The sequence below is a fragment of the Narcine bancroftii genome, chromosome 13, assembly GCF_036971445.1.
Source record: "Narcine bancroftii isolate sNarBan1 chromosome 13, sNarBan1.hap1, whole genome shotgun sequence".
Lineage (NCBI taxonomy): Eukaryota > Metazoa > Chordata > Chondrichthyes > Torpediniformes > Narcinidae > Narcine > Narcine bancroftii.
The window spans coordinates 21,993,587-22,054,534 of NC_091481.1; the positions used below are offsets into that span (position 1 = coordinate 21,993,587).

General features: G+C 40.8%; 1 long non-coding RNA gene across 3 annotated transcripts; it reads right to left on the bottom strand.

Annotated features, from left to right (window-relative positions):
• Positions 1-27,137: 27,137 nt before the first annotated feature.
• LOC138747859 (uncharacterized) lies at positions 27,138-60,473 on the bottom strand. 3 transcript variants are annotated; one of them, XR_011347695.1, is made up of 5 exons: positions 60,310-60,473; positions 59,919-59,986; positions 57,033-57,231; positions 45,822-45,895; positions 27,138-27,603 (listed from the first exon to the last, which is right to left on the bottom strand). It is a non-coding gene; the product is annotated as an uncharacterized lncRNA (long non-coding RNA). The 3 variants fall into 3 exon arrangements; XR_011347693.1 differs by lacking the exon at positions 27,138-27,603 and adding an exon at positions 29,958-30,275; XR_011347694.1 differs by lacking the exon at positions 27,138-27,603 and adding an exon at positions 41,940-42,661.
• Positions 60,474-60,948: the final 475 nt, after the last annotated feature.

Genomic DNA, 60,948 nt, shown 5'->3' on the forward strand with positions numbered 1-60,948 from the left:
TCGTCTGCACTTTCCCCACCTCCTGTGAAGCCTCCAGCCCCAACCCCGACTCAAGTTCTGAGGAAGGGGGCTGAACTCAAACTCTCTTCCCACAGATGCTGTTTGACTGGCTGAGTTCTTTCAGCAGTTCTCACTTTGTTTTGACTTTGAGACTGCACGAGCACTTTATGCATATTTATCACCAGCTTAGCCTGCCACATTGACCACCGCCAGTGGGCTGATCTCGCCTCAAACCGTGCATCTTGGCGCCTCACAGTTCGGCGGGCAGCAACCTCCTTTGAAGAAGACCGCAGAGCCCACCTCACTGACAAAAGGCAAAGGAGGAAAAACCCAACACCCAACCCCAACCCACCATGGTTCAGCATCAGTCAACACTACCTTCCAGCTGCCTTTCTTCAGTCTAACCTGACTCATAGGCCAGGCACCTATTTCAGAACAAATATTAACACCAACACTGAATCCAGAATCTAGAGCTTCAGGGCAATTCTTCCACACTAGAAGATGGAAGGAAGGGATCAAAATCTTGAGGAAATCAATTATTGTTTCTAGTGGACCTCGAATTTCCTGGTGCATACTCTCAGCCTTTTTCGAAAGCTGTGTCTGGGTCTTCCGAACATAAAATATTGAGTGAGCTCACCCATTAGCAAGTGAAACACTCTGTCTGCTGCAATAGCATGGTTCTCCCAGAGGCCATCTATTTCGATTCTCATCCCATTCCCTTGCTGACACCTCTGTCCTTGGTCTCGTGTTGCCAGACTGAGACCACGTGCAAATTGGAGGAACAACACCTCATCCTCTGACTGGGTACCCTCCCTCCCACCAGATGGCATTAATATCGACTTTTCTGGCTTTCGATTAAACCCCCCCCCCCTACTTCTGTCTTTCCCTTCCCTGTCTCCTTTCAGGTAAACATCATAAATTCTCACCTCTCCCCTTATCATATCCAATTAGCACCTTTTGTTGGCCTGGATTCCTCCCTCAGCCAGCACTGCCCAAATTCTGAGATTTTCTGCTTTTGTCTCATTCTTCTTGTACCTTCAAGAAAGGCTGAGGCCTGACACGTCAGTGATATCTTTTTGTTCCAGCATTTCAGCGTGTGTTTACCCATTAGTAAAATGGGACCTGGAGCATTCTGTACCTCTGGTTCTTGATAAGAAAGCCCCATGATTCACCACCTAGCTCCTCTTCTTATCTTTCCTCTTGCCAAAGTGGCACGAGGGCTTTTAGAGCTTCAGCATAAAACAAAGAAAGACATTGTTCAGTGAAGAAGAGCTATTCACACCGCCAAATGAAGTGGGTTGAACCGGCCAATTTTTAGCGGGTAATCTGGTGGTGTGAAAGGTCCTAACCAGGCAGGGCGAGTAAAAATCAACCAGGCTTTGACTTATGGTGGGGGCAGGTATCAGAGCCCAGCCGAGTTGACTCGTTAATCACTCTGTGGTAGTGTGAATGGTCTACTTGAATTACTGGGTACCATTAATGACGTTAGTGGTGGCATGCTTGCATCAATCTGGAAGTATTAGAAGTAATCTTGATTTTATTTAAAGCACAGGTATGCGCTGAGAGCTCCACTGGCCGTGCGCTGACATTCCAGCCGACTGTACAGTTAAATTTCACAGCATGGCTGGCAGAGCGCGGCTGGTGGAGCTGTCAGCGCATACCTGTGCTTTAAATAACCTCAAGATTACTTACAATATCCAATACAATGTAAATAGTTGATAGAGTCTATTGTTTAGGGAATAATGACAAGCTGGTCTGTGGGTTTGTCTTAAATTTGAACAGTCTGAAGCCCACTGTGGTAAATTTTATACGTTGAGTGCATATGTCTTATTAAATTGTGTGTGTTTTTCCCCACGGATTTTTATACATTGAGTGCGTATGTGCTTTATTCCCACTACGATTTCACTTCCCTGCATCACTCATGATGTCTCTGCCTGAGGTGGGGCCCCTTTCAGAGCCAAGAGATCCAGATGAACCAGGTAAATCATAGTCCAGTGTGAATGGCTTGCCAAGCACTGCATGCCCAGTAAGTTCTCCCACTTCCTAGGAGGGTTGGCAGAGTGAAAGGAGCAGTGAGAGTGAAAATGAGAGAGTGTGAGAGACAGAGAAAAGAGGGAGAGCGAGATGAGTTACCACTGAAAGCAACTGCACATTTTGTACAGAGTGAATGAAACAAGATTAAAGAAAGGAAATAAATATTGTTGTTTAAAGAACCGCTCCAGCACTGGCAATTACTACAAGCAGTACTCTCCTCCTGCCTCTAATATTCAGCATGTGATATCCAGGTGGGTTCAATCTTTACTTAGTTTCCAGCAAAGTTCTTGCCCAAAGTTCTCCCGTTTTAAAATGCTGAAAGGGGTATGTTTGCATGGTGTTGAGAGGTGGGTAGAGGGAGTTGAACAAGCTGTAATGATGTGTGAGATGTAAGAAGATCCAAGTAGAAAGCACATGACTGTAGGAAAATGAAGAGGGGGAGAAGAGATGATTATGTGTGTTGAGTCTGCATCTGGGTGAGGGCACAGACAAAAAAATGAAGCAGCCGAGAGGGTTCAGATGCCTCTGGTGAGATCACTTTAGTTTTTCCTGCATTAGGTTCAATTCTCACTGCAACCTCTTCCCATCAAGGTACTTACCCAGAGGGTTTCTTGCTTCTTCAGAAAGATTTTTTCCTCTTCGGCTCACCAACTTGAGTGCGCTCTTCAAGAAGATGTTGGAGCGTCGTGGGCTGTGATAGCACAGATTCTATCACCAATGTGTATATGTACAGATTGTAGTGTAGGATGACTGTGATTGGCTGAGAGTGTAGCCACACCTACTAGCAGGTCTTAAAGGATTGCTCCAAGCCAGACCAGGTCATTCTGGGCTGGTCGACCTACTTGTGATATGCTCCAGTCTTTTAGTTAATAAAAGCCTTGGTTTTGATCAACAAGTCTTTGGTTCTTTCGACGCGCATTACACGGGCCTGGTTTGCAATTCTCACTTCACACAGCCAACAGACTGGGTCGCATTGTCTGCACACCTGACAATGATCCAGAGCTGACTGTACCTATTTCATAGGTTTCCTTTGGCCACAGAACCCTGCACTGAGTGTGTTCATTTATTAGCAATAATAAAACACCCAGGTCATGATTTCAAATTTAACACTTCAGGTAAGAACATTGTGTAATCAACTAAATAATCTTATAATTTTGCAGCTCAGAATTTTTTAAAAAAGCATGCACTCAGGAGCATTTCATCTTTCGAGCTATCAGTGAAATGATTGCTGAGGGACAAAGAAAGCAGAAGAGCGACCCAGTCCATCAAGGTAATATCCTGCATCGAGGTAATAGAGTGTATCTAGGTAATATAACGTATCAATACCAAGGAAACCTGTCGTTCAACCAATGGAACGCCAAGCAGAAGACTATGTAAATTAGGATATAAAATTAATGGCACTTACAGCTGTTCACATCGGCACAAACTCAATCAGGGATGTTTAATCTCAGGGTGCAATAACAATGCATTTCCACCTCAGGTATTTGAAGCGAATGAAAAATATTACATATCTCACATCAGGTTATTTTAAAATGACATTAATCCATGGGTATGTACGTTAATTGGTTACAGGAAATTACCCCAGTACAAGTGGGCGGCAGGAGAATAAAGTGGAACGATGGGCATGTGAGAGAGGAAGGGAGGTAAGTGAGGGAGAAAGGGAAACAAGTGAGTCATGGAATTGATGAGATTCCTCTAAAAGCAGGCATGGACTCGAGAAGCGAAATGGCCTCTGTTCTCCTGTCAAAGTATGAAATACAAATATGATATTTCTAATATTTATATGATTATATGTGACTAAAGCAGCTTTTGATGATAAAACCCCTGCTCTCCGGCTGGATAAGTGAATTTGCCAGTTGCTTGAGAATGCATGTTGCATAACTGGCAAACTAACCACTCGGGGTGCCAATTTCAAACGTTTGTATTTTTTAACTATTTATTTTCGGCAATTTTGTTTTTTTGCCAGTTGCTTGAATTCCAGATCATAGGGATTTTACTGTATTTACAATTTTCTTTTGTAATTGACTGAAATAGCATCTGACCAATCATTTCTTCCCCTTCTGACTCGCTGAGTGATATTTTCAATCAGAAAAAAGTACGATTCAGATTTGCTATCATTCACTTCATTTTTATTCATTTCATTTCACTTTTAAAAGTTATTATTTTTGTCTTTATTCACACATTTCAAATCGGCGAACATATGATGTAGCCAAATTACCTTTTGAAATATTTAATTGTTGGTAATATTGTTACAAGCCCAGAGGACCCCAAACCCAGTAGCAATAGATATTCACCAAGACAAATGGTTATTAAACAAAAGTTGCTTTTAATTATCTTTAAACATCAAAACAGGATCAAACTTTATCTTATTACTATTAACTTACTTCACCCCCTTCTAATTCTAAGCTCATGTGTATGTAATGTGTGAGTAAGTTTAGAAAAGTTCTTTGATTCACAGTCCAATCTCACTTCCCTCTCCTCCAAATTCACTGGCTGCAGGCAATTCTTATATTGTGCACAGAATTTAATATTTATGAAGTTCACCAGGCTTTGGTGCTTGAAAAGGTAAATGGTTACTGCTGAGGATGGTTCTTTTCAGTTTTCAGAGAGAGATTTGTTGTTCACTGGACACAAACTGATTCCTTCTAATAAGCTACATCAGTGTCTTGCCTAAGCAATTTGCCCAATCAGGGTTCTCCAGATGATAACCTCCTTCTTTCAAAAAGAGTTACTTTTTGTTTCTCTTATTTCAAGTGAAACTTTAGGCAGGCAGCCAGTCCTCTCCTCTTGTATCAACCACAAGGGTTTTGAACAGGCTGAACTAAGAACTCATAACCAGTCTTCCAAATGGGGATTTTCCACAAGCTTGCCAGCTTGTCCTGTTCCATTCCCAGCTGCTGCTGCTAAACTCTAGCACTGTAGAACTGAATTCCCTCCCTCTCTCCCTCTCTCTCACTCTGCTTGCAAAACCATATGATCCTCTTAGAAGAGTAAACTGCTCTCAGACAGCCTGCAACTCTGGACCTAATCCTCCGAGTTCTTTCATCTGTTGCTTCTTCAAACAACAATCCATTAGTGAAGTCCCTTGGAGACTCTTCTAAGTTTTTACAAAGGCACTCTGAGCCGGGCCTGTCTGGTTTGAGCAGTGTTTGTATGTGACCTACACTAAAAACCTGCTTCAATTTATCTCCTTTAAAAAAAATACAACATAATCTTTCATAATATCTTCAGCAATAAGCATGAAAAATTGCATTCACTTCAAATGACAAAACTGGATTATGTGTCAAGCACATTATAAAAATAGAACATTATTTACCATTCAAATAATTTTCTAAAGAAAGTCAAGAACCAAAGATTTAAACTTTGTTCCTACATCTGTTTATTTGCAGAATTTATGTTTAATTTTAATTATGGCAACATATTTAAGAATAATTTAGGCCAGGTTATGAATTTATTTGCAGTTTTATGCACATACATGATTATGCATCGGATCATCAACATTTGGTCAATTTTCTACATACATTTTGCAACCAAGTCCGGCCAAATTCACATATTGGAACACAACTACACGCCAATACTTTACAGATGATTCCAGAGAGAAAAGAGTACTGTTAAATAAGACTCCGAAGAAATTGATATAATATTTTGAACTTTCCATAATGATAAAAATTACTGAGCTAATTTTCATATTTAGCAGCAGGCTTTAATTGATATCAGCAATTTAAAAACGTGACCATAATGTTTTACAAAACATCGTACTTTGTGTAGGAATTCAAGCGTGTTCCTTAAACTGGTGTGACAACTGGGTTCATTGATTCAATCTCCCTCCCTGACACAGGCGATTTAGTATCACTGGACATATTTCTTTTTCTGCTTACAACACTTCAAAAGAAAATAGCTTTGAGTAGTTTCTAACTTCTTATGAATTTGGAACATTGCTCTCTGCAGAGATTTATTCTTTAATTAGTCTGAGTTTTGTTCCAGATTTCTTCATTGAGTCAGAAGAATTCTGTCATATCTTTGCATCATTTTAACATGAAAAAAAATCATATTATTTCATAACTGCATCTCCATGGAATTTATACCAAGTTTACTTAACTTCCCTTATTCACCCACTTTCCCTCCTGTAAATATTGTCCAAAACAGTTTTCTGAAGAGTCAACTTACCGTAGTTTCAGAGGGGCATAACCTCCAAATGTGAGAACTTGAATCTCCCAACAGGTTGGACACATTAATTTCGATACCATTTAAATGAAAACAAACTGATTTAGTTCTATCTCAATTTACAGTCTTTATTCAAAAAGCAAATTACAAAATAACGCTGTTAGCTATGGTATATTGGGAAGTATATTACAAGAAATAATATCTCGAGAATACATATTGCACAGTAAAACCCCTGTTATCTGGAATTCAAGCAACTGGCAGCCTGAAGCAACCATGAAAAATAATCGCAGAGAATAAATAAGTAAAAAAAATATGGGTGTTTAAAATTGCCGCCTCCCTAGCAGTTAGTTTGCCAATTCCTGCAACAAGCAATCTCAACCCACCGGCCAATTCACTTATCCGGCATCTACTAATCCCCACAGGTGCTGGATACTGGGGGTTTTAACTGTACATTTATGGGACAAACCCCCCATTAAGAAAATTGCTCCAGCAGCAACAAACACAAGTTAAAAAAATCTATCAGATCAAAGCAAAAGAATGGTGGGTCTGAGGATTTAGAATTTAGCAGAGGGCTAAGGCTTTGATAAGGCCATGTAGAAATCAAGATGAGAAACAAGAAGGAAAAAAAGACAGACAGTAAGAGCTTCAGCAGGCATGAAGATGAATTAAATATGGGTCCCTTATAGACTGAGATAAGTGAAATTATATTGGAGAATAAGGAAATAGTGGAGAATTAGTAAACTTTATTTTGCCTGTATTCAAGAAAAAAGACATGAAAAATCCCCACAAAGCAGCATAAAACTACTGATCTAGAACGAATGAAGACCCAAAGAAATGAATGGAATCAAAGGCAGAGAAAAAGCCCCAGATTCCAATGACATTTGCATCAATGTTTTGAGAGCAGTGGCTATGAAACTGATCATTATCATCCAAAATTCAAGGAGAGAAAGATATAGAAAACAAAACAAGGAACATTAAATCAGTTAAGCCAACACAGTTGGTAGAGCAAATGCTAGAATTCATTAAAAGAAAGTGGTGATAGGACACAAAGAAAATAAAAATACAATTGACAACATTGGATCTATGAAAGGAAAATGTTTGAGAAAAATTTAAAAGCTTTTATGAGGTTGTAGCTTTGAGAATAGACAAGGGTGTGAATAGACAGTGGCTGTGGTGCATTTAAAATTTCAGAGGCCTTCAACAAACTGCATAAGTGATGGAAGGAATTGGCAACCAGCTCTTCCTCATCTACAATTCTCACATTCCCTTCATCGGCCACAAAACTGGAGTGGAAATAAGTTATCCTGAAGGACTGTCGAAGTACTAAAATCGGGATGCCAGAATCCGGACTTTTTGAAAACTCTCAAACTTTTTTAATTGAGTGGCTTTTGTATGTGATCATGCATAAGTGCCACAGAAGGACAGTGGCAGCCATACTTAGCATATGTATTTACAAACCCATCATAATGGATCCTAAAGTAGATAAGCTTCACGGTGTGAAGAGAAAGAGCACACAGAAATTGAGTGGCAAACTTGAAATGATTAAGAAACTAGAATGTGTTATGAGCAATACTGTTCTAAAGGGAACATACAACATAAAACTTTTATTTATCTAATGTCATCCCTCATAATTATTTTTTTAGACTATCAATAATTGATCAAACCTTCTCTATCTGGAAAATCAAAGGTATTATTTCTTTTGCAAATGTATTTAAGGAAGGTTGTTTAATGTCTTTTGAACAGCTGGCAAGTAAATATTACTTACCAAATATTCATTTTATTTAGATATTTACAGATTAGACATTTCTTAAATACCACATTACCAGACTTTGCATTTCAAATCTAGTTGATAATATTTTTCAATTTGGATTAATTGGAATTATATACAATAGATTATTGAAATTATGTTCAGTACTTCACGATAATATTACAAAGCCTTGGGTTGGGAATTGGAACTTGCAAGACCCCTATCAGATGATCTATGGGACAAGATTCTTAAACTTAAACTTCAATATGTGGCCAGCATTCATTAATCCAATTCAAAGTGGTGCATTGTCTCCACATGTCCAAAGATAAGCTGGCTTGTATCTTTTCTCATATTAACCCTACTTGTGTCAGATGCAAATCTGATATTGCTACATTGACAGGTTTTTTTTTGGTCTCGTCCATCCATAGAAATCTATTGGAAAGAAATTTTTAATATCTTTTCAACTGAATTTCAGGTGGAGCTACGGCCCAATCCAATAACTGTTCTTTTTGGGGTTATTGAACCAGATAAAGGGAGTTTTTCTGGATGTGGCCTTCTCTACATTGTTGCCTAGTGACACGTCTCAAACCAGCCACAACAGAAGACACAATTCAAAGGGGTTAAATTTTAACTCTATATTTATTAATGACTATTAACAATATAATGTTAACCCCACTATAGGTATCCATACAAATATACAGATATATATTTATAAACAGAGTTTACTGTATATTTAGGTGTACAAATCAACTGGCAGATAGGTCAACCCCCCCCACCCCCCACCATTTTTTAGCCTCATTTTTAATAGTTTTATGTTTTATCCAGCATACAAGTTGACCCCCATTTTCAGGCTGTCCAGACCTCCCAGGAACAACCCAATTCTTTTTTTTTAAACCCCAATCGCGTAACAAATCAGTAAATTAAGTAAGTTTTTTTAAAAATCCTCGGCCTACCAGGCAGCAGCAGCCACGGCCCACAGAGCTGAAGCGGCAACATCATGCCCCTGGCAAGAGTAGGAACCTCGGTCTACCAGGCAGGAGTGGTGACGGCGACCTCAGGGTCCCAAGTAGGAGCGGTTATGGCGGCGCCCAGTGTTAGGGAGGTGCTTCCAGCATCGAATTCTATTCCAAATTGACGTCATTCTTTTTTTTGGTGAAGTTAAGGTCTCAAAAGTATATCCGGTGTATGTCACCACTTTTTTTTTGAGAATTTTTTTAAGCTTTCACAACTTGACTTATATGCTGAAATATATAGTATGTGAAAAACCCAGACCATTGCAGTCTGTGCCCAACACTCAAAAAGGAAAAATCCCCCAAAACCCCAGGTCAATCAGTCAAAAAATCAGTCCAAAAAACACAATCCACAGAATTCCATTTCAAAGTTCAATGACCAAGTTCAATTCTTTAACTGATATCGAAGAACGTCATATTGAATGTTGGAAACAGAAATTACTGAGGTTGCGTTACAGTAAACTTACAAATCTTCACTTGAGGCAGGTGCATTTCCCACAGCTCTCCAGCTGCCCTCTCCTACTCCAACTGCCGTTCTGCCGCTCTCTGCTTCCCAGCTGGATTCTCCCTTTATTCTCGAAAGTTCCAAGCAATGGGCGAGCCAGCCCTCAGCTGTACCACAAGTTGCACAAAATTCTTAGCAGATATCCATCCTTTATAATGACAGTCCACAGTCCAAAAGGTCCATCCATGGTCCATAACACTAGAAGAGTCATCTTATTCAAATAGAAAGACTCAATGGTTTTCTCATATTATGTCCCATTTAAACAGAAAAAAAATTAGATATTATGTATTTGGAGAAATTTGGCGATGTTTTATGTCTCATTTTCATTTGATGTAAATGTTTTTTTTTAATGTGATTAGATGTACTCACTCTTCCAGATGAGATAGAGTCTTACCTTTGATTTTTGATTCACAGTATGAATCAAAAGCTACAAAATATATTCAACCCTCATGAAAAGCTGCTCAGATGCTTTTTTTTTCGTTTAGTTTTTTTTAAATAGAGTAGGTTAGGTGGGTTTTTTTTTAAATGTATATAATATTTCTGATGTCTTTTCTGTCTTCACTGTGGAGGGAGAATGAGTTTATATTATTTGAAGTTTTATCTTGAAATATATGACATTGTATTTTCAGTTTCATTCCTTTTTCTTCATTGTACTGTACTTATTATAAAAAATGTTTGAAAAGGGAAAGTTTACAATTTACAATGTAAAAAAAGACTGCCACCAAAAAGTCCGTGGAAGTGGTTATTAAATTTGTGGAACAGAACAATAGCTTCAGTCCAAGATGTCATGCATGAGCACATGCTGCAGAATAATCTCATCACGAAGAAATAACAAAGTCGTAAACAAAGTAATACTCCAAATTATTTAAAGAAGCATCAAGCAGTGTAGAATTTTAAAAGTACTCCCCGAGAATCCAGAAAATTCAAAAATCTGGACTGACCCAATCTCCAAGCAGTCTGGACTTTTGGACTACTTCTAGAGTCAACCACTGAAGTGGGCTGAGTTTTGGCTTGCGGATTGAAAGGAGAGTGCGGAAAGAACGTTTAGAGACTTTGATTAAGTGGCATGGGATTAGTGCTGGACTCTGACACTCACAGTCCACACTGCATTGAATGAATCCAAACTGGGTGGAAATGAGGGAACTAGATTTTTTTTAACACAAATCATTTAAAGTTAGTTTCCAAGAAGAGCGAGTAATTAGGAAAGAAAATAACGTATTGACCATTATTGCAAGAGGATTAGAATAGAAGTACAGATACCTTTCTCCTATAACATAACACTTGGGAGAGAATAAACATCTGGAATTAAAAGAGCAACAATCTGCTGGAGAAACACAGCAAGTTAAACCTCATCAGTGAGATGAATAAAGGTACTTTCAACACTTTGGATCAAATTTATTAAGATGAGGAGGAAAACTTCTTCAAAGTCAGCAAGTCTTGAAGAGACTTCGGTGGAGTAGTAAGTTGGAGACACGAGAGACTACAAATCCAGTTTTTCTTCCCAGTCATTTTCAGTGAGAGCATTTCCACAACTTTTCTCATCCCTACGACTATCTCTGGTCTTTCTCAGTAATCGAAACAGAAATGTTGGAGGAACTCAGAAGGTTTTGCAACAAAGCATTTCTTTTTTTTCCCCACATGAAATCACAGCATCTGCAGACGTTTGTGTTTCACTCTCTCACTAATCAATCCCAGGTCACTTCTCTCCCTCGACTGCATACAGACTTTGATGGCATCTTACAAAGGCATGCTTCCACGATTCCACAATCATATGACAGCCAGCTTTAAATTGGTCTCAGTATTTTCAGATTAAACTTTGAGAAAATCAATGTCTATTTGACTCCACCTAAGCCATCCATTTTAATGGCCATCTCAGGTTGAACGAGAAGACTTAGAATCTTAGTGGCCCATTGTCAAAGCCTTGCAGTAAGTATGATGATTGGGAATTGATGATCCTCCTGATCACTAGAGGGAGTCATAGGCAAGGGTTAGATGCAAAATGGATGCCCCACAAGGTTGTGAGTTGGTAATAAAATATAATTAATACAAAAGAACCCAAGTTTCTTTATTGCAATAGAAGAAACATCACATGGTACCAGGAGTTGGTATCAGCAGGAGACATGGAAAGTATGAAGCCTCCTGATACTATGAATTGGACTGTCAATGTTGACCATGAGTTGCGGTTGTTTAAATATCAAATTATTGTATTCGATAACAAACCGAATGCATTGAAGATTGCACTACTACTTACTGTGTTGGGACCTCAACACTAGAGGTTTTCAACACGTTTGTTTTTGCTGAGACACATGACCAGGGCAAGTTCGACAAGGTGATCAAGATGTTTGATGGACACTGCTCACGAAAGAAAAATGAAGCATTCAAGAGTTATGTGTTTCGCTCACACACACACAGCTACAGGCAGAGAGCTCTGATACTTTTTTTAATGGACTTGAAATTGAAAGCAAGAACATGTAATTTTGGATTGCTGCAAGATTCAAAGATCCGTGATCAAATTATGTTCTGAATTATTGACAAGAAAGTGAGACAGAGGTTGCTGCAAAAGACAGAGCTTATCTTAGCTGGAGCTATTAAGATATGCCATGCCAATGAATTAGCTCTGCAGCGTGAAAAGTTCGGTGAGAGTGCAAGGGCCGGTGAACACCGTAGCCACAGTGTCTGGACGCACACATAAACAGAGAACAAGACATAAAAAACAACAAAAAGATGGAGAGACATTCAATTGTAAACAATGTGGCACTCAACATGCTCCAAAACAATGCCCAGCCTATGGAAAAGTCTGTAACAAGTGCAAAGGTCACCATTACTATACAAAGCAATGTTTTTCCAAAAGGGAAATAAAACAGAAGTGAAAGTGTTCATGCTATGGAGGAAATTGCCCTCAGTGATGCATTCTTTGTGTGCATAGTAGCACAGGAAGGTCTCAAACCAATAAACACTGAACAGCCAAATGTGAACAGAGTTGAGCAGGACAAATGGGCGGCCCCATTGCATGCAAATGGAGCAGATATTCCTTTCAAGCTGGACACAGGGGCAAAGACCAATTTGATCTGTGAGCATGACATCAGGGCATTGAATCCATACATCCATCAAAATTCTGTTTGGTTTAAGGTCTTTAATGGATAACGCATTGACATAAAATGCACATGTAGACTGTCTAGATCTGGTCTGTGGACTTGAGAAGTTTCACAGCTATGTGTATAGTCTACCAGCATTTGTGGAAGAGACAGACCACAAGCCATTAATAGCCATAATAAAGAAAAACCTCAGTGAGATGTCACCGCAAATCCAAAGACTGATGATGAGGGTACAACATTATGACCTTGAATTGGCGTACACACGATGGAAATTTATTGTGTTGGCTGATGCATTGTCCAGAGCAATGACACAGAGTGAAGCTCACAAGAGTCCCACAGAGACAGATATGAATCTCCACGCGAACCTGATCACTGAATCTCTTCCTGTATCTGACATGAAATCCAAGCAAATTGTAGCTGGAACAGAAAAGGTCATAGTTCTGCAGAAGGTCATCAAAAATCTAAATGAAGGTTGGCCTAGAGGTGAATGTCAGCCATACTACAACATCATTGCAGAGCTGAGTGCTGTCAATGGGCTTCTACTCAGACAGAGCAGAATTATCATTCCTCAATCACTGCAATAAGATAAGCTGAAAAGTTTGCATGAGGGCACCTTGGAATGGAAAAAATGCAAGAAGAGGGCCCGAAGTGCTATTTATTGGCCATGGATAAATGCTGACATTGACAGGGTGGTTTCAAGCTGTGAGTCCTGTCTGAAACATCACACAAAGCAGGCAAAGGAACCCATGATGACAACTAACTTATCAGAGGAGCCATAGCAGAAGGTTGGAACTGATCTGTTCTACCTGGATAGAAAGAATTACCTGCTGGTTATTGACTATCTGTCCAACTATCCTGAGAATGTGCTGCTTCCCAACATGTAAGCTGCCTGCATGATCAAATATATGAAGTTGATCTTTGCAAGACATGAAATTCCTCAAATTGTCTACAGTGACAATGAACCATGCTAGAATTGCAGAGAATTCCAGAACTTTACAGAAGAGTATGATTTTTGATGAGACTTCAAGTCCTCTGCATCCCCAGTCAAATGGTAAAGCAGAGAAAAGAGTTCACATTGTTAAACAGCTGCTCAAGAAAGCACAAGACAGTGGCTCAGATCCTTATATAGCTCTATTGAGTTACCGAGCTTCACCACTTCAACATGGCATGTCACCCATTGAGCTCCTGATGGGACGAAGACTATGCACAACACTTCCCTACTTTGCAAAACCAAACAAAAACAGAAATGTCAAATGGAAACAAAAGCGTCTGCAAAGGAGACAAAAAGCAAACTATGACAAGTCAGCGGGAAGCTTAGGGCCACTGCCACAACACGACACAGCGAGACTCAGAGATTCCAACATCTGAGACAAGAAGGCCACTGTCCTGGAAGAAGTAAATCCAAGATCCTAAGCTATCAGAACAGAGGATGGTCAAATACTAAGGAGGAATCGAAAAAGCCTGCTGAAAACGCAAGTGATGCTGCAAGAACAGACAAATGCAGAAGGACCAGGCAGTACTGGAACAGAGGAAACACCGCCTATGCTGGACAATAGTGGAGATGCAACCGGGGTCTCATGTCTGGTGCCTGATGGTCACTATTTGATTCATATGCTCATTAATTAGACAGGATCACCTTGTTTAGAGGTAGGGAGTAGATTAATTAGGTTATTAGTAGAGTTTTTTTTCCTTTTTGATATTTTTTTTTTCTTTTTTCATTAATTGAGACATTAGATCAGTTGGGATTAATACTGATTTTTATTACAGAGCAAGATTCCCACTTCGGTTTTTTTTTTCTTCTGTATATATAATAACATTTTAGTTGTAGTTTATATATTTTCTACTTAATATTAATGTTTAACTTTACTTATGCGTTTCTGATTTTTTTTTACACTTAGGTTGAATATGATATGATTTATGCCATATTCTAATTAAGATTATATGTACTTTGGATTTTTTTATTATTAAAAAAACAATAAAAATATTTTAAAAAGAAAGGACAGTAGTCGACCAGCACCTGCGTTGAGAAGATCCGCACGCATTATCCACACCCGACAGGCTGAATCACTCAAAGATAAAGAACTGCACACTTAAAAAGTTTATGCCGTTGATGTTTGCATTTATGCTTGTGTCTAACTTTAAACTGAACTAAATACTGTCTTACTATGTAATGCTGCTAGATTGACCACCTTAAAGGAAAGGGGATGTGGTTACTGGGAGTTGATGATCCTTCTGACCCCTAGAGGGTGTCAGAGACAATTGTTCAAACTCAGGTTAGATGCAAAATGACTGCTCCATAAGGTCGTGAGTTTTTAAATAAAACTTAATTAATACAAAAGAACCCAAGTTTCTTGATTAATAAAATTGCTGTTCTTTTTTTTAAAAAAAGTTGGCTTCTCTTTTTTTTTTAACATTTGCATTCTAAGCACATGAATGGGAGTTTAGAATAGTATTACATGAAATACATAGAACAAATTGAAAAAAAAATCTGCTGCCTGCCCTGTTTTATAGCTAATACATTTCAGAAATGCATGCATTTTATTGTTTCAATTTTCCAAATGTTTCTTTGAATATCCAGTCTTTTGTATCCCCACACATCTAGAATATTCTGTGCAGTTTTGCTCTCCCCAACTAAGAAAAGATATGCTGTAAAGCCCCTATTATCCAGGATTCAAGCAACCAGCCACCTCAAGCAACCAGGGAAAACAATCATGGAAAATAAATAGGTAAAAAATACAGAAGTTTAAAACCGTTAATTTGCCAACCACAAAACACATTACCTCAAACAACCAGAAAATTCACTTCTCCAGCATATACCAATCCCCATAGGTGCATGATTATCAGGGGTTTTACTGTTCTTACAATAGGAGTGCAGTAAATATTTCCCAAATTGATTCCTGGGATGGTGCATTAGTCCCATGCGAAGTGATTAAACAGACTGGACCATTGTCTCTTGTCTGGAACAATGAGAGGCAATTTCATTCAAAATTAATACAATTAATTCTTATACTGTCAGGCAGAATAGATGTAGACTCGATGGTTCCCTTGGATGGAGAACAAGGGATTACAGTTTCAAAAAAAAGATCTGCCATTCAAGACAAAAATGAGAAGAGGTCTCGACACACACAGGGTAATAAATCCATGGAATTCTTTACCAATGCTGGAAGTTCCAGAATTCAATAAATTCAAGACAGTCATTAATGGATTTTTGGTTCAAGGGAATCAAAAAATTATGGGGCAGTACGAGAATGAAATGCTGAGGGAGGAGATGACACATGATCTTGCTGAGCGGAGAAGCAGTTAAAGAGGATGGAATTCCCACTCCTGCTTCTTTTATTGATGCACTGTGTATTGTAATTTCAAGGATACATCAGTTAGATTGAAAAAAAATGAAAAATTATTCCAGACTTTTTTTTTGGAGTATAAGATAGCTTTAATAAACTAATATGTACACTAAGAGGTCTTGTCTCTCTGCAAGACAAACCTGGAAGCAAAATTATTCCAGACTTGAAGAAATCATTTATCCTCCTCCGTCTGGATCCTGAAGGTTTGAAGATTACACTGGACAATGAAGGTAATTACACTGAACATTTTTGGGTGTATTTTATGGATTTTGGGCTGTTCGTCACAAAAATCACCTTAACATTTTCCTATCACGTTCCAGTTTTTTTAGATATAACCTATTTTTGTCATTTCCTGTCATATTTTGAACTTATTTTAAGCATGTAAAACCTTAAAGTGCAACGTCATTGAAAATTCATTTTCTGTATTCCCATTTGGACGTCTTACCTGCGGAACTTGGCGCAGTCAATAATGAACATGGTGAAAAGTTTCACCAGGATGTTGTGTCCCTGGAAATGCTGTATCAGGGCAACTGGAATCCATCAATGCTGGCCGACTATTGGACACTGACACGAGAGGCCTCAAAAGTTGAGAGCAAATGAAAATCATCAACAAAAAATTTTCAAGTCAGTTGAACTAATCCAACGTGTCAGCATTATTATGTGATTAAACACGCTAAATTCAATAAAAGTTAATTTATGCTTCTCCAACTTCCTATGTGATACAGCAAAATTGAATCATCTTTGAGTTCACCTTGAAGTGGTCTATTGTGATACCCTTTTTAATCAGGAAGCAAAGTGACTTTGCTCACTGAACCAACTACTTGAGATCATTGCATTGTAAGCTTCTTGTTTTCAAGAATGGCTGGTGTAATCTTCAATACAATAGGATATCAATGGGACTATTAAAACACTGGCAATTAAAGACCACTTGTTTTCTCAAACAAAACAGATGAAGATTACTTAAAATCCATTAGGATTGTAGCCTTTAATTTATAGAAAAAAAGATTGAGGATGAGAGAAAACAAAAATAATGAATAATACATCAGTGCGCTGTAAATAAATGTTCACTGTCAAACTTCTGGAACATACATCAGGTATTTCAAAAGGTCGAATCAATGTTAGTTGCATAGAAATTAAGAACATTGGATTAAACAGACCCAGACAATAAAACAACAGCCATCTGGTACTCACAGCTAATATAAAGGCATGCAAATGAATATATTGTTGAAAATATGAAACATTAAAGGATACTATAGTTAGATAACAGAATAATTAAACATACTAAGTAATTTAGTTTATTTTTCCTGCTTTTCTTGATTCTGTTATAATCACATTGTAAGCAGGTTTGTAATTGATGGCAAGAATGAAGAAATTCATACAGGAATTAACCTCAAGAGAAAGCAAATCAATGTTATAAAAAGGAATTTGACCACATATATTTCTGTTGCACTTCGTCAAATCAAAGGGGGAAGGTGAGACCACCATGATGAGGCATTTTATTCTGTTCCTTGGTTAAAATTGACTGCTCAGAATAATATTGAACTGGACGACCATTTGAACCGTTCTAGAGCTCCTCCCACAAACTGAGGATCTGAACGATTACACGAGGGCCATTACGGACTTTATTAAAACAACTGTAGAGGAGTGATCCCCCACCAAATCATTCTGGGTTTTCCCCAAGTGCAAGGCCTAGGTGAACAATAAAATCCACAACCTGCTGAGAGCCAGTTCATAGGCATTTTAAGTCCAGAGATCAAGAACACTACACTCCTCAGGTGCAGGGATGACCTGTGGAAAGTCAACTTGTGGGCAAAGTAGAGATTCCGGGTGAGAATGGAAACGGCAAAGGATACTTGACAACTGTGGCAGGGCTTAAATGACATAACCTGCTCCAAAACTAATCCTGGTGCGATATGAGGCAGCAAAGCTTCATTCAAAGATGAGCTCAATGCCTTCTATGCCCGATTTAACCACCAAAACAAGGCAGAGCCACTGCAAACCCCCCCCCCCCACCCCCGCCCACAATCCTTTACTGTCAATGTACAAAGACGGCATGCAGGCGACCTTCAGGAGAGTGAATCTATGGAAAGCATCTGATACGGATGGAGTACCCTGCCAAGTACTGAAAACCTGTTCCAACCAACTGGCTAGTGTAGTCATAGATATCTTCAATTTCTCACTCTGACAGGGCATGGTACCTTTCTATTTCAAGCAATCTTCAATAAGAGTGTGGTAACCTGCCTAACTAACCATTGACCAGTGCAACACAGTATGAAGTGATTTGAGAGGCTAATGTTGAAGCATATCAGCTTCAGTCTGAGCGGTAACATGGATCCGTCCCAATTTACCTATCGTAGCAACAGGTGATGCCATCTCACTGGCTCTACACAAAGCTCTTGATCATCTGGACAGCAGAGATGCATACATCAGGATGCTCTTTCTTGACTACAGTTTGGCATTCAACACCATCCTCCCTTCAAGACTAATCCGAAAAATCCAAAACTTGGGGCTCAATACCTCATAGTGCATTTGGATCCTGGATTGCATCACCTCGAGACCTTAGTCAGTGCAGTTTTGCAAGAACATTTCCTCTACAATCTCCAACAGCATTGGAGCACCACAAGGGTGTGTTCAACTCGCTTTACACCTTTACACCGCTTTAGACGGTGGCTCATTATGTCATCAACACGATATACAAATTTGTTGACAATACCAGAGAAGCGGGCTGTACAAAAAGGGATGGGGAGTCAGCATGCAGGAAGAAGGCTGAAAACCTGGCTGAATGCTGTACTAACAAAAACCTCTTGCTCAAAGTCACCAAAGAGCTGAATATAAACTTCAGGAAAGTAAAACCAGAGGTACACAACCCAGTGATTTTTGGAGGATCAGAGGAGGTGGACATGGTGAGAATCTTGAGGATCTTTATTGGATGCCTCATTTTAATGTCATTGTGAAGAAAGCACATCAGTGCTTCAATTTCCTCAGGAGTTTGCGGATCTTCAGTATGTCATCAGGAAGTCTGGCAAACTTCTACAGATGCAGAGTGGAAAGTGTGCTGACCAGCTGCATCACTGCCTGGTATGAGGGCATCTATACCTCAGAGTAGAAAGCCCTGCAAAAGACAGTCGACACAGCCCAGTACATCACAGGTAAACCTCTCCCCACCGTTGACAACGTGGAGCATTGCCATCGGAGAAAAGCAGCAATCATAAAGGATCCACACCCTGCAGGACATGCTCGGTTCTCACTGCTGCCATCAGAAACAAGGTACAAGTGCCAGAGGAATGGTTGCTACCCCTCAACTATCAGACATTTGAAAAACTGACTCATTCAGAGTCTCAATTATGGACTCTTACTTTGCTCAATATTTATTACTGAATGTTTATATTTCTGTATTTGCAGTTAGTTTCTATTTTGTTGATATTTCTTTTGTTTGTATATGTTTTTTCTTCATGAAAACAGTTTACAGTTATTGGTAACTTAGAAATTCTGCCTGGCCCACAGGGGAAAGAATCTTAGGGTTGTATGTGGTGTCATGTATGTAATCTGACTATAAATTTCAACTTTGAGCTTGGAAATTATTGAGAAATATTAACAAATTATTCACCCCAGAAATTGACCAGTTTATTCCACAGGTGAATGTCGGTGTTCATTTTTCCACACAAGTCTCCTGTCGCATTTAATTCCATTAATGTAACCTTCTGCCCTTTCAAGCTTAGTTTACCTTGAAGTTTCTCTGAGGATCCATATTCTATTCCCTCACCATGAATTCCAATGACTTTAAAAGACTTTAAAACAAGCCACTAGTATTTCTAACTATCAATTGCAATTAAACACTTATTATCCAGAGTTTTTTTTTAAGTTTTCGTCAAGTCAAGTTTATTGTCATCTGATTGTACAAGTACAACCTGACGAAACAGCATTCTCCGGTCCTTGGTGCAAAACATGCAGACGCACAACCAGACGGAACACATACAGACAAATAATACACATGCAGGACAAGTACTTTAGCTATACAAAAAATAAATATATAAATTTTGCTTTGTACAAATTAGAGTCTCGGATGGTCAGTGTGAGCAGTTCCTTTGCTTGTTCAGTGTTGTCACTGGCCTCGGGAAGAAGCTGTTTCTCAGCCTGGTCGAGCAGCTGAAAGATGCTGTGTGTAGCATGGAAGAAGTCCTCAAAGATTTTCTGTGTCCTCTTCAGACAATTATCACATCGTTTGGAGGGGAGGGAGACTCTAGTGATCCTCTCTGCCATTCTTATGTGGATTGACCTCGAATTCACTTCCCTGCAGCAACCATAGCACTCTTCGATGCAGCTCGCCAGGACACTCTCAATAGAGCTCATATAGAAGGTTGACATAATGGTGACCAGTAGTCTTGCCCACATTAGTCTTCTCAGGAAATGCAGTTGCCGTTGCACCTTCCTGACAAGTGAGGAGATGTTGAGCATCCATGATAGATCACTAGTTAAGTGAACTCCAAGGAACTTGGTGCTCTCCACTCTCTCTGCTACAGAGTTGTTGATGTGTAGTGACTGTGGTCATTACTGGTCCTCCTGAAGAGTATGATCATCTCCTTCATCTTGCCCACATTGAGACTCAGGTTGTTACACTTGCACCATTTCACAAGATTTTTCACCTCTTCTCTGTAGTGTGATTCATCATTCTTGCTGATGAGGCCATCTTCTGTTGTGTCACCTGCAAACTTGATGACACTGATGGCAATGCAGTCATCATTCAGTAACGTGAACAGGAGTGGGCTGAGCACACAGCCCTCAGGTGCACCAATGGTTAATGTGATGGTGCTCAATGTTCTGCTATCAACCCAGACAGACTGTGGTCTTTCCTTTAGGAAGACCAGGATCCAATTTCAGAGAGGGGTGTTGAGTCCCAGGGAGGACAGCTTCTCTACTATTAAATGATTGTATTAAATGCCGAGGTGAAGTCAGCCTGGCACATGAAGCATCGTTCTCCAGGTGGGCGAGCACGGAGTGAAGTGACAAGGCTATAGCATCGTCTGTGGAATGGTTTCTTCTATGGGTGAATTGAAATGGATCCAGCATCTCTGGGAGGTGCGCTTTGATGTATTCTCTCACCTGACATTTGAAGTATTTCATAATGGTGGTGGTCATTGTGGCCTGTTATTGTTGCCTTCTTGGGTACCGGGATGATAGTGATTGCCTTGAACCCTGCAGGCGTGCTGAAGATGTCCATGAAGACACCTATCAGTTGGTCTGTGAAGTCCTTCAATACCCAACCAGGTACATTGTATTGGTCCCACCGCCTTGCATGGGTTCACCTTGGATAGGGTTTCTCCTCACCTCGGCTGCAGTTATGCAGGAGGCCATTTCCTCAGGGAAACATGGAGCTTTCTTTGTGTCCTACTATTCTTCTCAACAAACTATGCATAGAAGATGTTCAGTCTGTTGGGAAGGGAGGTGTCATTGTCCTTAACTCACAAGGTTGACTTGTGATCCATTGTAGTCTTTATCCCTTGCAATATACTACTCTTTGCAGACGATGCCGCTTTAGTTGCCCATTCAGAGCCAGCTCTTCAGCGCTTGACGTCCTGCTTTGCGGAAACTGCCAAAATGTTTGGCCTGGAAGTCAGCCTGAAGAAAACTGAGGTCCTCCATCAGCCAGCTCCCCACCATGATTACCAGCCCCCCCCACATCTCCATCGGGCACACAAAACTCAAAACGGTCAACCAGTTTACCTATCTCGGCTGCACCATTTCATCAGATGCAAGGATCGACAATGAGATAGACAACAGACTCGCCAAGGCAAATAGCGCCTTTGGAAGACTACACAAAAGAGTCTGGAAAAACAACCAACTGTAAAACCTCACAAAGATAAGCGTATACAGAGCCGTTGTCATACCCACACTCCTGTTCGGCTCCGAATCATGGGTCCTCTACCGGCACCACCTACGGCTCCTAGAACGCTTCCACCAGCGTTGTCTCCGCTCCATCCTCAACATCCATTGGAGCGCTTACATCCCTAACGTCGAAGTACTCGAGATGGCAGAGGTCGACAGCATCGAGTCCACGCTGCTGAAGATCCAGCTGCGCTGGATGGGTCACGTCTCCAGAATGGAGGACCATCGCCTTCCCAAGATCGTGTTATATGGCGAGCTCTCCACTGGCCACCGTGACAGAGGTGCACCAAAGAAAAGGTACAAGGACTGCCTAAAGAAATCTCTTGGTGCCTGCCACATTGACCACCGCCAGTGGGCTGATATCGCCTCAAACTGTGCATCTTGGCGCCTCACAGTTTGGCGGGCAGCAACCTCCTTTGAAGAAGACTGCAGAGCCTACCTCACTGACAAAAGGCAAAGGAGGAAAAACCCAACACCCATCCCCAACCAACCAATTTTCCCCTGCAACCGCTGCAATCGTGTCTGCCTGTCCCGCATCGGACTTGTCAGCCACAAACGAGTCTGCAGCTGACGTGGACTTTTTACCCCCTCCATAAATCTTCGTCCGCGAAGCCAAGCCAAAGAAAAGAAAGAAATATGCCTCGTGTCGCCGGGGTTGCACAGTTGTCTGTGGATCTTCTGTGCATACCCCCACGTTGCCTTCCAGTTTGCATGGGAGAGTGCAGGCCTGGATGATCTTAGTGCCATCCTATACCCTGTCCTGAAGGCAGCATTCTCTGCATCCAACAATTCTTCTTTGGCTTGGCTTCGCGGACAAAGATTTATGGAGGGGGTAAAAGTTCACGTCAGCTGCAGGCTCGTTTGTGGCTGACAAGTCCGATGCGGGACAGGCAGACACGGTGGCATCCAACAATAGCTTCTGGTTAAATGGTTGTGAAGCATTTGATCTCAGTGACATCCTCATTGCACTTGTTGGTTTTAGCTGAGCATGTAGCCTTCATTAAGTTTAAGTTCAGATTTATTGTTAAAGTACATACATGACATCACATACAACCCTGAGATTCTTTATTTCTGACCACTTTATTCTTACCTCCCAAAATACGCTCCAAAGTTCTCATCCATTTGGTTCATCTTTGCATCAGAATATCGTGCTATTTGTTGAACAAATCTCTATTACCTGGTCAAATGTCCGTTCTCTTTTTTTGCCTGAAGAACATTTCACTCACGTGAAATAGCTCTTCACTAGTTTGATTCTAAGATTGCTCCTCATTTGGCCTTTTCTGTCTCTATCCCTGTATAAACGTCCAATATTTTCTGATTCTTGATATCTTCTCATTATATTAACCGATAAAATTTATGATGAATGGCTCTCAATCTTTAATGGGCAAAAGAATAAAACTCCAAGCAGAATATGACCCTTGCAGGGCACAGTTTCAGTACAGGCCAATATTTGACATTTTGTTTGTGTCTGTTGAAACAATATCTAGCCACACTAATCATTATGTCGACGATGAACTTTTAGAGCTAAATTTGTTTTACTCCCATTTTACATTTGTGGATTATGCAACTTGCTCATTTTTCACAAGACATGAGACTTGAATATGAATGAATTATTAGAATTAGATGACAAATTAAGAAATTAAATTAATTGCTTCACATAATCTCACCAGGCAGCCCTGTAATCCAGGAGATTAATGCCCAAAAGTTATTGAGCTAAAATCACAGGTAGGATCATTCAGTAATTGGTCAGTTTTCACTCCTCTTGCTTCCTGTAGATGTTTAGACATTTTTTAGTCTCACGGAAAGTTTTTCAATCTTTAGCTGGGTAGACAAAGGGGAGGTGACAGTTCATCTATCCTGTATATAATGTTGAGAAGGAAAAATGAAGCAAAAAGTGATCAAATCGAGGGAGTGTGAAATGTTTTTGTGAAACTTTATGAGCAACTAAATCAAATGTGCTGACAGTAAATACAACGTTTCTATGCAAGAGAATATATTTTGAAAAGTGATTCACCAAAACTTTATACGTTATTAATCTAGGGAAATCTCATATGAAAAGCACTTCATCATGTTAGTGGCTAATAATTTCTTAGTGATATATTGCTCTATCCTACCCAAGGTGAAGTCAAACACAACCTTACTGAACAATATATCTGCTTCAATGATTCAAACTCCTGCCTGTTCCAAGTTATGTTTGATATGGTGAGGTTCTGTACCCAATGTTCAAGGCCAGTGGATGCTTGTCATAATTTGTCAGAGGTGCAAGCCGAAAACCTCATAGACCACACCTGTTAAATTACATTATTGTCTGAGTGAAGAACTGAAAAGACATGGCATCATCCATGCCAAAACAGATACTGATAACTGCTGGGCTATTATCTTGATCAGCTTGGCCCCTAAAATATCAATAGAACCTCTGAAGGTACTTTTTCCTCAGATAACACCTCCCAAACAACCTGTCAACATGGAACAGGAGCCACAGAGTGTCCATTGGGCATAATAGGAACCTATGATTCATGACCAATCCAGGACTGATTTCATGAGAATGATCTGGAGGTAATCAACCACAAACGTAGGGTATTCCACCGGGGGAAAGAAACAGGTACCTACAGGCAGAGGTTCTGTAGGAAAACCCTTGACCTGAAGACCAAACGTCGAGTGAAAAGAAGGCAGGAGACTCAGCAGCGCCGACAGTGACGAGATGGGTCCATTCTGCAACAGTTCTAAGGGCCATCTGCCCCCCAAGTCCCAGTCTACTCAGAACCAAGAACCAAGACAAAATTAACAACAAGAGAAAGACAGTTAACAATTGCTGAAAGGAATACTCAGGAGGCCTCCTCACCCTTCATTCCAAACCACCCCACAGCAGCCAGTGTTATCTCCACTCCTGACTGATGTGAGATTGAAATACATCCAACCAAAAAGACAAGCACCTCAGGAACAGTTCTGAAATGTGGTCACTAAGAGCTTTAGGCAGAAGTCCCCAATCGAATGATCAATGTCTGGGGAGAGAAGAATGTTCCAGAGGAATCCTTGACCATCTCAGCAAAGGGAACACATCTCATTCCCCAGAGGAAGTCATTAACAGCCTCTTCCTGGTCACCTGGGAGTTGCTCCCTGATCAAGGATGGATTCAGTCCATCTAGGCGAAGTACATGATCAACAACCCCAAGAGAAATGCAGGGAGCAGCACCATCCACCACATGAGATATTTCAACCACACAAAAACATTGGACAGGAAGAGATTGTGGAGTTGATTCAGCAGCTACAGTAATTTACCTCCATCTTACTTTGGCATCATGATGTTATGCAAGATATGATTCTAATGCAATCTACCTCAGTGAATCAGTGTCAAACAAACTGGGTCTTTGCCCCAACATTTCTTTCAATCTTTTTCCACTGTACCCCACCTCCAACAAACTTCCTTTGGGACCAGAAATATTGTTAATTCACGGGAAACTTCAACCTGCAGTGACTATACTGCACAGCCAAGGTCAGTCAAAACTTATATTGACAATCATTTTATTTGCAAACGTATAGAGGCCAAAATCCAAGCCATTGTCAACTTTACATACAAAGTCAAGCGAGAACGTTTAACATCTGCAAGATAAAAATGCTCCACCAACCTATCCCCGCTTGTAAAACACTGGAATTTGAAGGTCATACCTGGCACAAAACAAACTAACCGATGGCAGTTTCCCAGTCTTTCTACATGCTTGCAATGCCTAGACACCTACAGCGGGCACCTCAGGTTCTGGAAAGATATCACCAATGATGTTCCATCAAAATCCTTAAAATTCACAGGAAGGATCAATAAAATGACATCAGCCTCCTTACCCAGTCCATTGTCCTCAGCACTGAGGCCCCAATGACGTAGTCACCATCCTTGGTCAGGTCACATTACAGGCCCTGCACTTGATTCCCAAATCAGATGTACTAGTCTGTGCTCTGTCACAGGATGAGAGGAAAAGATTGAATGAAGTAACATCCTAGAAATCCTTGGCCACAGCCTCACAAAGTGGAGAAGAAACATTTGAGATGACCTTGAGAATTTGGAGTCCATGCATTTCAAACACACAGAAACTCCTGCAAACAACCCTACTGCCTGTCCCATCCATGGAAGAGAATGTGGTTCTTACTTCGGACATCAGTTTTCTCAGAACCCACAGGGCCAGAGTAGAAGCAATCCTGAGGAATTGGCCAGGCAGGACTCGAGACCCAAGGGCAGGAATTTATTGGTTTGTGACGTGGACGATATTAACATGATCAACATTTTTTCTCCAGCCTTAGTCATTCCACAGACCATTTTGAAGGACAATCATGTCTCAGATTTGTGGATATGGATCTGCACATTGCCCAACCTGGGTGAAGATTCAGATTTGCTTCTCCAGGCAGTTACTGGAGATCCTGGTTGTGCCATGTTCCATATGGAGAGTCACATGACTCTCACCTGCCAGTCTAAGTCTTGCCCTCCCTCATGAGAGCACACACCTTACAATTGCCTCTCAATCACCTTGCCTATAGTGAGCATCCCTGAGCCGGCTCCTCCAGCCAGCTGTTGTATAAATCCCACCACTTGGAGTAGCTCTTTCTCTTTTCCCCCCAGAAATGAACCCTAGCTCCACTCCAGGTGGAAAGTTGCGGGCAACCTGTGAGATGTGAGCCATTCAAAGATGGGAAGGGTGGTTAAGAAAGACTGTTGTAACCAATCCATTAGATCCGTGATCAATCAGAGTGTCATGCCTGCGGATTAGCAAGTGGGCGTGGGTACTGGTTATACCAACTTTTCACATTATTCATGGGAATTGTGGGTTGTAGTGAGCATTGGTTGTTTAGTTCCATCCCATGTATGTGAACCATGTGGGATCTGTTTGTTTGTGTGATCCCTGTTGCAACATCCCCTGCATGTTAACAAAGATCCTTACAATTCGATAGAAGCCTAGGCATGCTAGCTTGCTCGCTTATCTTTCTTACTGTGCTGGGAATAGGTGCTTGGGTAAGCAGTTTTTGGGTAATAAAAGCCATGGTCCCGCTGCTGAAGTTTGAGACTCTCCGAGAGGTGGCAACATCTCTCAGCTGCGTTCAGATTAATCACTTCTTGGACCATCTGAACTTGTTCTCACCATCACACCATGCCACGTGAAAGGATGTAGAAAGACTTAATAATTTGGACTACAGGATACTTGAAAGAAATCATGTCATGATTGTCTCATTGATAGAACTTGAATATTTCCTGTGTGTATTTTCAAGAGAGATTATGTTTTACTTGGGATCCACATTCAATATTCTGAAAAAGTATTTATTCTTTCCCCCTTATTTCTTTTCCACCCGTTATCCCGTTCCTCCTGTGTGCAATGAAACTTGTGAATGTCTCAATCAGTGATGGCAGCGTCTAGTTCCCATTCTTCATAATTAACGTGTTGTGACCATGGGAAACATGATTAGTGAGATGAACGCTCTCAGTGATGTGTTATGCTCATTCGCCCGGTATTATCGTGGCCTCAGCTCGAGCATGACCTCTCCCATAGATTGACCAAGATGACACAGTAGGCTGAGAATCAGAATGCAGCCAACAAAAGAATCAAACGCTCCCCTTAAAGATAGAAGGTGGCGCTTCACCTGTTCTTCCTACTATCTTTTCAGATTCGAGAGCAAAGATGGCTCATTGCCTGCTTTAGAGTCATTGTTGTACGCACATTGAGGTTGATTGATGGCTTGCTCTTTCCACAAGGGTCATTTGCACCTGTTTTCGTGAGGTGTGCTCTCAGCATATCTTGCAGTGTTGCTTCCACCCATTACGGGATCACTCAGATTGGGTGACCTGAAGATAGAAGGAGAATTTTGGTAAAGAACCTATTAAGATTTCCTATCTCCTGACTTACCTGAGTTGGCAACATTAGAGTCCAGATAAGAGAGATGTGTGTCAAAGTGGGTAGTGTCAATTACCAAGCAAAGGTTAGAGATTATCTCTAGTTTAAATACTGGACAGGCAATTAAGTGATAATCTCAATGGGGCTGCTAAGCAAGGAATAAAACTATGGAAGCATGGGAGGTATCCTGGGTAAACTTGTACCTCTCACTTTGTTCGTTTTAGATTGGTCACAGTGTTTGAACTACCGAAAAAAAATAGACACACACACCAAGAGCACTTCAGTTTATGCAAATCTTTATTACAAATTCTAAAGCTGATATCGAACTACAATATGCAAGCCCTTCCCAATTATACTTATCAACGCCTGGACTGGTCCCAACTGCCGAAGCGGGGCAACGACCGCACACTTGTAGTAGATTGTCGGGGCGCCGGTAGCAGCTTCTCCACCTCCCCCGACCGGGATGTTAGCTAGACTCTAGAAGTTCTTCTTGCTGAGAGATGTTGCCACCTCTCAGAGAGTCTCAAACTTCAGCAGCGGGACCATGGCTTTTATTACCCAAAAACTGCTTACCCAAGCACCTATTCCCAGCACAGTAAGAAAGATAAGTGAGCAAGCTAGCATGCCTAGGCTTCTATCGAATTGTAATTTTCAGCTTATCACTTTGAATACAATGGTTTATTTTGCATCAAGGTTAGGCCTCTGACAGTCTGTGACCAAAACAAGCAGGAAGATTAAATGTTCTTGGTACACAGATGTCCTTTCGTCAGATAACTGCATCTCTGGCCCCTCAGTGGAATTTAGCTTATGTCTGCTGATTCTAAAAAAACAAGCAGGTTCTCAGCCTTGTAGAAGCAAAGGCTGCAAAAGTAAAAAACACGGTTTAAATCTTCCATTACAGGAGGTAATACAAGCTCAGTGATGAAGGAGTGAAATTGGAACCTCAAGACAGTACAATGCTTCTTCACCAAAGCTCGATTTTTAAGTAAAAGATGTTTCTGAAAACCCTGACTCAAAGGTCAAGTAAGAATGAGTCTCAACAAAACCCTACATAGTTCTTGTGTTACCATGTAAACTAAGACAAAGGGGGCGAAAAAATTCAAGAGGAGAAAGTGTCTGAGAGATTAGAAATGATGAGAAGGCTGCGTGGCAATATTAAAAACATGCCAAAGTCTGTCAAAGCTTAGTTAAAGCTTCTGCACAGATTTCTGTTAATGAAAAGTGGGCAAAATTAGAAATACAAATTCCCCAAGCAGTATAAAAGCTTTCTACAGAGCGAAGCAAGGAAATATTGTATCATGTGCAAAAATAAAAATAGGATTTTGTCCAACTCAATATCTTCATTTTATAATTTAACCTCTAGATTCGTCACGTGAGCCATTCTCACTGAGGAAGAGGATGGATTTGTGATGTTCTAGTTTGAACGACATTCCCAGTGTTGCTTGTTATTAAAGGTCCAACTTGATATTTAATTATAAAAGCAGAATGCATTATGATGAGCTGGGTATGCTATAATCATAATCTGATTAATGTTGTTTGGAAAATGGTCCAACTGGAATGTAGCTGATAAATATTGAAGAAGTTATGCAATAAGATATTTGCATTTAAAGGAATGAATCTGACCTCTAGAATGAAGTTGGAATAACCCAATGTGTTAATTCACCAAAAGATAACAGCTAACAGTGTGAATAGTCAAACCAAAATTATTATTTTCAATGTACATATAGTAAAATAAGTTCCAGAAATGTATGTTCATCAATTTTGTTCTTTTCAATCTGCAAACTGTCAAATAAGAGCAATGTAACATTTCATTTTTGTTTTTTGTTAAAGATTTGCACCATTTTCAGTGAGCAATATAATTTTCCAAGTCACTGCATCAACATTAGGTTCAAGCATTACATTCACTTAACTTTTCAAGATTACTGCACCCTGTTTTCATTTCTATGGTGGTACCAGAAAAAACCTCTCTCTTTTCAATAGTTACACTTCAGGATTTGATTCATGGAGATGGAGAGCAGTTCAATCGTTTTGACCAGTGTGATTGTACAGATTCTATCACCAATGTGTATATGTAGGATGACTGTGATTGGCTGAGAGCGTAGCCACGGTCTTAAAGGGTTGCTCCTAGCCAGACCAGGTCATTCTGGACTGGTCAACCTACATGTGGTACGCGCCAGTCTTCTAGTTAATAAAAGCCTTGGTTTGGATCAACTAGCTTTTGATTCTTTCGACGCGCTCTACAACCAGCTCTTTATTTTGTGAAATGAAATGAACTGATGACTCGGCCATTGATATTTGCCTTGGGTTTAATCAGACGGAAATGGAATTAGAGTCATCGAAAGTGAGATTAGAACAGACAGTTCAAGTTGAAAAGCTTGCATTGATAGAGGCATCTTGGGAGGCGCACTACATATTCCATGATTCTAATTATATTCATCTTCATTCCTGAAGCAGTTCTTTAACCAAAAGAATCCCTTGTTTTGCATAACAGTTAATTCAATATTGTTACATTTCTTCTCAACTGCACATTAGCCTGTCATTTTAATTCACTACTGAGAACTTCCGTTGACTTTGCTTTCCCACATGATTTATTGGTTACATCTGTAGCAGAATATCTGAAAAACTGAAATAAAGATAAGAGAGATTGAAAATATATGAAGATAAATATACAATTATTCTTTACTTCAGCTTGTCCTTAGTTGGCAGCAGAAGGCAAGGTTGATGCATCATAGATTTAGAAGGACCAAAACAAAATACATAGCAGAGAAGAAGGCCATATAACCTAATGAATTAAAAACAGAGGTCCAAAGCATTGGTCACTAATGAGTGCTGACTTCCATGGATTTTCGTACACAATGCAAGACTGTAGATCTTTAATCTGACTTTAACATAATAACCATTATTGCAACAATTATTACAGCGCCAGTGACCCGAGTTCCAATCAGGTGCTATGGGTAAGAAGTTTGTACCTTCTCCCTGTGTTTGTGTGGGTCTTCCTCACGTGTTCCAGTTTCCTCCCACCCTCCAAAATATCTGGGGTTGTAGGTTATTTTGGATGTAATTGGGTCCACACAGGCCTAAATGGCTGGAATCAGGTTCTACCTTACGGTAAATAAAATAACAGACCTGTAACTTATACTAGATAATCAACTAGATTATTAGTTATATTTAAAGTGAAGGTAAAAATATCAAGAAATCAAATGCTATGGGGATCCAGCACAAAGGAACGATGGTGGGACATACACGAGGGACCAGGTGATCCACTCCAGCTCCTGTATTCACGAGCGAGCAACACGAGTTCAACTTCGAGAACCCATCTGTTATTCGGAAGATAAATCCTATCCCTGCTCCTAACATTCTTATTTACAGGAATAATTAATTATCCGTTGGAAACCATTGTAGTGACAGAGGTGTTGAGGGAGTGCTGCGTCCGCACCTAATCTTCAGCAGCACTTTAAACAATGAGTGACATAGAGACCTCACAGTTGAAACAAAAAGTGGAACAGAGAAATTGCAGATGCTGGAATCTTGAGCAAACAAGTAGCTGGAGTCAGGCAATGCTTGAGGATAGTCAATATTTCAGGTCAGGATCGATAATTGAAACTTTATCAAGACCCAAAATCATCTGAAGGACAAAACATGTGAAGGAGATGGAGAGTGTGGCTCTGAGGGCAACCGCGCCCCCCCCCCCCAACTGATCTATTCCTTTCAATAATTTTATCAGTAATATTCCTGAATTGGCAGCATATGCAACTTTTATGGAAAGAATCTCCCTTTCATTGAACTGAGAGCAGATGACAGATATGAAGAAGTGATTGTGATTTTGCAATGGTACAGGAATCACCAGCGTCGCTGATATTGTGGATGCCATGAGAGTTAGAGGTACACAATAACAATGAGTGTCAACACCCACTATTTCTGCTTCCTCCATCCTTTCAGATAGTGAGTTCAATATTCCATAAAGTGTTTGTGGAACAATCTTTCCTTCCTCTCATCAATCCATCGATTAATTTTAATACCTGCGCTAATTTTCACATTAATTTTGCTGGCTTCCATCAACCCTCTCGTAAAATTATAGCCCTTTGATTAAATTCCCTCTTATTCGCCTTTGTTCCAAATCAAGAAGAGCCGGGCTCCCCTGTCTCTCTTGCCCTGTCAACATCTTTTTTAGTCTCATTTGTCATTTTTGTGCCTTTTACCAAGTTCAGTGATTCCACAACTTGGAATGTTCTTCATTCTGTCAGTTTGGACAACATCAGCAACCTCTTTAATTTGGTCCCCTACATTTAAATCTAATGCATTCATCCAAGCCTCAAAAAGCAATGGGCTTCAAACTGAAGACACACAGGAGACTACAGATGCAGGAATCAAACTGAGCCTTGAGGAACCTTTCCACATACTGCCCTCCAGCCACCAACTTTCATGTCAATCATTTGTTTTCTCCTCCAGTGCTAATTAATAATCCAATTTGCGACCTTCCCTTGAATCAAGACTTCTACAGTTTAGGTCAAGACTGATTTTCTCTGGTGCCGAGTACCATTTTGCTTATTGCTTTCCACTGCAGCTCAAACAAATCAATTGTAACATGAAAGCTATCTTAAATTACATATTTTCAAAATTAGACCATGAAATAACAGATAGTCACAATTATTTTGTATCCATTCAACTACATAGCATTAGCCTGTCTTGATAGCGTTAGCAACATGTTACACAAAGGAGCTTCATTTCCACTTAATGGCCATATAATTTCACCTTGATACAAACATTCCAATTAATCCATCCATTGACCTGCCCCATCTTCTCCATGCATTAAACTGACTTGCTTTCTCATTTCTGACGAAGGGACCTTGACTTGCGATATTCAGTTTCTCTTTCAACTGACGCAACTTGACCTGCTACATCTTTCAGCATGCTCTGTTTTATTATTAACCTACCATCATTTGCAAACCATTACAGGTTATGTCAATTAAATCAGAACTCTATACCGTTGAAACTACTTTTGTTTCGAAACAAGTCAAAATATAACAAGGAGAACAATTCAGTTGTTAGGTTCACTGCTTAAGTGAAACCCACTGGAGAATTCCCTTGATGATATATAATCAGAGCAAAAGAGAACAACACCACAACCTTAAAGCTAGATGCGAGAGAAGATGAAGAGAATATATTTGCAAGATACACAATTGAAAACTTCCATCAATTTTAGATACACGTGAAACCTTTGACACAAGGCAAACCTCAGTAAGTTACTTTCTGAAAAGTAACAGGATCAGAGAATTCTTTGGACTTGATACAAATTCAAGTGTCTTGTGATTATAACACACGCAAAGCAAGGTTTCTTCCTTGTCGCCATTTTCACTTCACTCTGTCTCATTGCAGTATGAAGCCTCATTAAGTTTCATTATCAGCAGGGATCTGCAAAGACAGCTGCTATTTCCACAGAACAATTCAATTTAATGACAGAAAATAATATAAGACAATGCAATAATTTTTTTTAAATATAAATTTAGAAGTCTTTAGCTGAGATTAAACTGTTCAATTGATCAATTAATGTATTTACATTTAAATTATCTAATTTTCTGTCCAATTTATTCACATTTATCTATTTTTTATGGAGCTACATTACAATTTCTCATTTTCAATTATTATTAAATTATTAATTCCATTTCTAATTTAAAACAATGATATAGCATTTTGGAATGTTTAAATATAAAAGTTAACACTGAAAGATTTTCAATTTTAATTCACAACTGACGACTTTCTAAAAAAAAATCAATTTAATTTGCGGTGAGAATTTTAACCAGGAAACCAAACCTTCTGATTATCTATTGTAATATGATCTCTGAATTATTTGCTTCTAATTATTGATAATTGGAAACCCTTGATTGCTTTCTATTCAACAACTATTTGTGAAAGTATGTCAATTTGTCTTTTTAATTACTCAATCAACAACAGAAAGACTAAAAATATGCACTTTTTAAAAGAGTAAAATAGTAAATCATTTGCTGCCAAATTGCATGAAACGTTCATTCTGTCTTAATTGCTTTGTACTAATAATAATTATAATGGCAAACACTAACATTTGCTATTGATGCTTTAATCATAGATATTAAATCACAAAATGGGAACAGATAATGCAAATATCAGTGAGAGTTAATAGCTATAAAGTTAAATCTATAAAATACAATTCATCTCTTCAACTTTAAATTTTTTTTTCTTATTTATTGAAGATGATATGCACATTGGGCATGCAGACTACGGAAAACATACAAACAGAACGACGGAAGGAACTCAAACAATTAATGCTATTAGGGTTCTCTTCAAGGAACATAATCTTATTAGTTAAGATTTCAATGGCTACTGAATGAAATAGACTCGAACAATAAGATTCATCAAACGTAATTGATTATTTACAAATACCATCAGTGACTTAAACAGAATAAATTGCAAAATAGTTATTTAAGACTTTAGGTGAGTGGCTCAATTTCCCACATCAAGGACTACACCAGGCCTGCAGATGATGTTACTGGCACAAAACAGTGGAAATGGTCCTCCTGGTAAATTACAGTGAAGTCTTATCTCATGGCAGTTGATTAGAAAAGTTGAACATAACATTGTTAAGTTCAACAACCCTCTTTGCAACTGGATTCTGGATTTCTCGCCTGAAAGACCACAGTCATTCTGAGTTGGTAGCAAAATCGTGGATGTCCCATCTTGCTGAGCAGTGGCGCATCTCAGGACTGTGTCCTCAGCCCGCTTCTGTTCACACTGCTGACCCACGACTGCATGGCCAGATTCAGTTCAGACAGAAACATCTAGTTTGCAGATGATACAACAGGAGTTGGCATCATCAGCCACAATGATGGATTGATTTACAGACAGGAGGTTGAGCGGCTCATAAAATAGTGTGAGAACAACACTATGAACAAGACAAAGGGGATGATGCGGACATCAGGAGGATGAAGGTCGACCACTCTCCGCTACACATCAATACTTCCTTTGTGGAGAGCACAAATTTCCTTGATGCGCACATAAAGGACAACCTATCCTGGACCTGCAACATCTCCTCAGTATTCAGGAAGGTGCATTAGCATATCCACTCCCAGAGGAGATTCAGGAGGACAAGGATGCAGGAGCCCATTTTGACAGGAGCACATTTGCTGCCTCATTATGGGCAATAGTAGCTGCAAAACATCAATACAAGGATCAACAAAATGACTATGAAGATCACTGGGGTATCCCCTTACTCTATGGATGACATTTACCGAGAGTATTGTTTAAATAGGGCCCATCCCACGCACAGTATCTTTAACCCATGACAATTAAGGAGGTGGTACAGGAGCATCAAAATCAGGACTGCCAGGTTGGGGAATAGCTTCTTCCTGCAGGCTGTGAGATTAATGATCCGTATGCTGTAACAAAGTAGATCATCCCAAAATGTTTATACTGCTACGAGTCCAAAGGACCCCAAAACCCAGCAGCAATAGTTCACCAATACAAATGGTTCTTTAAACAAAAGTGGTTTTAATTAAACATAAAAAAAAACAGGATCAAACTTTAACTTAATACTATTAACTTAACCTCCTTCTAATTCTAAGCACGCGTGTATGTAATGTGTATAAGCTCAGGAAAGTTCTTTGATTCATTTCTCCAAGTTCACCAGAATCAGGCAATTCTTATACTGCACAGATTTTTAACATTTATGAATTTTCACCAAGCTCTGGTGCTTAAAGTTAAATGATTACCACTCAGCAAGGTTCTCGTTGGTTTCAGAGAAAGATTTGTTGCTTGTTGGACAACAAACTGATTTACTTCCATCAGTCACTTCAGTGTCTTGCCCCATCAGGGTTTTCCAAATGATAACCTCTTCTTCCAGGTCACCACAGAGTTCCTCTTGTTTCCCTTATTTCAGGAGATACACACTAGCCAGCCATTTCCGCTTGTAAGGACCACAAGGGTTTTCAACAGGCTGAACTCAGAACTCACAACCCGTCTTCCAAAATGGGGTCTTCAACAGGCTGCCAGCTTCCCAAAGCCACAGCAGAATGAGTTCTCTCTCTCCGAGAGAAAGCCTGTTTAGTCTTGACCCCTCTTAAGGCTCCAGACCCAGTCTTTGAAAGATCTTATCAGCACTTGAACCCAGACTTCGCCATTTGCACCTTCTTCTGAAAATTCTTTAGCGAAGTATTTCCAAAATAGTTCTATTGTCTTTGCAAAGGTACTCGGTGCCTCAATGTCTCACTTTCAGCAAAGCTCTTGCATTTTAAATGAGATCTCTTTTGTGAAGTGTTACTCTGTTTGTGAAGCGAACTACGCTCTAAACCCCCACAATCTCTTTTTAAAACATATTTATATAATATAAAATATAATATAACCTATCACAATACATTTTGAATATTTTAATTTTTCCAAAACTCATATAGAACATCATTACATACATCATATAAATAGTATTTTAAAATTACAGAATCTCATATGATTGCCCAAATCTCACCCACCTTCCCCACCCCACAACTGCTAACATTTAAAAAAAACAATTGTCCAAAAAATAAGGGGTGTTTGAGCTGCTTTCATTGATTAGTCCATATCTCGATCTTCAGTAGTTCAACGCTATTAACCTAACTATATTATTTAAACCTTTTCGGGGAAGTTAATTATATCCTTAAGCCAGAATGATTCAAATAAGGTTGCCATATTTTAACCAAAAATGTCATATGTCTTTCTAAGATTATAAGTTCTCTTTTCCAGGGGGGCACAACTTTGCATTTCCATATTCCAGTGAGTAATAAGTAGGGGGGAGTCGGACTTTGAGGTATCAGCTGTACATCTCCTGGCTACTGTTAGTGCAATCCTCATGAACCGCATTTGATATTTTGATTGCTTTGTGCCGATAACCATAAGATTGTGCAATAAATAGTTCTGTTTCCAATGGAAAATCCACTTCTAGAATTTATGTCAACATTTCTGCCAAGTCACACCAAAAGGATCTTACCTTCACACATAGCCAGGTTGAATGTATACCAGAATTTCAGATTTTAAAAGTGTAATTTTTGCAGTGTAAGGTATAATTGGTGCATAAAATTGTATCTGACATAAATGAATGATGTTCTATTATCAGAGCACAATTTTGACCAATATTGCTCTTGAATCCTTTCCCCCAAGTCCATCTCCCCCTTTTCCCTCGATTTGTTCAATCCTGGTTTCGGGTGATTGCTCTGCAATAGGAAATGCATCTTAGATATAAATTTACTTGTGATCTCCTTTCGAAGGGGCTCCAGGACAGTACACATCAGCAGGGTCATGGTTGGTCCTAAACTACACATTGGCAGGATCATGGTTGGTCCTAAACTACACATCGGCAGGGTCATGGTTGGTCCTAAACTACACATCGGCAGGGTCATGGTTGGTCCTAAACTACACATCGGCAGGGTCATGGTTGGTCCTAAACTACACATTGGCAGGATCATGGTTGGTCCTAAACTACACATCGGCAGCATCATGGTTGGTCCTAAACTACACATCGGCAGGATCATGGTTGGTCCTAAACTACACATCGGCAGGATCATGGTTGGTCCTAAACTACACATCGGCAGGATCATGGTTGGTCCTAAACTACACATCGGCAGGATCATGGTTGGTCCTAAACTACACATCGGCAGGATCATGGTTGGTCCTAAACTACACATCGGCAGGATCATGGTTGGTCCTAAACTACACATTGGCAGGGTCATGGCTGGTCCTAAACTAGCACTTGAAAAAGATCTTAATTGAAGATAGCAGAAGAAAGTTCTATTTGAAAAATCAGATCTATTTTTTAGCTGTTCAAATGTCGTAAATTAGCCTTGTTCATAACAATCCTCAATACATTTGATCTCTTTACAGTGCCAAGTGTCCAGGATTTTATTTCTAATGTCATTGGATTTTACTCATTTTGATACAAGGGTGTTTTTGAAGATGACCCCACTTTTAGACCTATACATTTATTAATTTGTTGCCATATCCAAATTATGTTTTTGAATGGGATTATTTGACACACATATATGTATAAATATTTTGGGATTATAGATGTGATTATTATGTGCTGTGTATAGAATATGTATGTGTGTACACTGTGGCCTGGAGAAATGCTGTTTTGTCTGGTTGTATATGAACTTGAACTCGCAAATGTAACAACTGATTTCCAGACACCAGTTCCCAAAAATGTCAGTGAGACAAGAGTAACTACACTGGGCAAACAATAAACATTGGCGAGGAGATCTTAATGGCTTTCTTCTGATAGAATCTCTTACATCTCCTGGGAGAAAAGACAAGACCTCAGATCAATATCTTACTGAAAGACAGCCAACTCCATCACTGCAGCACACCCTCAGTCTGCAATGTCTTAGTTATGTGTGTGTTTCAAATCACTGAAGTAGACCCTGGGACTTTTTGAGTGAGGATGACTTGTTTCCACTCTTCTTCAGGGTTTCAGAGTGGCTGAGGAACCCAGATGTGTGTTCTGGAATGGCTGAGGAACCCTGACGTGGGTTCCGGAGTGGCCGAGGACCCAGGTGCGGGTTCCGGAGCGGCTGAGGACCCAGGTGCAGGTTCCGGAGCTGCTGAGGACCCAGTTGCGGGTTCTGGAGTGGTTGAGGAACCTGATGGAGGGGGGGGGGGGGCTGTACAGATTCAACCCCAGCTGGGGAAATTGCTGTAAATGAATAGATTGTAATTGAACATCTCCACTGCTGTCTCCACATGCTCAGTGCTTACCATCATTTCTGGTGATTCTCTGCTACATACAACTGTCTTGCACCAAGGATTCCCAACAGATGATAAAATGTTGCATTTTTTTCCTCTGAGGAGATTGTTGAGAACATGTATGGAGTTCAGAACTGAGCTCAGAGAAGAGTGACCATTTCAAGCAGTGAAGCCCAGCTCACCAAAGCCGACCAGGTGGCAAAGCTCCAACACTGTGATGGTCCAGTCAAGCTGTGAATGCAGAAGGTATGAAGTGGGTGTTCTGGAGATTGAATCCTGTCCTCCGAATCAGTGGTCAGGGAACCAAATTCAAAGCCTGGGTGTATTTAAATGTAAACTTGTATTCAAGAAAGACACAAAAAAAATTAGAACTTGAGGTATCAAAGGTCTTCATGTTCTATCATTTCCCACCTCACCTCCCACAACCGCCTCTGCTCATCATCCAGTCCATCACTCTCCTTCCCTAGCCAATCCTACTGCACCTCCATCATCTTCAGCCTCCTTCACTAATCTTGGCCCTAATTCGCACACTTCAAGGAGGAATTGGAAAATAATGAACCAATTTTATTCTTAAATAAATTTCATTGTTATGATAGATATAGATGAAGAGATAATATTTATTAGTTATTCGTCGACTGAATGCAGTTCTTTTTAATTGAATGCATATTATAGCTTAATTTTCTTCATGAAGTATGTGTTCAACTGCAGCAAGCAAGAATTTCAGTGTATAATCAAATTGTAATGTTTTCTGTCAACTTTAATCAGTGCATAGAAATACGTACACGCACTTCATATTCACTGTTAACAAGTGACTTCACGACTTTTGTTTGTGTACAGCTCAGTGGGGGGATATTTTTGTTGCAGTACTGCTGGAAGAATTGCTGCTTTACTCCCACTCCCACCTGTAATCGTTGACAGAGGGTGTCCAGTTTACAGGCTAACCATAGTTAGCGCGAATGAATCTTCACCCAGTTTTCTAACTACAAAACGTGGTTAATGGCTTTAAAAGAAGAGAAGTTTATATTTTGAAAGGATCTTGTCAGAAAAAATCACAAGATGTGCCTTGAAGGGCGCACAAAATCAATTTTCTGCAGCATTAAGGGGTCGATGGAAATTACACCTTCCAGCAGTCTGTAAGATAAAGGACCAGACAAGATACATCAGAGAACAAATGAGGAGAATTTCTCTTAGTCAGTGATTTATTACAATTTTCCAAAGGCCTTTGATGTGGTTCGTGGCCAAAGTCTGAGGATATCAAAGGTAGGTTTAGGAAAACAACAGCACCTGGAGGCCAGAGTGTTGGAGATAGTTACTCAGAGAGATAGAAGGTGGAACGGGTCTTCCACAAGGGTCAAGAATCGAAATAGAGACCACACTTCCTCCTCATTGACATAAATAATCTGAGAATAATTTTTTAATTACATAATATAAATGTGAATAAATTGCAGAATACTTTCAAAAAAGCCAAATAAATTTCAATGCGCAGATCACACTACTTGTGCCAGTACTTGTGACAGGATTATTTGTATTTCCATAAAGATGGTGGAGCTGTTGCAGAGAGACCCAGTAGGAATGGAGAGCAGGTCATTACCCTTTCAACAGTCCTCCATGGGGTCTTACTGCCCAGTCATCCTTCCCAACAGCACTCCACAAGTTTAAACTACCTGTAGAACAGGCCCGGAAGTAGTTTTTACAACAAAGATCCTTGCAGGTCCACCCACAAGATTGTGGCATGCACATTCAGCGGTTCCGGTTCGGGGCAAGCAGCAGATCAGCACAAGGCACCAGAGAGGGAGGGCTCACCCATACTGAGAAGGAACAGCCTTGGGGAGGACCCCACATGGCAGGAAACTGCAGCAGTGGATCAGGTTCCAGATCCGGCTTCAGCAGTTGAAGCCCTTGCACCAGATCGCAGGCTGCAGTCAACCAGCTGTTGGGTCCAGGATTCATAAAGTTGCGATGGTGAGCAAACTCCCAAATTCTGACCGTGTCCTAATGCTTCAAGGTTCAGAACCACAGATCGAGTTGCAGTTTGGATGCCTTGGGCTTAGGTTCACTGCTGGACAAGACAGGAGACCTTATGGCTACAGCAGCAGAATTCATGGACGTTCAATGTCTCTGAAGGAATTCCCCTTTGCTTCTCTTACTTGTCTCAGTGAAGTTGTTGTCCTACAACTGCATTACAAATCTTTGATGATGACTTTAACCAGGCCTGCATCCAGAAAACCCTGCCCAAGTACGACCAGTATGTAAGCTGGTCCCAGCACACTCAAAGGCCTTCTGTTCTTTCCTGAGACCCCATTTTGGCAAGTTGGATCTCCTGGTTGTGCTCCTTCTAAAAAGAGAGGCTCCGGAGATCAGGACAGCAGGGTAATGGTCACAGGAGGCTGAAGAATGGTTACAGGACTTCCTCGAGTCAGTGGATTGGGTGGTGTTCAAGACTCAGCTGAGGATATGAAAGATTACACCAGGCTTCATCACAACAGCTGTGGATGAGTGTGTCCTCACCAAACCATTCAGGGCTTTCCCCAACTAGAAGCCCTGGATGAACAATGAAATCCAGAATCTGCTGAGAGCCAGATCACAGGGATTTAAGACTGGAGATCCAGATCCAGGTGGGCGGCGTGATTAGCACAATGCTTTTACAGCGCCAGCAATTGGGACCGTGGTTCGAATCCCCCCCCACTGTCTGCAAGGAATTTGTACGTTCTCCCCATGTTTGTGTGGGTTTTCCCGGGGCTTCAGTTTCCTCTCATTATTGAAAACGTACTGGGGTGTAGGTTAATTGGGTGCAAATTGGGCAGCACGGACATGTGAGCCAAAACGGCCTGTTACCGTGCTGCATGCATGTGTACATTTAAAATTTAAATTTAAATCAATACAGAAGGAGCAGGTATAACCTGCAAAAAGCTATCTCCCAGGTGGTGGAGATTCTGGATGAAAATGGAAACAACAAGGTTCACCAGGCAGTTGTGGCTGGGTTTAAATGCCAAAACAAACTCCGGTGAAGTAGCAGAAGGCAAAGTTTCACTCTTAGACGACCTTAATGGCTTCTATACCCAATTTGATGTCAGTAACAGTGAAAAACCGCCCCTCTGCAGCTGGTCACCATGCTGTTGACAGACTGCACGAATCGTGAAAACATCCGTTCACAAAATCTTGTTCCTCGTCAACTGCTTTATTAATCAAAACAACCATCTCAATCAACTTGAACACAAACATCTCTGTGACTCTTAAAATCTGGTCTGTTTATTCATCCTTCATTCCTACCATCATATTTGGTGGTACCACCACACACTTTCCTGCAGTGATTCCCTGTTGCAATGGGGGTGCCATGACACCACACAGTGATCTCCTCTTGACTAGGGACACTGGTCCTGCTGTGAATGTCAGGATGCCAACGAGAGCCAGCAGCAGAGGATACTTAGTTCCGATTTATTGTCAGGGTACATACATGACATCACATACGACCCTGAGATTCTTTTTCCTGAGGGTGAGGCAGAATTACCACAAAATGGTAGTGCAAAAAGAACTGTACTCAACGTACACATGTACAGGCCGTCCCGTTACTTAGGTTGATCTTCAACTCGAATTTGTAGTTAAGTCAGAACAACCACATACGGTCCTTATTTAGCAACAGTTAGTCACATGTTTATATAGTATTTATTTTACCTTTCTATGCATATAAAACACTCAAGAAACACTTCCAAAATCATTACAACCTCTATTTGTAGAATGTAGTTTACCCCTAACCCTCCATACAAACTGGCATTGTTCAGTGGTTTGGAAACTTGCTGATCTGCTGTTTTTAAAAAAATAGATTCCCATCAGTGTAAGGCAGCGTGATGTGGGATAGTGCAGGGGAGCCCGATCATGACGGGGCAGCAATAATTTTCAAAGCAGCCACTTAATTCTCCCTATTCCAACAACTATATTTCAAATATTTGAAACTAGAGTCTTGCAAATTTCAAACCATGTCAAAGCCCATGCTTTTCAAAACCATAAGGGCACTCCTGTAAACAGTACGGTAGAGGTGCAATGTTTGAATCCGTACTTTTCAATTTCGAATCTGTTCTTGCGATATGCGGTACGCTACTCTCTCGCAATGCTGGGCAATGTCAGCATCACACAGAGTACCATACAGCATATTCTCTTGCGATGCTGACTTAACCACGCTCGAACCGAAAGTTCACCGCATTCTACTTCCAGCCGCCTTGTCAGTTCATAAGTACGAGTTGTTCATAAATTGGACATTTTTAACCTGGGGACTGCCTGTAACAAATAAAGAAATTAAACAAACTGACTGTGCAATCAGAGAGAAAAATAATCAATAAAGTGCAAAAGTGAGAGTCCTTAAATGACTCTCTGATTGAGTTTGTTGTTGAAGAGTCTGATGGTGGAGGGGCAGCAGCTGTTCCTGAACCTGTAGGTGCGAGACTTCTGGCACCTATATCTCTTTCCTGATGACATCAATGAGAAAAGTGCTCGTTCTAGATCCTTGATGATTACTGCTGCTCTCTGACAGCAGTGTTCCTTGTAGATGTTCTCAATGATGGAGCAGCTGAGATCACTACCTTCTGCAGGGCTTTACGCCCGGGGATATTGGTGTCCCCGTGATGCAGCTGGTTAGCACACTTTCCACCGCACATGTATATAAATTTGCCAAGGTTTCTAAGGTTACAGTAAAACCTCTGCAAGCTCCTGAAGAATCCAGAGATTTTCTGGATGAGATCTGCTCACCTGGTCTTGGCCACAGGCTTTGGCTGATGCAGCAGCTTGGATAAGAACAGGCGGTGGAGGAGATGCCCTGGAGGGAGCAATCAGCAGAGATTGGTCCCTGTTCTGGATTGAAGGTGAGGGCCAGGATACAGAAAGGAACCGAAAGAGGGAAAGAGAAGCTTGACCAGCAAGGGCAAGACAGACAGAGGCAGTTAGCAGAAGGGGAATGAAAGTGGGGAGACAGAGGGAAAATGGGGCTGAAAAGAAGGAGAGGATCAGAATGAGTGGGGGAGGGAAAACAGATGAAAAGAGAATGGAAATCGGTAAGGTGTGCACAGAGTTGGGCATCAAAGAGCACATGTATGTGCTTAAAATGTGTTTTTGCAACTTGTTCTTGTACAACCTGCAGTTTGGCGAGTCTATGCATCACAGGCTGGTCACATCACCTTGGACCACACTCCCTTTGGACTGAGTGGGCTCACTCAAAACCTTGTAGTGGATGGTGTACAACAGCTGCATCACATTAAGGGAATTCTCCTACGGACATCTTGGGGCCAGAGCAGAAGGATCACAGTGGCTGAGGTTTTCCTGCAGTGTAGGTGGTAATCTCAGGATTATCTATTTGGTACTTCCCAGTGGTGGATGTTTCACCCTTCGCTCCATCATCCATGCAGTTATAGGTTCCAGTGCACAGTGACTTAATCACTCAAGGTCACATAATATTAATGTTGAATTTTATGGGTTTATTTAATGTGAATAATGTTGATGCATACTCGGGCAATGTTATAAGGGCATAATACAAAAAAAATTAAACAACTTTTGAATGTTTTAGCTGAAAAAAAAATGTGGAAGTTGCTTTTATTGAGCAGTAACACTGGAGTAGCCTTACAGTGGACAAAAGTCAAAGGATTTCATGTGCTACATTCTAAATGTAGTGTTACGTTACAATAATGGAACCATTACCTTTAAAATTTGGGCATCTTCTGAGTTCCATGTATTTTTTAAATATATGCAATTCTATTTGTTCTGGAATACTCTGCCTCAAGCAGTGGCAAAATAAATTTCAAAATTGAATTTAATATGGAGTTGTAAGGCAAAATTTGCAGAGTGATGGGATCATTGGATAGCTCCTTTAGATTGAATGAGTTATTTTGTGCTGTACTACTCCCAGGTTCTATCCATAACCTCTGTGAACCATTTATACTGAATTTCATCTCCAAGAATCGAAACTAGAGACTAAATTGAGTTTGTGCTCTGTGGCAGAGCACATTTTTGTTGCTTTAACCACATTTGTTCTTCTTCACCCGGTTATAGCCAGTCTACTAGCTCCTCATCCGGAAGAGGTCACTGATAAACCTACTTGAAATTAAGGAGATAAATTTTAAGAAAGCCCGGTATCAATTTAGCAATGTCCTGGTCACGATTTGACTTCAAAAGAACGGGTTGAAAATTCTATGCAGAAATAACCGTTTTGTTTTTTGCTTACTGAAATCTTAGAGGGCACTGTGAAGAATGTGCACCTAGCCACTTAACAGAGATCAGATAAAATCTTATTTGCTCATTCCTGCAATGTGAAGTGTTATCAAGTGGAAGGGTCAGGACCTCCAGAACGCTGCTGAGATAATCTGGTCATCTAATCCTTAGTCGAGTCATCCTATACAAGTGTAACATTCAGCCAGCTAGCAAATAAATTAGTTAACGGAAGACATTGAAACTGCAAGAGAATTATCTTTAGGATTAACATTTGAGTATAATTATTCTCATTACGTCGACCACCTAATGAATAATGAGCAATCAATATCCACTCTTTTTTTTAAATTTAATAACTGATGTTATCTCCTTTTTTTAATTTGGTAGCATAACAACAGGAGGTGATTATAATAAGCTCAGGTGTCTAACAAAATTATCACTTGAGACTTCCCCAAAACACTGAAGTATCTGGAGAATTTCAAACAGCATCAACTCACACTGGAATAAATTTTCACTCTCCAGAGTCAAACTTCTGCAAACAAATATTCCATTCTAAAATTTGCCTGGAATGGATCTTGAACTTTGCATCTACAAAGTTTCTGCCGAGTCCTATCAGTGGCCCAATAAGTGGGACGTCTGGACACTGTCAAACATTGAATGTGTACTGTGACAAGTGGAATGATTTTTTTTTGCTTCACAATTTAAGTGATCAGCGATGACATCCTCAAAAGTTATACAGGACTAAATAGTGCCCTGTTGAATTCCTGAAAAAGTGGTGGAAGACCATTACCTCGATTTGGGAGGGTAGAAGTAATCAGGCCTCACCAAGAATATATATACTTATAGTCAGACATCTTTACTCAGGTCTGCAGATCTTCCAGCAATGTGGCTTCCTAACTGTCTGCTACACGTGAATGCTAGCTTTCTGTGGCTGCTTACAAAGACATGCAAGTACCCTTGACATCAGCATTTCCCAATCTCTCACCATTTAATAAAACCAGCAACTTTGCTTTTCCGACTGAACGAAATAACCTCAAATTTTCTGCACTTTGTACTGAACCTGTTGCGTTATTTCCCACTTTCCCCACTAAATGATTTTTGTTCATTCTCATCAGTACTTACTATCCCAGCGAACCAAGCTTCGCTCCCTCAACTTTGCTTAACAGGCAATAAGAAATAAGCAAGAAGAAAGACAAAAAGGCAAATGAATACTAAATTAAGCCAATGTAAAAGTGTGCTTTACCTTGCAGCATTGTTTCTTCCAACAGACTTCCTGAGAAGCCCTTCGTCGCTGGGATTGAGAGAGGCCAGGCGCATCTGTGTGCAAGTACAAATCCAAGAATTTCAAACATGAAGTCGTTTACACAGGCAACTCCCTGCAGTTCACATGAGACTACTGGTACTTTCCCTCTAGATCCAGGCCAAAGGAAACAGTAAGTCGAACGCTGCCTATTTGCCTAAAGAGCTTGGACCAGATATTTTGAGGCTTTGTGGCTGCAAAATTAATTGCTCAGAGGCTTTCAGTGAAGGTTGTGTGTGCCTTGTATGCAAGCAATTACTTGTTGTTAATGTTACCTGCTAGCAGTACCATTGTTGAATTAGGAAGATTTATTAACAGTTATAATTTAAGTAATACATCGTGATAAACATTAGCCTGGCCTTTTCATGAGCTGTGCCCCCTGTCTGTGCCTACATCCCCCATTACCCAAACCTACCTTCACTGCACTCAGAAGGATGAACTGGCTGACAAGATAAACACAAATATTTAATGTAAACAGAAGCCAACATTCTTCCCTTCTCCCCCGCACACAACAAACCCCGCTCATGATTCCCACGCCGTATCCAAACTGGCACAAGATCTGAGAGCAATTATGAGAGCACAAAGTCGAGGGACCCACAGCAAGATCATACCATGGAGCAGCTGACAGATCTTCATCAATAAGTTTGGGACTTGCTCATTCACACAAGAATCCTGAAGCTAACTGGTTATTATCCAGGAAACTATTGGGAATGACTGCCAAAGGTCAGCACAGCCTGAATCACTGCACTCATGAAGCTTAATGGGAAGCATTAACCACTTTCTTGATTGGCTGCTGAAAGGTGCACAGGAATTTTAAGGACCAATCAGGCACACTCAAACGTTTTGCATTCCACCATTAAAAAAAACATATGCCCTGCATTTGTTTTGCATGATATTTGTGTGGAGTCCATTCCTCGCTTGGTGGATGAGCTGTCAGAAGAGGACATGATTGGCAAATCACCCACCCTGGGCCACAGCAAACCAGCCTGTATTCACAGAGTACGTTTAAAATGGTAAAGGCTCCCCAAGTACTTCACAACAATAAATAAAATACTTCACTGCCATGCATTGGTCCTCCAAGCAGTGGTCTTTTGATAGCAAGCAGCTTCAGCTGACTTCCCCTCAATGCACTTGGCTATTGTTGAATGGATTTAGAAAAACAAGCATATTATTGCCTGTAATGTTTGCCTGTAATGTTTGTGATATAGTTCGGTGCTTGTACTCGCACGCATATTTCCATCCATTATATTATGCTGTTTGACAAGCCAACTGCACCGTAATGGATTTGCTGTGCAACCATTTAGTTTGTTGTGAATACTAATTTTGCTCAGAAAATTTGAGATGAAGGTCATTTAGATTTAGTGTATGGTGCGCAGACTGAGGCAGTAACTGTAAATTATGCTCTTACAGAGCACGATTGAAATTAATTGCCTAAATTTGTTACATTTTGTTTAAAATCAGTTTATAATTTACAATGCACTGTGATCTTGCATCTGCAAGCAGTTATAATAAAGGAGCAAGATCCCGATGGAACTTCTTCAGTGGCGTAACAAATGATACAGGATTATAGGTTTGCAGTATGTGTAACCTCCTCTCTGTTTACATACTGCAGTGCAAAATCAGATGAATTATTATAGCATTTTATTTCGTCAAAATGTTCCACTATTTCTCAGGCATGTAACAGCCCATCTCCTCAGACATGAAGTTTCTGTTCATTCCGATGCACCGTCTTCTCCTCATTCCTACAAAGGTTTCTTTTTAATTATTCTTTTCTCTTCAGTAATGAGAGATGGTGTGAACTGAAAATGAAGTCGGTAGTACTGGGTTGAGAACGTGAGTCCTAAAGGGGTGACAGGAGGAGAGAAGCAGAGAGCAACAACTCCTTATTTAGCAACCATTAGGTGAAGGACGTGACTGGAATCCAAAGAAATATGTACTTGTATGGAAAAAGGATTCTGAAATGTTCTGGAAAGCTGGAACCTTTTGTGTTTTAATCTGCTACTTGTGATCCACATAGTAGACCCTGTTGTTTTGAGACTAGCTCTTGTAGCCGTGCTTCTTGCTGTAAGAGAGTTCTTACGCTTTGCAAAGCAATAATCAAGCACGATGAAATTTGTAACCATAGTTGCTTTTGTTTGTCAAGTAACTTTTGATAGAGTAACTTTTCTACATTGAAGAAACTTCCCAAACTTCCAGCATGTTGAGGAGAGGGAAGAACATCATAAAGTGGAGGAAGAGTTTGAGAAGTATCTATGACCAGTGCCCTTCACTGCCTGAGATCTCAAAAAGAAACTGATCAAGTGCTTCACCTGTATCAGCCCTCCCATCCTGTCTCTCCAGAAATACCCTCCACCCTCGTTATCCTTTCCAGCTCCATTCAATTTACTTCACGTCTTGCTTTCAGTTGTCAAACATGGCCAAGATTTCAGTTTAATTTCCATCAGAGTTGAACTAGGCTGACAGTCCTGAACTGTGGGAATCATGTTGGAACAGTGGGAGTCATGTTTTTTTTCTGGGGAAAAAAAAACTAAGGCATTGTATTGACAAAGTTCAGGAGGGTTAATCCAGAATCGTGTTTCCATTGATCCCTCAGCCAACATTACAGGAAAAGAGAGAATATCTGGACATCAACACATTTGGGGTGGCATGGATAGCTTAATGGTTAGCGCAATATTGTCACAGCGCCAGCGATCCAGTAAAGAGTTTGAATCCTGTGCTGTCAGCGTGGATTTCCTCCCACCACTCAAAACACATTGGGGTTGTAGGTCAATTTGGTCGCTAAAAGGGCCTGCTACCGGCCTGTATGTCTAAGTTAAAATTTATAATCAAACTAAAACACACTGCTGACTGAGAGAGCCAAATTTTCACAAATCGGAAACCACGGTTCTTTTATTGCATCAGTGGCTATTTTAAGAAGTACTTTACTGGCTATAAAGCCCAGTACTCCAATAAGGGCACGCCGAGGAGGTACAGTGTGGCAGGACACTTTGGATCAATCCGAGCAGCCCTAAATTGCTTTATAATATTCACAACCCTCCATAAAAAATGCTCAGTCCAGAAATGACACAACAGATCAAAAACCCTTCTGAATAGAAGATTGAGTGACCCAGAGCTTATGTTCACATCCCTTTGGGCCTGGTTATTTTTATAACTTTCAAGAGACTTTTGTCCAGCTCCAAAGTTCCCAAGTTTCAAATTGTACTGACGTCACCAAACCCTTTTTTAGCAATAAGTAGGAACTTGGAGTAATAAAGCCTGGCCTTTATAAAGCACTGCTCTGGGAGCCACACTTCAGCAAGGCTCATTGAGCTGGTGTGAGGAAGATAAATCTTGGTTACATTTTGGGCTTCAGGCTTTGGCTACGAGGCAAGATGAGAGGAACTGTGACTACTTTAATGGTCCTCATTCCAGTTTTCCTTCTTATTAAAAAATTGCGAAGAGTGGAGCCCAGTTGCCTAAAGCAAAGTTTTTCAGGTAGCACCAGGTCAACCACTTGTCTCTTGGCTAACGTTTGGTACTCTGCAGGCCAGGAAAAGAAAGTAGCCAGAAACTCAAAAAAGAAAAACAAATGATTTTTGTTTTCATTGAGGAATTGTTTTCAATTAGGAATTTTAAAATTCCTTATTTTAAAATCAAGATGAGCCAACTCTACTTATTCTCCCTAACGTGGTTAATACACCCAAGTAAGAAGCAAGGGAGAGTTCTATACAATCACCCAACATAGAATGTTGGGTGGACCAGAGTGATAATTCTATCACCAAAGAACAGTTGCCCATAAAACTGTAGACTTCTTTCACACCAGAAACATCCACTAGCACATGACCAACCATCCTGGACACTTCTCGAGCACAGAATGCACACAGAGCTTTTCTCATGGTCAATAACTTGCAGGCATTACACGTGTCTGTATTTTCCTTTCAGCATCTAAAAAGCAATGATAACACTTTTATCAACAATTAACTACATTTAAGTTGAATTTTTCATGAAAAACTCTTTAAGATCCAGCCTGCGCAGGCACATTTTTTTGCTAGCTGACAATCGCTCCATCCTACGGGACTGACAAAGAGATACGTGATTCTTTTACATTCATATTTTAGAAACCAACTGAAAAAAGTTCAATTTAAATAATTGTTTTTTCTGAATGGCTTGACTGACTGAACAACTTAATTTAATTTTTGTAGGTCCATAAAGATGCATGAAGAAAGCAATAGTTTCAAATTATAACTATCCCCACGGGCAGAAAAAAGAGGCTAAATTACAGGTAGAACTTAACATAACCTCTTCTGTCTATTTATGCAAGTTTGATCTGTTCATAAAAATATTGACTTTTCCTCAATATATAATCACAATTAAGATTCATCCAGGTTTTTCATTGTTTGCATATCAAGCTTTGCAGCAATCTGCATTAAAATGGTCAGCTTTATACCCACTGCAGTTCAATATAATGTAGTCTGGTGCTGATAGAAGTTCATCACCTGAATACATCTGAAATCCACTGAACTTGCATTCTCTCTGGAAACACTGGACAACAAAGATGTTGCTTCCAGAATACTTTTGGGTGTATTTTATCCATTTTGGGCTGCTGATCACCTTAAAACTTTCTGATCACATACAATTTCTTAAATATAACCTATTTTTGTGATTTCCTGTCATATTCAAAGTCCTGCTTCAAGCACACAAATCCACAAAGTGCAACACGTCATTGAAAATTCATTTTCTGCATTCGCACTTGGACTTCTTCCCTGCTGAAGTACAACACGAAAGGCTGCAGACACTGTGATTGAAGTAAAACCCAATGCTGGAGAGACTGAGCAGGTCAAACAGTGTATATGGCAAAGATAAAGAGACATAACCAACATGGCCTGCTTTTCCCTCCACATCAAGCTATGAGCAAAATGTAGGAAGGCACCTGAACAAAATGGGGTGGGGTGGGGTGGGGAAGGTGGGAGTCAAGGGAGGGGCCCAATCCCAAAGGCAGGAGATAATAAGTGGATATGGGAGGAAGGGCTGGCTCTGTGAATGGAGAAGGAATTGGGTGGAGAGCTGGAGGAAAGAAGACAAAGGGAAGAGGAAGGGTGGGAGAAATGGTGAGTCAGTTAACAGAAACTGGAGAAGTCAATGTTAATGCCATCTGATTGGAGGGTGTCCAGAGAAAAAAAATCAAGTGTTGCTCCTCCAGTTTACAGTTTGTCTTGGAGGGACAGGACACAAGGCCATGGACAGACAAGTCAACATGGGAGTGGGCGCAGAATTGAAATAGTTGGCCACTGGGAGATAGCTGTCACTGATACAGACAAAGCAAAAGTGCTCAGCTAAGCAATCTCCCAGACTGCATCAGACTCTCTGATGTAGGGAAGGCCGCAAAGAGAGCACCAGATGCAGTAAATAACTTCCACGGATACACAAGTGAATTGTTACTTCATTGAAAGGACTGTTTGGGACCCTGAATAGTGGTGAGAGAGGGGGGTGTGGGCACAAGTGTGCAGCTGCAGAAGAAGGTGCCAGGGGACAATTGGTGGGAAAAGGATGAGTGAAATGGAGTCATGAAGGGAGGAGTTCCTACGGAAGGCAGGGAGGGGAAGATGTGTCTGGTGGTGGATCAAGTTGTAGGTGGCAGAAATTACAAAGGATGAATGCGGAGGTTGGTGGGGTGATAGGTGAGGATAAGGGGAATCATGTGTTTGTTACATCTGGGGATAGAGGGGGAAATGCAGGTAAGGGCTGAATTGATGGTGGTGGAAGGGAAGCCACAATTGCAGAAGGAGGACACTTCAGATGATCTGGACTGGAGGACCTCATCTTGGGAGCAGATGGCCAACCACTTTAATTCTGCCCCATTTTTAGGTCAGTTGAACGAATGGAATGTGTCAGAATCATTATACGATTAAACATCCTAAATTCAATAAAAGTTAATTGAATGTCTCTCCAACTTCCTACGTGATATAGAATATCTTTAATTACCTTTGTGTTCAGCTTGAAGTTGTCTATCATAATCCTCAATTTCTTTCAGGAAGCAAACCTTGGGGAAAAAATGCGTTGTCCAGTGAAATTGACTTGGATGTTTAATGCTCTGGTTTGTAAAATAACTGCTGCCTTTTATTGGGTGGCACAGTTAGTAGCGGCATGGCCTCACAGCACCAGAGACCTAGGTTCAAGACTGACCATGGATGCTATCTGTAGGGAGTGTGCATGCTCTCCTTCTGATCATCTTGGCTTCCTCTGTGCTAGGATTTCATCCTGCATCCCAAAGATGTGATGCATGTTCACTGGCCATGCTACATTATCTCTTGTCTGTAAAATCTGGTGGGAAACGAAGAGTTATGTGAAGAAAACAAAAAGTAGAGTTTCCAAAATCACGGTGGTAGAGCAGCAGTGGATTGAGAGAGCTCCCCGTAACAAGGATCATAAAAGATAAAACAGATAGAATCCCATAGAAATCAGTAGGATATAGACACAAAAGTCTATGCATTAAGAAAATTAGGGAGAAAAATAGAGAAAAACTCACCTCATAATGAGGAGGAGACCAACACTAGGCCTGCCAAAGGCCAAAAACAATGACATCAGCACCTGAATGAAGGAGCCCCTGTCAGGAAGAGAGGTCATTGGAGGAGGCAAGCAAGGAGAAACCAGGGGAGAGTGACCCAGGACACTGTTGGGAAAGGGCCATGACCAAGGCGGCAGGAGCACTGTCAGGTGCGACACGAATGGAGGCCTGAGGTTGGGGAGTCGGGCCAGCACTGAGTTGTGGGAGATACAAAGCTGCAAAGAGTAGTGGGAAACTGGAAGATTGGGATAACTTTAAGAGACAACAAGGGGTTACAAAGCAGGTAACAAGAAATGGGAAAAAGGATTATGAAAGTAAATTGGCACAAAATATAAAAACAGAAAGCAAAAAATGTTATAAATATATAAAACGGAAGAGGGTGGCCAGAGTTAACATAGGACCCTTGGAGGATGAGAAAGGAAAACTGGTAGCAAAAAATGAGGAAATGGCCGAGGCATTGAACAAATATTTTGTGTCAGTCTTCACGGTGGAAGACACGTCCAGCAAGCCCAAGTGCGGAGTTAAGGATGCGAATGTTGGGGAAGTCCTTGATAAAATAGTTGTTACAAAGGAGAAACTAATGGGACTAAAGCCAGACAAATCACCTGGTCCTGATGATATGCATCCAAGGGTTCTGAAGGAAATGGCAGAAGTTATAGTTGATGCATTGGTGGTCATATACCAAAATTCCTTGGATTCTGGGCAGGTACCGGCAGATTGGAAGACAGCAAATGTCATGCCACTTTTTAAGAAGGGATGTAGGCAGAAGACTGGAAATTATCGGCCAATTAGCTTGACGTCTGTAGTTGGAAAAATGCTTGAAGCCATCATTAAGCATGAAATAGCGAAACTTTTGGAACGTAAGGATTCAATCAGGCAGACGCAGCATGGTTTTAGAAAGGGAAGATCTTGTTTGACAAACTTGTAAGGATTCTTTGAGGATATAATGGGTGCGGTGGATAGAAAGGAACAGGTTGATGTATATTTGGATTTCCAGAAAGCGTTTGATAAGGTACCGCACAAGAGACTTATCAGTAAGTTACAGGAAAGTGGAGTCCGGGGAAGTTTATTGGCATGGATCGAAAATTGGTTGTCTGACAGGAGGCAGAGAGTCGGGATAAGTGGAAGTTTTTCAGGTTGGCAGAGAGTGGTAAGTGGGATGCCGCAGGGGTCGGTGCTAGGCCCACAACTGTTCATCATTTGCATTGATGACTTGGAGGAGGGGACAAAATGTGGTGTAGCCAAGTTTGCGGATGACACCAAATTGAGTGGAAGAGCAAATTGTAATGAGGATGTGGAGAGTCTGCAGAGGGATATAGTTAAGCTGGATGAGTGGGCAAAGGTCTGGCAGATGGAGTACAATGTTAGTAAGTGTGAGGTTATCCACTTTGGCAAGAAAAATAAAAGAGCTGAATATTATTTAAAGGGTGAAAAACAACAGCATGCTGTTGTGCAGAGGGACTTGGGAGTGCTTGTGTATGAATCGCAAAAAGTTAGGTTGCAGGTGCAGCAGGTTATTAAGAAGGCAAATAGAATGTTGGCCTTCATTGCTAGAGGAATTGAATTCAGGAGTAGAGAGGTAATGTTGCAACTGTATAAGGTACTGGTGAGACCGCACCTGGAGTACTGTGTCCAGTTCTGGTCTCCATATTTGAGGAAGGATATACTGGCTTTGGAGACGGTCCAGAGGAGGTTTACTAGGTTAATCCCTAGGATGAAAGGGTTGACTTATGATGAAAGATTAAATCATCTAGGATTGTATTCGCTCGAGTTCAGAAGAATGAGAGGAGATCTTATAGAAACATATAGGATTATGAAGGGTATGGATAGGATAGATGTAGGAAGGTTTTTTGAGCTGGCTGGGGAAACTAAAATGAGAGGACACAGTCTCAAGATTCGGGGGAGTAGATTTAGGACAGAGATGAGGAAAAATAGTTTTTCCCAGAGAGTAGTGAATGTTTGGAATTCTCTATCCAGGGAAGTGGTTGAGGCTGCTTCATTAAACATATTTAAAATTCGGTTAGATAAATTTTTACAAGATAGAGGAATTATGGGATATGGGGAGAAGACAGGTAGGTGGAGTTAAGTCATAAATTAGATCAGCCATGATCTTATTGAGTGGCGGAGCAGGCTCGATGGGCCATTTTTGGCCTACTCCTGTTCCTACTTCCTATGTTCCTATGTTCCTATGAGATGTCAGTGGCATCTGAGGGCAAAGCCATGCAGGCCGGCTATTGAGTCGAGCTCGCTGGAGGAGGCAAGCGAGAGGGACTGACCCTGGGTGCCAGGTGAGGCCTGCGACCGAGGTGGCAGGAGCATTCCACATCCGAGGAAGCAGGAGTGCTGTTGGGAGCAGGAAAGTGTTGGGAGAAGGCCACAACCAAGATGGTGGGAGCACTGTCGGGGGCAACACGAGTGAAGGCCTGAGGTCGAGTGAGCTTGGCCAGCACCAAGATACCAGCTACGTCAGTGGAGGTGGAGGAAAAGACCCCACAAGGCCAAGAAAAGAGGGACAACCGATAAGGTGGCTCCATCCGACGAGTGCGAAGAGGTCCGGTCAGAGGGCATTTGTGGCGTCGGGCCTGGTGGACTCCAGAAACAGACAGCAGGAAAATCATGTGGCTGGGTGGCCTGGAGTCGGAAAGCGAGATGGAGAAGAATAAAGAGGAAGATCAAGGGGGTAAAAGAAAGACAATACAAAGAAGTGAAAGGCAGAGAAAGGAGGCAGAGGGCCTGATAACTATTGCAAAAGAAATATTGGAGGTCATTGACCAAATCAAAAAAAGAACTTTGGAGACACTGATGGCAGGGCAGGGCAGGGGGCAATTAAAGAAAGATTGGATAAATCGACAGATAGGGTATTGGAAACGGAGGAGAGATGTGAGAGGGTGGAAGAAAGTTTGGATAAGAAGGAAAATGAAATGGATGTGTGGGAGGATATGGGAGAAGATAGAGAAAACCTCAGGAGGAGGAATAATGTTAAGATTATGGGGATAAAGGGGGACTTGGAGAGGAGAGACACGGTGGCGTTACTGAAAAAATAGATCCCCAATATACTGGGAGGGAACCAATTGAAAATAATCTAAAAATAGAATGGCCCGCCAGTCTTTTGTGTATCCACAGGTCTGATTTACTTCATCTGGTGCTTCCTTTGTGGTCTTCTCTACATCAAAGAGACTGGGCGCAGACTGGGGGATCATTTCGCTGAGAACCTTTGCTCCGTCCATACCAGTGACAAAAACTGGTATTTCAGTGCTGCATCACACCCACATGTCTGTCCATGGCCTTGTATACTATCTCAACCAAACCACCCGCAAATTGGAGGAACACCACCTGATTTTCCAACTGGGCCCTCTCCAGCCAGATGGCATCAACCGACTTTTCTGGTTTCTGCCAACCTGCTCTCCTTTTCCCCCTCCCCAGTTCTCCTCCCTCCCTTCCCCTGGCCATCCCTGCTCCCCTTGATCGCTGCTGCCCCCTCCCTCCCTTCTCCACCTATCACCTCCTGCCTTTGCAACCACTGCTCCCCTTTACTCTTTAGTTTGGACGTCTGCATCCTTTTTGCCATACCTTGATGAAGGGCTCAAGCCCGAAACATTGGTTCAGTATTTTTACCTTTGACCAGTTGAGTTTCTCCAGCATTGTGGTTTTACTTCAACTGCTGTGTCAACAGATTTTCATGTTTTACTTCTGATTGCTTGTCTTGTCTGGTTTGGAAATTCAAGTGCTCAGGAATACAGAAGACTGCACAAATTGACCAATCTAGCCAGGACCATCGTGGCCACCGATTTCTATAGATGCTGTATCAAGGTGGCAACCAATATCATCAAGGACCCCTATCACACTGCTGAAAAATCTCTTCTCACTGCTACCTTCAGACAGAAGGTACAGTAACCTGAAGACAGCCAACTCCACGTTCAAGATTTTATTTTCCAATAGCTATCAGGATCTTGTAACTTTGTTGAGCCTAACCATAAACTGCACGGGGACTGCCAAAAGATCTGCCTGCACTGCTAAATTACCTCTTATCTTTTCCTTGCAACTATGGATATTTATCTATCTACCTTTCTATTTATTTATTTTTCCTGTCTCATGCCAACATTGTCATCATTTATTTAAACAATTGTAGATGCATCTTATGTACCTGTTTGCCTGCATGAAGTTGGAATTTTAATGCATCTGTGCATTCCTGTACTCTTGTAAAGACAATAAACTCTCATTTTATCTCATATAATTTGATAGGCCAGTGAATATCCTCATACTATTTAAAAATACCTTAAAACTTTAAAAAAAAATGATAGTTTATCACAAAGCACATGTTATTTTAGAAATTCAAGTTGTCTGGAACTTGTAGCTCCCCCTCAAAACCATTCTTCTCCCTCAGACTTCATGGAGTCACTAAATCCTGTGACAGATTCACCAGATTATTGGTCACAGAAAAAGGGGCAACATGGTTCGTGTAGTGGTTACCGCAACGCTATTGTAGCACCCGCGATTCAGGTTCAAATCAGGAGTTGTCCGCACATTCTCCCTGGGTCTGCATGGGTTTCCGCCAGGTGCTCCAGTTTCCTCCGACCTCTCGAAACGTACAGAAGTTTAAGGTTAATTACCATATTTTGGCAGCTCTTGCTCGTGGGCCAGAATGGCTGTATGCATGTCGAAATTTCACTGCTGTGTCCTATGAAGATGGAAGTCCAAGAGGAATCTGTTTTAGATGCTCAGTGAAAATGCCAGACTTGTGGACCTCCAGAGGTTTGGGATTGAACTTGAGTAGTCCTCACAAATATTCGGAATGCCAATTGGCCTTTACTGCAAAAAATGAAAGGGTTTGCATTACGATTGAGAAGACAAAGTGCAACAGAAGAGGAACGACCGAACATCATTCTTATATGGATCAATTTAACTCTTTTCCACTTATTTTTGAATTGAAATCCTCGATATTCTATCTGATAAAACTCCCTTGACTAGACCTACTACGATAACAGTTCAACAAAGCAGCTCAATGGCACCTTTGAAACCAATTAAGGATGTTGAATAGATGGTGCTTTGTAGAGACACTTGATTTGCACGAGAGTCTAAAGTCATTTGAACCAGTTTAATCCTTGACATTACTTCTTTGCACTTTCATGAACTGACGGAGTTATCTCTATTGTTAGCAGTTACAAAATAAATTTCTCGTTGAGAGGCAAACCTGGGTAGGATTTACACAGTTAACAATGATAAGGCACTGTGGAGTTCATTGCAAGAGTGGGATCTGGATATACAGAAACAAAATTGCTTGTAAGTAGCATCACACATAGATAGGGTTGGAAAGAGAACTCTTGGCGCATTGGCCTTCATAAATCAAACTATTGAGTACAGGAGTTTGGATATTATGCTAAAGTTGAATGAGGCATTGATGAGATCAGATTTGGAGCACTGGATGCAGATTTCGTCACCTAACTACAGGAAAGATATCAATAAAGATTGCAGAAAAAAAATTACACAGATGTTGCTAAGACTTGAGGAGCAGAGATAAAGGGAAAGGTTGAACTAGTTAAGTCTTTGTTCACTAGAGAATCAGAGAAGATTTGATAGGGTAAGACAAAATTATGAGTGGTATAGACAGGTGGAACTTCTTCGATCAGAGGTTGATGAAGTATGGAACGAGCTGCTTGTGAAAATGGTGGATTCAGATTTGATTTCAATGCTGAAGAGAAATTTGGAGGTGCAGAGGCCTATGGTTCAGACACAGGTTAATGGGTCTAGGCAAAGTATTAGTTCAGCGTGGACTAGGTGGGCCAATGGGTTTGTGTCTGTGCTGTCATGTTCTCTGCCTCTATTTTAGCAACTTAGCAAGGAGCATTCAAGACACAGTTATTATAGTGACCATAGACAAAGAGCAAAAAACCAGCCAGGATTTACCTTCCTGTTCATTATTCAATGATTCCTGCTGAAGTCTTTCAACCAGTTGTGCCAGAGCAGCACATCAATGAATAAATAAATGGACTGATTTATTTGGATTTAATTTTTGCTTGAAGAGGCAGGGGAGAGACACAAGTGGGCATTTTCATTTACAGGGTACTTTAAAAAAAAACCTTATTGGTCTCTATGTGGGGCAAAACATACTGGGAAATGCTGGTTGTACCATGTCAAACAACCAGCATGTTTGTGTTTTCAATACACATGAACCCTCCTTGGAAATGGGGATCACCAATAATGAAGAGATTCAATTGGACCAGCCATAATTCTAAATTAAATTCAAGAACAGATCAGAGACTGGGTATCTGCAGTGTACAATTCATATTTGACATCATAAACAACAGCTCCAACTGCACTCGAGAAGCTTGACGTCGTTCAAGACAGAACAGCTTGCTCAGGTTCATGCATCTCCAGAATAATGAACATGAGTGACCATTAAATAGAAAGCCATTTACAAACTGATCTGAAACATTTCTGTAATTTGATGCATTACTGGCAAAAACTCATCGTGGCAGCAAACATATTAGTCGAAATTGTTTGAACATAGAAATGGCTCAGCAAGACTGCACAGCAAGTCTGCTATCGAGTCCCGCAGGAATTACAAAGCCAAGAGGAAGCCATTACAAGTGTTCTCTGCAGCCGTGGTGAAAAAGCAAACTTAAGCAATCAATTAGATTATTGAATTTACATGATGAAAGGATTATCTGAAGTTCTGTTAAATTATGGTCAAAAAAAAGAACTGCTTGTTTACTTTCTACTGAAGACACACTGCCAATTGAGCTTTAAATACATTTATACTGGCCTAGAAATGGTGAGTGCAATGCCAGTTCCCAATAGATGACCTGCAAAAAAAGGATGGGAAAAAGGTCAGTAAAAAATGCTCTCTGAATTGTGCACTTAAAAAATCAACAGCACGGTTCCCAAAAAGAGCTGCCTGCTGAGCTAACAACTGTGATATGCTGGGAAACTGGTCAGAAAGCAAGGAGCAGAGAGATCTGAGTCAATCTGCATCGTTCACTGGAAGAGGCAGGGAGGCCAAACAAAACCCTTCTTCAAAGAGGCAAGTTGTGCAAAGGCAAGGAAGTCTCAACGAACCTTTACAAAACAGTTCAGGCATAATTAGTCTCACATGGAGTTAACGCAGTTTTTGGAAAGATCCAAATGTTTTAGAGACGGTGTAACAGAGAATTACAAAAATAATTCCAAGAATGAGGATGTTCAGTTCCATGGAGACACTGATATTCTTCTTTTTGGAACTGAAAGCTTGCAAAGGGGTCTGATAAAAGTAATTTAAAATAAAACCATGACAGTTGTGGACAGAGTTGTCCACAGAGATGGAGAGAACTTGTTCCCATTCATGAACAAAGGCAAAAATGAATTGGCAAAATGACCCAAGGCGAGAAGAAAAACTCTCTCTCGAGCAATGTGATTAGCATCCCTGAGGATGGGGGTGAGTGGGGTGGGAAGAACAGTGGGAGTAGCTTCATTTGTAATATTTAAAGAACAGGAAAAGCTTGAGAGTGAACGTCACAAACCTGATATGAAAATGGGCCAAGTTTTCTTCCAGAGATTCTGAACACTTGCAATGACTGCAAGATGGATGCTATGCAAACAATTAAAAGAATGAACTCACTCATTCTTCCACATAATAGTGTAGATATTTTATTGAGTAAATCCTTTCTTTTTCCCCAGACCCACCTCCTTGCCTTTCCTATTTGCTCTAAACCTGCATGTGACTGCAATGCTCCTCACTTTCCTTTCCCTGAGCCCCGTGCATGTAGGTGAACCACCACGCTGTTCCAAATCCCCTTTCGAGCCCACGCACGCATTACATTTCTCATGGGTCGCCCAGATGCATCACTACAACAACTGGCTCCACTCAATGCCCGCGCAAGTATGCAACCTTGATCCCACCCCCACTCCCACCCTTTGAGTCATGCTGGATCTGTCCTGCTACATTATGATCTGGCCCAATTAGTCAAGTACTGCAAGGTGGTCAATGGATGATCTGACTGGCAGGGGTCCAGCTGTTTCTTTGCTGTTGGCACTGATGAAGAAGGAGAATGCTCGATGAACACCAGCATCAAACGGTCATTAGAGACAAAGTCAGAATTCTTGTTCCACCAGGTCACAAAACTTTTCGGGTGGCATTGTATGACCTCATAAGGGGCATTGTAAACATGCTGGTGTGGCTTGTTAGCAGTGTCATGTCAAAAGAAAACGTGCAATATTGTAAATCAGCCAGCACACACGGCAGTTGACATACATCGCATATGAAGTGCCCTAAGCAATCACATGCTCTCCCATAGTCAATCAACATAGTTGGATGGTTCATACAGAGCAGTCATTGTTCACGGTTCAACAAATTCAAAGAGTCAGTGCGGTATCATAAACTGCTAGAACTTTTGAGATGCGTTCGGCAAACCAAATGGTATTGGAAGAAATGCTAATGTGTTAAAAGGAGTAATCACCACTGTCTTGGCAATATCACCAGGTTCCACCCGATCTGATAGTAGGGGTGAACCAGGTCTAGTTTTATGAATATCCATTTGCCATGAAGGTTCG